A 70,577-nucleotide genomic window follows, 5' to 3' on the forward strand; every position below is an offset into this window, starting at 1 on the left:
TCATAAAAAGAGCCTGCTGGATCAGGCCAATGGCTCATCTAGTCCAGCATCCTGTTTAAAGGTTTTTAAAAACTGGCGGCCACCAATCCTGTGGGAGTGAGTTCCATAGTTCAAAAGCACTTTCTTTTATCAGTCCTGAATTTTCCATCTTTTGGGGGGGGGGGTTGTAATAACATGCAATGATATCCAGTAAGCAGCTCTCTGGGGAAAGCAAGAAACCTTTAATTAGCAAACTGCAAATAGCGGGTCCTTCCATCACTATGTGGAATTGATGTGGTTTGTTAAGGAGAGCCAATACAGTTGTACCTTGGTTTTTCAAAGAAGCTTAATTCTTGAACGTTTTGGCTCCCAAATGTTGCAAACCTGGAAGTGACTGTTCCAGTTTGTGAAGTATTTTTGGAAGCCGAACATCCGACAGGGCTTCTGCGGCTTCCGATTGGCTGCAGGAGCTTCCAGCAGCCAATCGGAAGCCGCGCTTCGGTTTCCAAACATTTTGGAAGTCAAACGGACTTCCGGAACGGATTCCATTCAACTTCCAAGGTACGACTGCACTCTGAATATAAAGCCCAGGGGGTGGACTAGATGACCCTTGGGTCCCTTCCAACTCTACCATTCAATGATTCTATGAGACTTGGAGCACCGGAACTGTCTTCCTAATCTCCATCATCAGCAGTGCCATCAGGGCATAAATTGGGCGCAAAAGTCCAGGTCTCCACCTGGAGAATGAGTAGGAGGGCTCCAAACACAGCAGAGTTGACTTACCATATTCCAAAGTAGGTGAAATAAAACTCCTGAACTTACAAGGAGAAGAACAAGACCATTAAGTGTAAAGTCTTAAATTACCCAAATGTGCCACTGTCCACAATGAGCTTTATCTAGATAAGTCCTGAAAGGCAATAACTATTTGCCTGCCCTGTTCGAAGCAGAAAGAGATTGCAGAAACGAGAATCCCTGGGTTCCTCCTCCATCCCTCCTGCCAAACACAAAGAAAGACCTTCTGGAACCTGGAGTGAGCACACTTGATCCCTCTTGCTTAACTCCCATTCCAGATTTGCAAATAATTATCTTTACTGGAATATGGCAAACCGCATACTGAGCCCATTATCTCCATGTCCCTGGCGCTGGTTTCATGCCCGCCCTGCCGCTCGCCGCTGATATAAATGGCCTTTGCCACCTCTGCCTTTCCAGAGCCAGGAGAAGGCAAGAGCGAGGAGGCGATGGGCAGCACCAAACACACTCCGTGATCGAGAATTCGCGGGAGCAGGGCTGATTTCTCTCCTTCAGCCCTTAGTTTCAGAAGGGTGCACTCAGGTAACTCCAGATCTGGTTTGCAGAACACCCTCTGCAGAGTTTAACCAATTTACCGTTTATTTTTTTGTAAAATAAAATAAAAATAAATTATACACCTCTTGCTTGTAAACAACAACAACCCTCAAAGTGGGTTACAAGAAAGGTGAAACAATAAAATGATCGATAAGAATAAAATTATCTCAGCAGGTGTGGCGGCTTCAGCCAAGATGTTAGTCGCCTGGGGTGTTGCTATCTTCGGCTGCCTGCTGGTGCGATCGGAGAGCCAGCTCCTTCCAACAGATGCTGTCATACGGGTCAATAAAGGCGTATTGCATAACGGTAAGTCTATCCATGTTGGATTAGAATAGACCTCACAGACCAAGGTCCACCAATTGATCTCCTACCCTAAGAAATTCTGGAGGTGCAAATATCCTCAGAAAAAGTGTTGATCTTACTAACATTTCCAAAATTCCTTGCTTGCATTACCTGAGCCAGAATTTCCAGTGTTTCGTGCAAGATTTCACTTGGGGTGAGTTTTGCGGTCACTCTAAGGAGCACCGCCTGGGTCGACTTCCAGGTTGACGTGAAGCCCAGACTGCAAGAGACGTGGCAGATTCAGAGCATTCAGAAGCCTGCAAAGCAACAAACGCCAGAGGGTTCAGACAAGAGTGAGGCCAAGGAGCAAAGGCCTAGAGCAGGCACCCCCAAACTTCGGCCCTCCAGATGTTTTGGACTACAATTCCCATCATCCCTGACCACTGGTCATGGGAGTTGTAGGCCAAAACATCTGGAGGGTTGCGGTTTGGGAATGCCTGGCCTAGAGGCAGCGTTGGTTGAATGTGGGCCAAAAACTGAATGCAGACAAGACAGAGGTGTCATGTGTTTTTGTTTGTTTGTTTGTCTGTTTGTTTATAAAATATTTATATGCTGCTATATTGCCGAAACATATAGAAGAGGTTTTTAACAGTAAAAAGAGGACAAAACCATACAATTAAAGCGCAAAAGGTTAAAAACACGTTTAAAACAGCAAAGTCAAGAAAACAAAAACCAGGAAATCACTCATAATTGCCTGCCTGGGCCTGGCAGAACAGAAAAGTTGTCAGCAGGCAGTTAAAAGGTGCCTGCTGAATCTCTAGTGGCAGAGAGTTCCACAGCACTGGGCTGATATGCTAAAGGCTCGGTTTCTCATTGTTGTCAAACGAGCCTCACTAGGGAGGCTCCTGCCGATGATCTCGGTCGAGTTGGGATACACTAAGTTGCTAGTTCTCAAGCATGGGCTCCAATAGTGCATATACAGAAGCTCTCCCCCCCAAGTCAAGGGAAGCAATGCCCACCCCATCTCTGCTGAATTGTAATGTGCTTCTCTCTTCCTTAGCGGGTCATGCAAACCACTCTTTTGAATAATGCTGTTTTTGTAGGGCAGGGGGCCCTGGAGCCGAGTTTATGGAACCAAGGTGGGGGGGGGGGGTTGGGCCACCAAACTCTGCCCTTTGCAACCCAGCCAGCCAACCTGTGCCGTTTGTGGAAGAGCTTTCCTTGAGACACAGCAGGGAAACTTTCCGGCTCCACCGCGCTACCTGCCCTAACCTCTTTTTTCTGATTTGCTTCCACAGCCGTCTCCAACTCAATGGCGCAGAGCAATGCCCTCCAGGGAGCCATGAGAGATTTGCCGGTCGGAGGAGGAGGAGGCGGGGACGGTGGCTTGCTGGGAGGCGTCCTTGGTGGCGGAGGCGGAGGGGGTCTCCTGGGAGGCGTCACTGGGGGCTTACTTGGTGGAGGTGGTGGTGGCGGCGGTCTTCTGGGAGGCGTCACCGGGGGCTTGCTTGGTGGCGGAGGAGGTGGCGGTCTCCTGGGTGGGGTGACCGGGGGCTTGCTTGGTGGCGGAGGAGGTGGTGGCGACCCTTCTGTGGGGATGCAAGCTGCCTATGCTGCTCCTTTGGGCCCTGGGGGCAATGGCGGTGCTGGCGGTGGTCCGGGGGCTAGTGGGTTGCTAGCTCCAGGCGGTCTGCTGGGTGGCGGAGGTCTGCTTGGCACTGCAGGGATTCTGGGTGGTGGTGGTGGGCTCCTGGGCAATGGTGGCCTGCTGGGCAATGGAGGGCTTCTTGGAGGAGGAGGCGTGCTCGGCATCCTGGGAGAAGGAGGCCTCCTCAGCACCGTCCAGGGACTCACAGGGTAAGCAGGAGAGTCGTAATCCTCGCAACAATTAATCGGCGGCTTGTACAGGGTGGCCACACAGGAGCAGGGCCTTTTCTGCAGTGGCTCCCTGTTTGTGAAATGCTCTTCCCAGGTAGAGCCACATGTTGCCAGAGTTATATATCTTTAGGTGAAACCTTTCCTCTGTAACCAGGCCTTTGTCTCTTAACTATCTGTGGCCTTTTAGAAGTGGGTAGGATGTCTATAGTGTATTGTCTTCCTTGATTTTAGAGTATCTATGGCTGGATCTACACTCATGGTTTTTAAGGCTTAGAAAGAGTTAAGGAATGGTTCCGATAACCATATAGCCACATGATGTTCTGCTCTTCAACATTATTAAAATGTGACACCAGAGGGTGCTATAGAGCAACCAGAAACCAGGGAGACAGCCAGGAGAAAGCAAAAGAGAATGTTTCCTGTTTTGACATTTTAGAACGATATTCCTAATACCGTTCTCATAACGTTTAAAAGGTGAGTGTAGATCCAGCCTATGTGGCAGGTTTGTTTGTTTGTTTGTTTGTAAGTAGCTTTGCATTGCCTTGGGCAAGGTAAAGCGACTAACAATTATTATTATTATTATTATTATTGATCATAATCTTAATACAGTATGTGAGTTGCCCGGGCTTCAAAAGGTAACTGCTAAAGTTACTGGAAAGTCACACTATATCAATGAAAAATAAAAAAATTCCTTCAGTAGCACCTTAAAGACCAACTAAGTTTATATTTTGGTATGAGCTTTCGTGTGCATGCACACTTCTTCAGATACTTCTTCTTCAGAAGAAGTGTGCATGCACACGAAAGCTCATACCAAAATATAAACTTAGTTGGTCTTTAAGGTGCTACTGAAGGAATTTTTTTATTTTGCTTCGACTCAGACCAACACGGCTACCTACCTGCAACTATATCAATTAAGGTAGTGGCAGCAAATGTGGTGTGGCCACATTTGGAATATTGGGTACAGTTCTGGTCACCTCAGCTCAAAAAGGATATGTGCCACGAACTTGGATGGCTTTAAACAAGGATTAGTGAAATTCATGGTGGTGGGAGCAATCAAAGGCTACTAGCCACCGGCGGAAGCAGCAATGCTTCTGAATACCAGTTGCTGGAAATTGCAGGAGGGGAGAGGGCTCCTGTGCTTGGATCCTGCTTGTGGGTTTCCCATAAGAAGCATCTGATTGGTCACTGTGAGAGCAGGATTTTGGACTAGGTGGGACCCCTTGGGCCTGATCCAGCAGGCAGCTCTTCTTCCTTTCTTATCTTCTAGTAAAATATTTTCTACTACAGTAGTTCCCAAACCTTTCAAATTACTGAGGGTCTTGGAGGAGCACCTAGTCTAAGCTGACTGGCTGTCAACGACTCCTAGCCATGATGCTTGCATACTGCCTCCAGCATGAGATGAGAGCATCATGGCCCTCAATGCCAGTTTCTGGGTACCACTAGCAGGAGTTGGCTGCTGCCTCCAAGCCCAACCTGTGAGCATCCCGGAGGCACCTGGGGAAACAGGAGACTTATGGATGACCTGCCTGCCTGCTTCTTCCTTGCAGGCTACGAATTGTGGAGCTGACCCTTCCCAGGATCAACCTGAGACTCTTGCCTGGAATTGGGGTCCACTTGGATTTATATACCAGGGTAGCGCTCAACGGTAAGAGGTAAGCAGAGCCACTTGACCCCTGCAACTCAGTGCACATGTTGCTGGCAGCTTCCTGGCTCTGGCTGAAGGTGTTTTTCTTAGAGGATTTTGTTTGCCCAAAGGCTCCCTAGTTTCTTAACCATATGGTGCAGGAAGGAGGAGACGCACCATACCAGCTGCTCTTGAGACTGGCCAGAGGTTTGCACTGGGCTGCTTGCCCTCCTGCGGCCTCCAGCTCTTGAGTGATGCTGGTCTTCATTCTGGACTCACTTTCAGGAGCTGTTGTTGTTGTTTAGTCGTTTAGTCATGTCCGACACTTCGTGACCCCATGGACCATAGCACGCCAGGCACGCCTGTCTTCCACTGCCTCCCGCAGTTTGGTCAAACTCATGTTCGTAGCTTCGAGAACACTGTCCAACCATCTCATCCTCTGTCATCCCCTTCTCCCAGTGCCCTCAATCTTTCCCAACATCAGGGTCTTTCCCAAGGATTCTTCTCTTCTCATGAGGTAGTCAAAGTATTGGAGCCTCAGCTTCATGATCTGTCCTTCCAGTGGGCACTAAGGGCTGATTTCCTTCAGAATGATCTTCTTGCAGTCCATGGGACTCTCAAGAGTCTCCTCCAGCACCATAATTCAAAAGCATCAATTCTTTGGCGATCAGCCTTCTTTATGGTCCAGCTCTCACTTCCATACATCACTACTGGGAAAACCATAGCTTTAACTATACGGACCTTTGTCGGCAAGGTAATGTCTCTGCTTCTTAAGATGCTGTCTAGGTTTGTCATTGCTTTTCTCCCAAGAAGCAGGCGTCTTTTAATTTCGTGACTGCTGTCACCATCTGCAGTGATCAAGGAGCCCAAGAAGGTAAAATCTCTCACTGCCTCCATTTCTTCCCCTTCTATTTGCCAGGAGGTGATGGGACCAGTGGCCATGATCTTGGTTTTTTTGATGTTGAGCTTTCAGGAGCTAGGAGGAAGAATTACTCTGAATAGAGCAGTTTTGGGGGAGCAACCGTGGGAGTGGGTACTTCCAGGAAGATCTGGCTGTGGGCTTCCCGAATGCATCTGTTGTTGGCCAGTGAGGGAGACAGGATTCTGCTCTACTTATGGCCTGATCCAGCAGTTGGGCTCTCCTTATGTTCTTCTGTTAGCTGCAATGCAGAAAAGGGTCGATTTACACTCCACACAGTGAACTTTAGGTATTTACTAGTAGACTTGTACCTAGTGCTGCTTGGAAATTCTAAGAAAAAACAAAGAAACCTCAGTGGTTAAAATCAGTGCAATTTTGAAAAGGTTGATCTGCCATCTTGATTCAAGCTGGCACTCCTTTGTATCCAAGCACAGAAGTAAACCTGCCCCTTGATCTCAGGAACCACCATGATAAATTCGGTTATGATAACTTACAAAGTGTCCGAATGCACAACAAACAGCTTTCTGCAGTATATAGTAGAAAACCCCGGAGCAATTCACAAATCAAATTGTCAAACACGTTACAGAATGTAACATAAAAATCATCTTCAACCTTGAAACAGCAAGTTGGAACAATTCCATATAGACTGTTCTGCAAACCCAGTTTTCCTCAGCCTAATTGACAATAACCTCAAAGGCTGAGTGAAAAATATGTCCTCAATAGCCACAATATGTCCACAATATTTGTGGTGACTGATGGATCCCCAGAGGCAGAGAGAGTTTCACTACGAGGGGAATGCAACAGAAAAGGCCTCTGACCAGCTTGCTGCTCCTTGGCCTTCACCTAGCGGTGGCATCCGAAGCAGATCCCCCTCCAATGAAAATGCTTCATGCTTCGACTGGCTCATTCACCTTACAGATGTGGGAACAACTTAAAACCTGTTGTTGTTTAGTCGTTTAGTCGTGTCCGACTCTTCGTGACCCCATGGACCAGAGCACGCCAGGCACTCCTGTCTTGCACTGCCTCCCGCAGTTTGGTCAAACTCATGTTCGTAGCTTCGAGAACACTGTCCAACCATCTCATCCTCTGCCGTCCCCTTCTCCTTGTGCCCTCCATCTTTCCCAACATCAGGGTCTTTTCCAAGGATTCTTCTCTTCTCATGAGGTGGCCAAAGTATTGGAGCCTCAGCTTCACGATCTGTCCTTCCAGTGAGCACTCAGGGCTGATTTCCTTCAGAATGGATAGGTTTGATCTTCTTGCAGTCCATGGGACTCTCAAGAGTCTCCTCCAGCACCATAATTCTTAAACTTAAAACCAAGTGCCCTCCAGATGTTTTGGACCACAGCTGCTTCAGTCAGCATGGCTGTATGATGATGGGGGACTTTTGGAGGAGCCCAGGATGGGGAAGGCTATTACGAGCATCATACAAAGAAGCTTCACCAGACTCTCTCTTTTCATTCCAATGCAGTCTCCTTGGATTACTTGACATCGCAGTGGAGGTGAACCTAACGGCCATTGTCCGCCTGACCATGGATGGCACGGGCTACCCGAAGCTGGTGATCGACCACTGTGACACCCTTCTTGGAGGCATTAAAATCAGGCTCCTTAGAGGGTGAGCTGCATCCATCTGGCCAACCTGACATCTTATGGGGTTGGGGATGGAGCGACTCCCCTTATTTATTCCAGGGGTGAGGTTGGTGGGCCAGATCCTGATGTCCCCTGATGTCCCCTGGGCGGGTCACTTTGACACAGCGGCAGATGAAGCACAGCACCCTCCCTTTGCGGCCTGGCTTTAAACTCAAGCTGGTTTGCAAAGGAGAAAGTTCCCTTTGCCCATGCTTAGGGGTATTCGAGAATTTTGGTAACACTCTTGCAGCTATCCTGCCAAGTTGCTGTCAGAGTAATAAGGGACAGGGCTGGAAATAGCAGACCGGAAGTAGCGCTGTCGCCATTTTGGAACTGGGCGGAGCATGCTCAGAAGTGACTATTGATGCTGCTTTGCCCAGTTCCAAAATGGCCGCCACGCCAGAAGTCGCACTGCAGCCATTTTGGAACTGGGCAGAGCAGCATCAAAAGTCGCTTCTGAGCATGCTCCGCCCAGTTCCAAAATGGCCGCCGCGCCAGAATAAACCGGGGGAAAACAAAAAAATCCGTTTTTTCAGCTAGGGACAGCTGGAAAAACGGGGATTTCCCGGGGAAAACGGGAGACTTGGCAGCTATGTCTTGCAGTTTTCATGTCCATCTGTGTTCAGGACTGAAAATCAGTCAAGCAAATTCATTGGTTTTCATTCACATCTTGCTTGTTTTTTAAGACTGCAGACAATACTTAATTAGTTACAGGTAGGTAGCCGTGTTGGTCTGATGCAGTCAAAACAAAATGAAAAAATCCTTCTAGTAGCACCTTAGAGACCAACCCATGGCAAACTTAGTTGGTCTCTAAGGTGCTACTAGAAGGATTTTTAAATTTTGTTTTGAATACTTAATTAATTACCTTTTTTTAACACTTTGTGTGGTTTTTTGGGGGATAATTTTTTCCCTTTTTCTCTCCCCCCCCCCACTCCAGCCTACTCCCTATTGTGGATAATTTATTGGCACGTGTGCTTAACAAACTTCTTCCAGAACTGGTAAGTGATCAGCCAGGGCAGATATCATCCAATGTGCAATGGGATCTGGCTCAGGAAATGCATTAGGATAGAAATATACTTGTAGAAATTCAATGTAGTTCCTGGCTTGGAGACCAAACTCTGCCCTTTGTGAGGTAAGTCTTTGATGTCTGGAGAAATGAGATGAATAAAGAGAATTGTAAGATGCACGTATTAAATTTTGGAAAATGCATAAATAAAAATAATAAAAAAGAGATCGCCTTTGACGAAACTTAAAAGGAAGAAGAAAAAAATAACTGCGAGCACAATTGCTTTGCATATGTATTACAATTTGATTCCTGACATTTTGCCACAAATGTCTCATGCGAACATTGAATTTTTCAGCTGTGTCCAGTCCTAGACATCACCCTGGGCCTAGTCAATGATCAGCTGGGACTTGTGAACTGTAAGTGTCTCTTCTTGTTCCTTCAGTCTTCCCATTCTTTCATATGGATGATCTCACTGCACCTTCCCATTCCCTCCAACATTTCTCCAATGAAAATAGGGACGCCCCATTCCATAATGCTATTTTTTACTATTTATACCCCACACATCTGACTGGGTTGCCCCAGCCCCTCTGGGCAGCTTCCAACATATATAAAAACACAACAAAACATTAAACTTAAAAAAAACCCTTCCCTATACAGGATTGCCTTCAGACGGCTCAGAAGTCGAATAACTCCATACCCTCTAACATTTCTCCAATGAAAACAGAGACATCCTAAGGGAAAGCGGGACATTCCGGGATCAAATCAGAAACTGGGATGGCTTCTCTAAATCAGGGACGTCCCTGGAAAGTAGGGACACTTGGAGGGTCTGCCTTCCATCCCCAAAAGAGACTCAGTGCTGTTCTCCAAAACGACTGACGAAACATTTTGCTTCCCTGCTCACAGGATGCTGGTGATAATATTTGAGGTCTGAATTGCAACCCAGCTATCTATTTTGAGTGAGGTGCTCCCAGAATTCCTTGAGTCTTTTGGAGGGAGAGAATTTCCTTGGTCTGAATTCTAGATCTACACAACTGATTGAGCCGGATCCTGCACTGAAGCGGCCTTTTTTTGTGGGGATTCGGGCTTTGGCCAAGTCAGGTGGAGAAGTAGCACTGTGCAGGATTGAGCCATCCTGGCTGCAGTGTAGTTGGGAGTGGGGAGGAAGCGGCACAGTGTCTCCATAAATGAGGGTTTTTAAAAATGAACAAGGACCCCAGATTAGGTAGTGGGGAAAACTGGGCAGAGCACCACTCAATTCTTCTCTTATGGAGGTGATTTTGAAAGCAAGAGTTGGTATCCTGGGGAGTTTCCAGTTCCCAGGTCTGGGGCAGAACTTCCCAGTAGATGTCTCTTCTAAGAGCTGGGTTGGCCTGTGTCCAACACAACTTCTGGCCATAGAATCATAGCATCATAGAATTATACAAGTGACCCCCAAGGGTCATTCTAACCCCTTGCAATGCAGAAATCTCAGCTAAAGCATCCATGGCATGTGGCTATCCAACCTCTATTTAAAAACCTCCAATGAAGGAGAATTCATGTCAGGGACTGGGCAGAGGAGGAAGGGTGGAGACCTCCTCCCCAGCCTGACCGTTCCAGAGAAGAAGAAGAAAGTTCAGAATTACAGCAGGGGCTTGGGGGAGGTCACAGCTCAGAGGCAAATGAGGGGGAAAGCTGGGAAATAATGGGAGAGGTGGAAGAAGAAGAGGAACCACCAGGAGGGCAACAGCTGATGGACACAGCGTCTTTAGAAAGCATCCCAGATCACCCCCCCACACACACACACACTCCCAGGACCCGGCGAACCTTGAAAGTAGGAGAGCAAAGGCTCAGAAGCAAAGGGCCCTCAGCACCATAGCTGCCAAGTTATCCCTTTTTTTAAGGGATTTCCCCTTATGCTGAATAGGCTTCCTCGTGAGAAAAGGGAAAACTTGGCAGCTATGCTCAGCACCACCCATAGAGGAGATGATGATGAATAAGGAAGTGGGAGAAAAATGGGGTGAAGAGTCACTAGGGACAACACCATTATTCCAAGAGGCTGCGTTCCAAGCCTCTCTCTGTAAATAGTGAATAAAAAGCAGGTGGTCAGGACTTTTCCTTGTCTTCTCCGTTCCTGGCAACCTGCTGTGGGGGCTGTTTCCTCTGCCGCCTGACAGCGCACCACCTTCCCAGAGGTGTCTATTCCACTGTCAAATGGCTCTTGCCATCAGAAAGTTCGTCCTAATGTTAAGTCAGAATCGCCTGATAATGGGAGCCTGGAGAGCTATTGACCATCCAAAGCACGAGAAATCCTAAATTCTTTCTCCTTCCTGTTCTCTTTCCTCCCAGCTCTGGTCCCTCTGGGGATATTGGGAAGTGTCCAGTACACTGTCTCCAGCCTTCCACTCGTGACGGGACATTTCCTGGAAATTGATTTGAATGTAAGTCCAAGTTTGCGGAGATGGATCTTGATGGTGCTGTGGGCCCCTGTGTGGATTGGCTCTGGCTCTTTTCTGGCTCCGCAAAGTCAACTGCTTGGCTTGACTGTGGGTCTTGGCCAACGTCTGCCATGGGAATGGGCTGTCTCTCTTTCTCTGTCTCTCCTTGCTCTGCTCCTATTGAACTCACTGGAGAGGATGATAATGGGAGAGGGATGAGTCCTTTGTTCTATTTGTTTCCTCTATCACTGTTTGCAAAGTATCAGGCAATGGATGGGAAAACCAGGGAACGTGGATGCGTTGGGTGTCATGAGCCAAAGACGAAGGCAGGGAGTCTCAAACTTTCACTCTTGCTAAATGAAAGCCACAACCCTGTCTCAGCTCTCATGAATTAGGGTATGTTTTGGAGCTTCCCCCCTGCTTTACCCTCCAGAGAAAAAGAGCCTTGCTCCTGGAGAAGCACAGAACATGGATGGTGGTATAAGGGCATGCAGGGCCAGTGCTAGGGCTTTTTGCGCCCTAGGCAAAATCACCTTCTGGCGCCCCCCGGGCACATGCGTCACGACGCATGCGTCATGTCCACGCACAACACCGCTGACGCCCCTGCGTCCCCTCCATAGGCGGGAGGAGCGCAAGCCAAAAGGAGAGCTCAGCGCCCTCCCGCCTATGGAGGGGACGCTGTGAGCTCCTCAGCGGCAGCTGCAGTGAGCGAGCGGCGGCGGCGGCAGCAGCAGCACCCGTAGCCGAAGGCTTCAGCTACGGGTGCTGCCACCATTCGCTCACTGCACCCGCTGAGGAGCTCACAGCGTCCCCTCCATAGGCGGGAGGAACGCGAGCGCGCACTGTGAGAGGTGCGGGGGTTTTGCGGGGCAGGCTGGCCGGCGCCCCCTCCATTTTTGCGCCCTAGGCAACTGCCTAGTCCGCCTAAATGGACGCACCGGCCCTGAGGGCATGCTGGGGGCACCAGGTCCTTCTTCCTCAGAACCAGATAAAATTTTGCAGTTGTTGTTTCAAGTGTCAGAAAAGATTTGCAGATGACGCCAATCTCTACTGGATTATGAAAACTCAGGCTGTGAAGAGCTCCAAAAGGTTCTCTTCAAACAGGGCGAAAAAAGCAGAGGGATGAAAATGGGGTCTTATTTGGGGAAGGGGAATCACAGCTCCTTGCTGATGTGTGGGAGGGATTCATGGACCAAGGGCCAGTTTGTCCAGGGGTCCAACCGCACCTCCACTTAATTCATTTTGTGCCCTACTTCCTCCCTCATTATTTTTTGCAAGAACAAAAGACATTCCTAATGCCAGGATGGCGTTTCAATTTCCCATCTTTTCTCTAACTGGTAGTAAAGTGAAAAGGTTTTTAAAATCTGCTGGTGAGGTCACACTGGTGGACACTTCCTCCACTATCACTGTTGGGTTGAGTTCCACCTCCTTTTCTCCCTCCACCTCCTGTGTAGGACTCTAGTCCTCATTGTTGCTTCTGGGAGCGACCCTCTTCATTTCTGGTCGGTAGGCGGTTGTGGCAGTGGCTGCCTTAAGCCACAAAGAGTTGTGCTTTGTTCACCTTCCCCAAAGACACTCTAGTAGCTCTTTCAGAAAAATCAGGTGTGTGCAATATTGATGGCATGCACAAGTTTTGCAGCTGGGCGAATTAACAAGGAGGCGGGGAGTGTTGGGAAGGCCATTCCTTCTTTTGCTTCCAGGTGTGTGTGTGTGTGTGTGTGTGTGTGTGTGTGTGTGTGAGAGAGAGAGAGAGAGAGAGAGAGAGAGAGAGAGAGAGAGAGAGAGAGAGAGAGAGAGAGAGAGAGAGGAGCTTTGTGTCTCACCTTCCTTCCTTCCTTCCTTCCTTCCTTCCTTCCTTCCTTCCTTCCTTCCTTCCTTCCTTCCTTCCTTCCTTCCTTCCTTCCTTCCTTCCTTCCTTCCTTCCCTTCCTCCGAGGGGAGGGGGAAGCTTTCTTTCTCTCCCCTGGGGATGGAGAGAGGGAAATCTAAGCACAAAGATGGAAGGGAGGGAAGGAAGTCAGTGGGTTCACACTGTGCAAAATTCCTCAAGGTTTGGGAACCCGGTGCCTGTCTATTTCTGGGTGGAAATCTTCTCTATTCCTGTTTTGCAGCATGCTTTTTGGGGGGGAGAAGGGATAACAAACGGTGCATGTGCTTTGGTGTGTGTGTGTGTGTGTGTGTGTGTGTGTGTGTGTGTACAGGCACCAATAAAGAAAGGAGGGGTAGATCCACAAGCAGACAGAGGGGTGGAGGGAATTAAGACCAAGATCAAGTCATTGAAGCCCTAACTCCAGGTTTCAAAACTTTTGTTATCTGTGCACAAAGCGGTCAGGTATGGACTTGTGAAGGTCAGCAGAGGACAAAACGAAAGCAGAAAACGTGGATGTTCAGGTGCGGTGAGGATGAGCCCTAGGAAAGGGGTGTAATAAGCAGTTCTTTGGGTGAGCCTGAAGTATTAGCACTTCAAGTCACAGATCTCCTTCCAGGCTAGAAATGGACAAATTTGTGACACCTCAGCCGGTTGCATTGCCCGAGGGCAGAGAATGCCCCAGTCTGGGATGCAGAGGGGGGCATCTCTTTATTCCATGCCACTGCATGGCATCTGTTGCACTTTTGTAAAGGATAACAGGATAATATCCCTCTTAAGTAAGAACATAAGAATAGCCTGCTGGATGAGGCCAATGGCCCATCTAGTCCAGCATCCTGTTCTCACAGCAGCCAGCCAGATGCGGGAACCAGATGCAGGAATTATGGGAAACTCACGAGAAGGACCCAAGGGCAAGAGCAAATTTCTCCTCTCCTGTGGTCTCCAGAAAATGGTGTTCAGACACATCGCTGCCTTCAACTGTGGAGGGCAGAGCAGAGCCATTGTGGTTAGTAGCCAATGACAGTGCAAGACTTCACTGGCACCCCTAGAAATTTAGCAGCTCTGGGCAAAAAGCCTGGGCTGACTGTGGAGATGGGCCAGGCTGGGGAATTTAACACCCAGGCCTTCAGATGCCAGGATTATTAGACTAGTGTTTCCTGCCATCTTCCTTAGATGACCTTGAAAACCTCCTCAAAGCTAGGATTCCATCCCATCGCGCAAGCAGCAAAATGGGACCGCCTGCCTCACATCCTTGTTCCTTCCCTCTCTAGACTGCAGTTGGGCAGGTGGCCGGACCCCTCCTCAACTACCCGCTGGGCAAGCCGGAAGCTCCCCCCCTGCCGCCAAGGGTGCCCATGCCCGCCATGCCCCCCATGGCCGACACAACCAACTCCCAGCTAGGACTCTCGGTGAACTTCCTCAGCTCCGTTGTGGCTGTCCTGCAGAAGCAAGAGGCCCTGAACATCGACATCTCGGATGGGATGGTGAGTTGGGAAGCAGATGCTGCGGGGGCCAACTCTTGGCACCTCCCAGCCAGGGCGGGAAGCAGAAGGCACAGGGGGGGGGGGGGATTCAGAAAACTAGACCCTTGTTTTCCAAATTCGCCTGCCTCACCCCAAGTGCCAAATCTTTGCAGGGGCGTAGCCAGGATCAAAACTAGGGGGGGGCAAGCCATGGTCGTTCAGGGGCGGGGCCAAGGCATGGGAGGGGAGGGGCCACGAAGTGGGAATGTGGGCGGGGCTACAGGCCAGCGGGCCTGATGACATCGTGGCAGTGGCGGAGGCAGCAGCCATCTTGTGGTTCTGGGGCTGGCAGCGTTGGCGGCTACCCTGCTTGGCTGGAGAGGACGGGAGGGTCGGGCAGGCGAGAGGGGGTGGCAGGGCGGGCGAGGGCGAGGCAAGGCATGGCCGCAGCCACGACGGCTCCGAGGCGTTGCTGCATATCAGCATAATATTTCAACCATGGTTCAAGCCCCACCTTAGGAAAAAATTCCTGCATTGCAGGGGGTTGGACTAGATGACCCTTGTGGTCCCTTCCGACTACAATTCTATGATTCTATTGATATATTACCATAGCATATGCATCATTCTGCTTTCTTGAATTGTCCTACTCCTAGGCATAGCAGCCAACTCCTAGAGGCCTAGGTGCCTCCCCCCCCCCCCCAATTACTGGTAAATACCGTATTTGAAAGAGTCATCCCCCCATGTTGATGGGCTTTCTATGTTGGGCTTATCTGCCCCCCCCCCCACGTATTTTATTAAGGATGGAAGAGGGAGGGAAGGAAGGATGGAAGAAATAGAGAGAGGGATAACTCATATTTGTGGGTGTCTCTGGATGACGCTGTGATGCTGGAACTCTGCAGCAAGAGGACGGGAGGGTCGGGCAGGCGAGAGGGGGTGGCAGGGCGGGCGAGGGCGAGGCAAGGCATGGCCGCAGCCACGACGGCTCTGAGGCGTTGCTGCATATCAGCATAATATTTCAACCATGGTTCAAGCCCCACCTTAGGAAAAAAATCCTGCATTGCAGGGGGTTGGACTAGATGACCCTTGTGGTCCCTTCCGACTACAATTCTATGATTCTATTGATATATTACCATAGCATATGCATCATTCTGCTTTCTTGAATTGTCCTACTCCTAGGCATAGCAGCTAACTCCTAGAGGCCTAGGTGCCTCTCCCCCCCCCCCCAATTACTGGTAAATACCGTATTTGAAAGAGTCATCCCCCCATGTTGATGGGCTTTCTATGTTGGGCTTATCTGCCCCCCCCCCGTATTTTATTAAGGATGGAAGAGGGAGGGAAGGAAGGAAGAAATAGAGAGAGGGATAACTCATATTTGTGGGTGCCTCTGGGTGACGCTGTGATGCTGGAACTCTGCATGTACAGGAGCCTTGTAAGCTGCTTTCTCTCTGCTTGATTTACAGCAGGCACGTCCAACAGGTAGATTGTGATCTACCAGTAGATCACTGGATGTCTGTGGTAGATCACTGGTAGGTCACTGGCACCCCTAAAAAAAGCTCACCCAAAATTTTCCTCCTCCCTAAAAAAAGTTGAACTATGACCTGAAGCCCTAAACAAAAATGGGCCTCCCTCCCTCCTAAAAGAAGCTCAACAAGTTTGACCTAAACCCCCCAAAACAGGGCTTCCCTTCCTTAAAAAAACTCAACAGCTTTGACCTGAACCCCCCCAAAAGGGGGTAGATCACTCCTAGTTTTAAACTCTGTGAGTAGATCAGAGTCTCTTGGGAGGTGGCCACCCCTGATTTACAGTATACAGATGCAGGAGGAGGGGCAGACTAGAACACCACTGCTTTTTATAAACATCACTGTGTCTGTCAAAGCTACAGCCCCCCTTTCTTATTCACTTCCTTTTAGCCTTGCAGAGCCACCTTAGTCAAATTGAATCCTCTGAGTCTGCACCCTCATTAAATCGCCAATAGAACTCTTAATGCTCCTGAATGCTCATTAACAACTCCCACTTAAGAACAATAGGGTGAAATGGCCAGCTATCGAATCTTGCCTGGGGATATATGCTCCATTGTCTTAACTGCTTAACTACTGGTAGCCACTTTGCTTTATTTATTTGATGTGGTTTTGTTACAGCTGTGTCCCCCCCCCCCAGCAAGCAGAGACTTAGCTGCTCTTGCTAAAGCAAAGCCCTTTCCACTTCAGTTTTTGGAGGGGAAAAGTGCTGGTTATGGTCTGTAAAATACATTAATTTTTTGCTTCTAGGGGGGGCAGCTGCCCCCTCCTGCCCCCCTTGCCTACGCCCATGAATCTTTGCTTTTGGTTATGTAGTTGAAAGGCAGGGCACTCTGCAGTGCAGAAATCAACTTCGCTTCTCATTTTAATGTGAAGCTACTTAATAATAATAATAATAATAATAATAATAATAATAATAATAATAAATCATTTATACCCCGCCCATCTGGCCGGGTCTCCCCAGCCACTCTGGGCGGCCTCCAACAAAAGAATAAAACACAATAACCTATAAAACATTAAAAGCCTCCCTGAACAGGGCTGCCTTCAGATGTCTTCTAAAAGTCTGGTAGTTGTTTTCCTTTTTGACATCTGTTGGGAGGGCGTTCCACAGGGTAGGCGCCACCACCGAGAAGGCCCTCTGCCTAGTTCCCTGCAACTTGGCTTCTCGCAACGAGGGAACCGCCAGAAGGCCCTCGGTCCTGAACCTCAGTGTCCGGGCAGAATGATGGAGGTGGAGACACTCCTTCAGGTATACTGGAACGAGGCCATTTAGGGCTCCCCAAAACAGTACTTAGTACTCCCCAAAACAGTATGTGAACTGGAGCACACCACTCCTTTGAAATTCACCTTTGCTCTAATTTTGGGAAGCACTTCTCCACCCAAAAAGTGCAGCAAGAGCCAGTCTGGTGTAGTGGCTAGAGTGTCAGACCAGTACCTGGGAGACCAGAGTTTGAATCCCCGCTTGGCCATGAAGCTCACTGGGTGTAACCTTGGGCCAGTCGCTGTCTCTCAGCCTAACGTCCCTCTCTGGGTAGTTGTGGGGATAACAGGAGGTGAAGGAGAACTATGTATTCTGTCTTCAGCTCCTCAGAGAAAAAGGTGGGGTGCAGGTATAATAATAATAATAATAATAATAATAATAATAATAATATAGATGCCGTCTATTGGGGGGGCTATGCATGAAAAGGTATAGGCTTGTGAACATAGCACACTCAAATCCGTTTTATTAAATAAAATTGCTTGCAAAAAATGTGTATCTGAAACAAAACTGCCTGCAGAGCTATGTACATATATTAATGGAAATAAACGCTGGAGAATTTTTGTGCGACCGTTCTTTTAAATGCAAACTCCTGCAGAACTGTGGGGAACTAAACTCGAGTTGGGAAAAATGGAAACAAAAATATATATGACAGATTGGTCCATCCCTTGCACTCTTTGTGAGTTCAAAAGCCCTCTCCTCTTTGCAGGATGTTGGGGTTCCTCCCGGGCAAATAACTACAGGGTAGCCTGAGGGTAAATCCTGGCAAGCCTGTGTTCAGATTGAGCCCCATGTGGCTGAGGAATAACTAAACATAAGAAGAGCTGGCTTCTGGATCAGGCCTACAGCCCATCTAGTCCAGCATCCTGTTCTCGCCAAGCAGATGCCTCTATAGGAAGCCTACCAGCAGGACTCGAACCCAAGATCCCTCTCCCCTCCTGTGGGTTTCCAGCAACTGGGATTCAGAAGCATCACTGCCTCCGACTATGGAGGCAGAGCACAGCCAACCTGGCTAGTAGCCATTGATTGCTCTCTCCTCCTCCATGAATTTGTCCAGTCCTCTTTTCAAGCCGTCCACCTTAGTCACCATCACTGCCTCCTGCAGCAGGGAGTTCCGTAGTTTAATGGTGAGCTGCATGAAGAAGTAAAATAACTAGCAAAGAGCCGGGGAGTCTGCTGCGTTATCTCATTTTCTTTTCCCCCTTCCTTCTCCCCAGTTCCCTGAGCTTCCTCCTCTGACGACATCGACTCTCGGGGCCTTGATTCCTTCGGTGAGTCCACTCAGGTGATGCTGTGCTACCTGGATCTGAGCTCTGCCTGGGGCATCCTGGTGTGCTTCAGCTTAGTTTTTGCCTTACACAGGTGAACTTTTGAATCCAAGCAGCCTCAGGTGGGGAAAGCTGTGAAAAGGGAGCTGCAATAATTCCATGGGCACCCAATTAAAAACAACAGCAAGATTCTTCATTGCCTGGTTCCTGCATAAAACAGAACTAATAACTGCAAGAACAGAAAGGGCAACTGAAACAAAGGACTGTTTGCCACTCAGGTGTCCTTGCAAAAAAAATACCTGTACAGGTATCATAAATTCAAAGAAAATACAAAAATAAATACAAAAATAAATAAATTCAAAGAAAACCACAAAGCAAACACACCCATTAGACCTTTAGCCCTACATAAATTCTTTCACTTCAGTCTCAAGAGATTTATTTTAAGGGAGATCTACAGCAGGCTTCCCCAACCCGGTGCCCTCCAGACATAGGTGGGCTATAAACGCAACAACAAGTAAGAAAGCGAACATGGTTTGCAGGTGTTCCAGATGTTCCCAGAGCCGCGCTCCCTCCTTCTGAAGGTGTCGGTCCCTGATGTTCCAACCGTTAAGCTGCAGAAAGACAAGGGCCTGATCCACCTCATGGCCAGCGCTGAAATACTGGCGTCGAAGCCAAATGACGCTCATCAGTCTCTCTGCACCCTGGACATTGTGAGTATCGAGAAAGGACGATGGGGGTGGAGACACTCCTTCAGGTATACTTGCTTGTCGTACATGCTTGTCCCCACGTGGTCCTTACATCAGCTCCACACCTAGGACCACAACGAACTTCTAAAATATAGTCCAAATTTATATTGGGATATACATTCTGTGTTTCAGGCTCCAGCCGAGGAACTTAGCAGTGTTAGAAACACTAAACTTATGGCCATTTGGCAAGTATTTATGTGACGCTGGCAGTGTGATATGGACAGATTGAAAATGCGATGGAGCCACCACCAGTTTGGCCCTGCAATGGGAAAGTCAAGTCAGGGAGTGGCTCTCAAGTCATTGAGTCATGGTTAGGGGACCCAGACTTTTCTAGGTCTTACGGGGTGGGGTGGGGGGCATGGAATCAAGAATGGCTTGGTTAAAAAACAAACCATTTCCCAATTTTTCACCACAGGACACGACTTTGCTGGCCTCGTTTTCTGTTGAGGACAACAAACTGAAAATCAGCGTTGCTCTTGAGAAGTAAGTGCAGCATTTCTTAACTTATGGGCACTTTTATTTTTAGTCTTATAATGGGATTGTTTTGTTACACATTTTAATTATGGGTGTTTGTATTTCATCATTTGTGCAATTGGTTTCTAAACATGTAAACTGCTTAGAAGCCTGTTTTGTTTTTAAATGGTTTTTATTAATGAAAGTAATGCTTGAAGATCTCTCTCCTCCTTCCTTCCTTCCCTGAATTGTGCTTCCTCCATAGCAGAGGGGAGGTGGGAAAGGCCTTTAGTGTCTGATCTCTATTCAAGTCCACAAGTCAAGGTCTCCCTGGAGGGGTCTGAATCCCCAATGACTGCTCTTACTTTTTCTTCTTCTTCTGCAGGTCCCATCTCTCCGTGGCTTCCTCATCCATTGGGAAATTTGATGTAAGAATATATTATATCTATTTATTTATTTATTCAGAACATATGTACCCCGCTCTTCAACCAAAAAAGGCTCCCAGAGTGGCTTATGTACAATCAAAACAAGATGGTCCCTACTCAGAGGCTTAAAATCTTTTTTTTTTAAAAAAAGGAGAAATGAACACGACACACAAGGGGTAAGGGGCAAGGAGGGAAGAGGAAAAATAAAAGCTCAGGCACCAATTTCTAAGCTGTGGCTGACCTGTCACTGCAGAGCTGATGGAGAGAAATCTGCTTCCCAGCTCTCCCACATCTTGAAACCACTTATTATTTTAAAATTCCTAAGCAGTGTGCAAATATGCAACATAAATAAATAAAACAGTATCATAAAAATGGAAAAACTACATAAAAACAGTACAATCAGTATATATATTATTTTATTGATACTATTGCTACAGGTTTGTCATGGTCTTTGATGAGGACAATAAACTTATCAACTGAACTGAAATCCCTTCTTTTGTTGACGCAGGTCTCCCTCATGGAGGGGCTGGTCAGCAAGATTTTTGATGTTGCATTCCTTCCCGCTATGAACGGTAAGGACGTTCTACAGAAACCGTGATCTGACATTCCAACAACCTTCTTTCGCGCTGCGTGAAAATTCAGAGTGGAACTAATTGCGTTGCCAACCCATGTGCAGTTCAGACTGTCGTATTGACAACATCTTTTGCTCAGAGAGCTGATATGAGATGGGAGTGGAGCGCAGGGGTGTCACAGGTAGCCTTGATTTTGGATCCCTGGATAAAAATTGCTTTGCTGTAGGGACGGAGAAGAGCCACAGCTCAGTGAAATGAAATAAATAGAGAGGTGATTTGTGTTGGGTTTTTTTAAAAAAAAAATGTTAGAAAAATGTAGGTTGTTTCATAGAAGAAGGTCAGACGAAAAAGGGTCCAGTTTAGCAACAGGTGTAGTAGTAATCTGGATGATATTTTGATAGAAAACAGCAATAACCATCCATAAATGAGGCTGCACTTTAAATTTTAATACTGTATTTTAATCTGTATTTTAATTAATTGTTTTTATGTTTTATTGTGGTTCTGTTGGTGTCAGCCGCCCTGAGCCCGGTTTTTGACTGGGGAGGGCGGGGTATAAATAAAAATTTTATTATTATTATTATTATTATTATTATTATTATTATTATTATTATTATTAATGTGCAAAGGTCTTCCACTCCCTATCCTGGTCCAAGAAATGTTGACAGTCTTATTCTTTTTTTATAAATAGGGGCAGGTGTGAATCAGAAAGAATGCAAAATAGAGAAATTTGTTCTTGGAAGGCCCAGCTCATGTTTGCAACATCCCAGTGCATTTTGGAGACTCTGGTTTCCTCTTCAGGAGAAATCTGAAACTCCCAATTTCTGTAGAAGCCGCTTGAACAAATCTTGCTGCTCATCTGACACCAGTGACAGGCAGCCCCATTCCGACAACCTGCTTTAGGGATCCCATAGAATTTGAAAGCTTTAGATCACTCCTGGAAAAGAAGGTTCTCCCATCCTGAAAGGCGTTGTCCTATTGGTCTTCCCACCTGGGATGAACAAAGACATTGGATTCTTATCTCATTATGCATGATCAAGCTTTCTTTAGCGCCTCAGCCCTTGCTTTTCCCCCGCAGGACCAATTGCAGTCATCAGCAGTCGTTAACAGCCATCTACAGGTTTACCACTCCCATCAGCCCATCACCCATTCCCACCCACCCCCACCCTCTGTATATACATAAGGGTCTGACGCTTCTGTTTCAAGTGTATCTGAGGAAGTGTGCATGCACACGAAAGCTCATACCAAAATAAAAACTTAGTTGGTCTTTAAGGTGCTACTGAAGGAATTTTTTTATTTCCCAAATCTTGTTACACTCCCCTTTGGGATCCCTAGTTTCCTCTCTCCCGGAATGAATAATCCAATCTGCCTCTTTCTGCAGGTGATATTTTGTGGCAGATATCAGAACAAAACAATATTTATCAAAAAAATATCTATACTGCCAACATTGTGGGGAAATACCATGGATGCAAACAGCAGAAAATCAGCAGTAAAATTGCATTTGTGAAGCACGTACAAAATAAATAAGATGAGACAACCTCATCGCCCAAAGTTTCCCCTTCATACTAGAAAACTAATATTTTTCTCCTTTCTGGCTGTAGGTGTGTTAGGTAACGGAGTTCCTCTCCCCAAGCTGCTGAATATAGACTTTGACAACGCCGACATTGATGTCATTGAAGTAAGTGCACCAACTCTGATCATTCCTGGCGGTATTCTGTCACACGGCTTAATTGTCACGACAGGCTTAAGCTCCTTCCCAAAGAAGCATTTGCTGCCCTAAGGCTTTTAAATTTATTTACTAGCAGAAAGTGCCTGGAGTTCTTTGAGAATTCTAAGAAACCAAAAAGTACAATATGGAAATCAGTGGTTAAAATCAGTGTGGTTCTGAAAGATTCAGTCCACCATCTTGCTTCAAAATGACAACCAAATGTATTAAGACATAGAGAAAATCCTGCTCCTTGATCTCAGGAACCGTCATGCAAATTTCAATTACGGTTTCTTACATTTGGTTAAATTAGGGGTTTTGAAAGTTTCAACCCACCATCTTGATTCAAAATGACATCCAATTATATCCAAACGCAGACAAAAAATTGTTCCTTGATGTCAGGAACCGTCATGCAGAATTTGGTCACAATATCTTGTAATACTGCGATATCCTGGATTAGGTCAGCCTGTGCCAGAGTCCGGGCTTTTTCTGTGTTCTTATAATTCCACTAACAAGGACATTGGACCAGAGCTGAGGGGGTCCCAGAAATGAGAACTGAAACTCTTGGTTTTGCCCTTTTCACAGGATCTGCTTGTGTTGTCTGCGTGAGTCGAAGAGAAGACAAGAAGGTTCTCAGTGGAGCACAAGGGCGGTCGGAGAAGAGGCCAGCTAGTTCCAGACCAATTTCCCACACAGCATCGTCTTTCAAACTGTACAAGACATTTGAATCCGGCCCGGCTCCTTCCAGGAAAACACAGACTGGGTTTCAAGTGCAGGAGGATTCCAACAAGATCCTGCCGTGGCATTTCCTTTGTTCCCTTCAGCTTTGCCATTTCCGAGAGGGTGCACACATAAACACACACATGCACGCACACTGCATTTCACTGCATTGTTTTAATAAAAAGTTTCTGCTTTCCACTGCATTTGGAGTGACCTTGAGTCTCTTTAGAGTCATGGCAAAAAATCAAGAACCAAGCAAACATCTGACAGCAATGAAATGAGGACAAATGGATTGCCACTGGGAGGGCCAGTTGACTTGATAGCAAAGAGAAGGATCCGTGCCAATGATGCAGCTCTTTTGTTTTTCTAAAACTTGCTTCTTTTAGTGATAGAATCATAGACTAGAGTTGGAAGGGACCCGAGGGTCATCTAGTCCAACCCCCTGCCATGCCATGCCATACTATGCAATGACTAGATGGGCCACTGGCCTGATCCCACAGGCCCTTTTTACCTTCTTAGAGAATGTAGCACAGTGGCAGAGCCCCTCCTTTGCATGCAGATGGCTCCAGATTCAGTCACCCGCCTCTCCTGTTAGAAAGATCAGACCGTGTGTGATGAGGAGGAGCCTCTTTCCCTCTGTCTACAACCCATTACAAGACAGAGTAATGAGATGGAGGGGCAAATGGCCAGGCATAAAGCGTCTTCCCAGCTTCCTTTGTCCCCACTTCCCTCTAGCATCTGGCTCAGGTGCTGGATCATAGAATCATAGAGTTGGAAGAGACCACAAGGGCCATCCAGTCCAACCCCCTGCCAAGCAGGAAACACCATCAAAGCATTCCTGACATATGCCTGTCAAGCCTCTGCTTAAAGACCTCGTAGACAAAGCAGTGAGAAAGGAGGAAGGGGCTCCAGAGGGCTCAGCTGAGTCCCTCGGTGTTCAGAAGCATACAAGGATGTGTTAGGTCCCTCCTTCCAAGTTGCTGCCTGGATAGGCTGTGAGCTTAGGTCAGCCTTCGTCAGCCTTGCGATGGGCTGCAACTCCCACCTGCCCCAACATGAGGACATCGGGATCGAGTTTGGATTGGCAGGCTCTGGCACAAGAGGAGGAGAAGGGGGGACATGGGGCGGGAATGGTGGGAACTTGAGTCCTAGCTCCTGCCCCAAATCACAAAATCAGAGGCTCTTTATTCCAGCAAGTAATTTTACAGGCTCAGGGGCACCTAGAGAGCACCAAGTTGGTGAAGACTGGCTGAGATTGAGCCTGGATTTTTTCTTTTATATTTGAAAAACGAGCACCCTGACGTGTAGGTAATTTTTCAGCTTTTCTCAGTAGCCTTGGGCTTACTTGTATGATGGCCAGCCAGGAGGACCATCTCCTTGCGCATCTCACTCCTTGACCAAAAGGTTGAAGAGGCATATCATACAAAACTGGCATTCCCACTACCAGCCACAAGAGGGCAGTCCCACCCTCTAATAATTCCCTCTGCTGTGCTGAGCTGGCTAGTGTTTTTTTTTATTTTTTAAAAAAACCTGTGCGTTAAATTTGAGGTTTTTAAAGGCAAATATTTGAAATGATGCTTGTGCCTTCTGGGAACTGTGATAAGAGTGCCATATTTAATAGGTTAAATTAATTTAATTGTCTGCTGGTGCAAAATTGGGTTATGACTCTATTAAGCTGGGTAGTTTGCTTAAGGTTACAATTAATTCAGGCAAAAGCTTTGACTGTTTAAAGGGCTGGGGTGTGGAGGGGGAAGCAAACAGAGGGAACGTCCAGTGGACAACCTGAAGGATCTTATTACAGGAAGCAGTGGATGAGAAAAAGGTGAATTCCAAGCTAGGGATCATCGGGAAATGAACTGAAAATAAAATTGCCAATTGCATAATGCAGTTATACAGATTTATGGTGCAACCACATTTGGAGAACTGTGTTCAGTTCTGGTAGCCTCACCTCAAAAAGGATATTGCAGAGTTGGAAAAGGTTTGGATAAGGGATACCGAAATGGTCAAGGGGGTGGAGTGACCCCCCCCATGGAGAAAGGTGGCGTCGTTTGGGATTTTTTTAGTTTGGAGAAAAGGCGAGTCAAAGGCGACAGGGTAGAAGTTTATAAAATTGTACATTTCATGGAGAAGGTGGCGAGAGAAAAGTTTTCCTCTCTCTCTCATAACACTAAAACTTCTGAACACCCAACGAAGCCAAATGTAAGAAAGTTAAGACAGATAAAGGAAAGTAGTTATTTGCACCCTTTTAATGAGGGTGAAAGAGGAGAGCGCAAAATATGGTCTGAAGCTCAACATTAAAAAAAAAAAACCAAGATCATGGCCACTGGTCCCATCACCTCCTGGCAGATAGAAGGGGAAGAAATGGAGGCAGTGAGAGATTTTACTTTCTTGGGCTCCTTGATCACGGCAGATGGTGACAGCAGTCACGAAATTAAAAGACGCCTGCTTCTTGGGAGAAAAGCAATGACAAACCTAGACAGCATCTTAAAAAGCAGAGACATCACCTTGCCAACAAAGGTCCGTATAGTTAAAGCTATGGTTTTCCCAGTAGTGATGTATGGAAGTGAGAGCTGGACCATAAAGAAGGCTGATCGCCGAAGAATTGATGCTTTTGAATTTTGGTGCTGGAGGAGACTCTTGAGAGTCCCATGGACTGCAAGAAGATCAAACCTATCCATTCTGAAGGAAACCAGCCCTGAGTGCTCACTGGAAGGACAGATCCTGAAGCTGAGGCTCCAAGACTTTGGCCACCTCATGAGAAGAGAAGACTCCCTGGAAAAGACCCTGATGCTGGGAAAGATGGAGGGCACAAGGAGAAGGGGACGACAGAGGATGAGATGGTTGGACAGTGTTCTCGAAGCTGCGAACATGAGTTTGACCAAACTGCGGGAGGCAGTGGAAGACAGGAGTGCCTGGCGTGCTATGGTCCATGGGGTCACGAAGAGTTGGACACAACTAAATGACTAAACAACAACAACATATTCCTTGGTGGGTGGGTTGTGTTGCCCGTGTTAAGATCTTTGAAATAAAAATAACAGTATATTGCTAATGACATGCATAGGATTGCATTCTAAAACCCTTGGTGTAGATTCTCAAACCTGGGGCAGTGCGACAATCAACCTCCCCCACCCAAGATTGCCACATACAAAATTCAGAAAGTGCTTTGGTGCCATCTTTAAGGAGTTGGCAGCCAATATCACCATTATTACTTATTTCAGGTTCCCAGGAATTACACTTCAGATTCAGCATGAAAGCCTTTTTGGCAATCTCAGAGCCCCTCTTCTCTTTCAAGTTGCATCACTGAGATTAATGGGAGGGTTGCGAATGCCGGGCAAATATTGCTCATGACATTCCAAGAAAGCAGAAAGGGCAAATGATCAGGAAGTTGCCCTAAATTCAGACTCTCTTCAGTTTTGTCCCTCCAGAAAGAAAGAAAAAGACTTTCTAGTCCTTCTGGTGCTTGAGAGACCACTTGTGCTTTTAGGTGAGCACAGGGTTGTGTCTGTTTTATTTGGCTGTACATCATGTTCCCTTTCTCTCTGTCATACTATCCAAGTGTCTTCCCAGGATTCAAGAAGTTGTTGCTTCGGGCTTTTGTTTTTGAGTCCATGATCTTCCTCTAGACGTTGCAGCCGATTCCCAGCATTCTGTTGTGCTCTGGTGTGGTCCAGAAGCAGAGGGAGGAAGACCCCCTAGGATCACAGGAAACAGAGGGATTTCTTTGCATTGGCAAAAGCACACGGGTAGCGGTTTTGCCCCTGCTCTAGATCCCATAAAAGATCAGTCGCCACCCCACCCCATAAGTAGATGCTTCTTGCATTTGAAAATAAAACGACACATTGAATGCAAAAAAGTGGTTCCTACAGTGAACTGTGATTCCTACATTGCAGAGGGCTGGACCAGGTGGCCATTGACTCTACAGTTCCATGATAAGTTTGGTTTGATGAGGCCCTCAGCTACTGAAGGTAATGGGGCCCTTTATAGGTCCAGCTGTCCTTTGCGTGTGTAGACCTTTTAACCACCCCCAAATAAATTCAGACAAGACTCAAATTTTTGTTTTGGTTTTTGGCAGAATTTAGGCCACAACTTCATTGATTACAATCAAGTGAGTGGTTGCATAGGCTCTGGTTCGACTAGCTCCCTGCCCCTTTGCAGGTAGCGCTGACCCAGGGCACAGTGGAAAGCGGGGTCAAGCCAGTCCACCAGCCAGATGTCCCCCTGGACTCAGGCTCAGGGCACAACCCCTCTCAGGGTTGACCAACCAGAGATTCCTTTAATGGAATACCCTTTGCATAGGGATGGCCAGACCACTCTGCCACCCCTATCACCTGAACCAGAGCCTATGCACAATCTTACAAGTTGTGACGATTTGCTACTCGGCAGGTGAAACCCAAATGGTACCAGCCAATCAGCCAAGTGGGGAAAATTCCTGCCGTGCCCCTGTCCCAACGACAGAGGACACACGGCCGCATAGCAAGGTCATGTGTGCAAGCCCTGAATATAGGGAGAGGTGGGCGGGTGTTCCGATGCACCGGCCCGAAAGAGGAAGCTTAAGGACACATGCATGGGCTTAAGTAGAGGTCCTTTAATTGAATTTAGCTGGCATCCCATTGGTCTAATTGCACCCAGCATTGAGGGACCTCCAAAAGGGTGTTGTGGTCATCCAAACGTTCCCACCCACAACACAGGGTTTGGTTGCCAGGTCGCACCGCAACACATGCCCTCTTGTTAGGGAGGACCCAATTTGTCAACAACAAATTGTTGCTGTTTTTTGTGTTGAATAGATGCTATATGGTAATTGATGGACCTAATAGGTATCTAAAGCCATTTGCACATAACAAAATAGGTATTTTATCAAAGTAATTGTTGAACTGAAATACAATTAAGAAGAGGTATATTAATAGTGAAATACAATTAAGAAGAAATATATTAATAGTGAAATAATTATTAAGCTCTAACTTAAAATGATTTTTATTCATAACGAACTTAATAATGCAAACACATTGGCATTTGGAAATAGCAAAAGTTCACAATTTACAAACACAATTTACAAAGACTCATAATCTAGTCTCTGTTGTTGTTGTTTAGTCGTTTAGTCGTGTCCAACTGTTTGTGACCCCATGGACCATAGCACGCCAGGCACTCCTGTCTTGCACTGCCTCCCGCAGTTTGGTCAAACTCATGTTCGTAGCTTCGAGAACACTGTCCAACCATCTCGTCCTCTGTCGTCCCCTTCTCCTTTAACTATATGGACCTTTGTAGGCAAGTTGATGTCTCTGCTTTTTAAGATGCTGTCTAGGTTTGTCATTGCTTTTCTCCCAAGAAGCAGGCATCTTTTAACTTCGTGACTGCTGTCACCATCTGCAGTGATCAAGGAGCCCAAGAAAGTAAAATCTCTCACTGCCTCCATTTCTTCCCCTTCTATTTGTCAGGAGGTGATGGGACCAGTGGCCATGATCTTGGTTTTTTTGATGTTGAGCTTCAGACCATATTTTGCGCTCTCCTCTTTCACCCTCATTAAAAGGTTCTTTAATTCCTCCTCACTTTCTGCCATCAAGGTTGTGTCATCTGCATATCTGACGTTGTTGACATTTCTTCCGGCAATCTTAATTCCGGTTTGGGATTTATCCAGTCCAGCCTTCCGCATGATGAATTCTGCATATATGTTAAATAAGCAGGGAGACAATATACAACCTTGTCGTACTCCTTTCCCAATTTTGAACCAATCAGTTGTTCCATATCCAGTTCTAACTGTAGCTTCTTGTCCCACATAGAGATTTCTCAGGAGACAGATGAGGTGATCAGGCACTCTAGTCTCTATAAACTTGCTATAACATGAAATAATAATAGGTGTAAATATAGGATGCAAACTACTAATAATTATAAATAGCAGAATGTAGGCACCCTATATATAGAAAGGAGCAAACCCGTGATATTTTAGGGAGCAGGCGAGCAGGCGGGGCCCATGACTTACATCATAGGAACCTACTCAACACACAAACACTATCGCTGTATGTAGGTTTTATTTTATTTGTTTTTTATCTTGTATTTTGGAAATGTACATCCAGGGATTTTTTCCCCTTTACTTTTTTTTGGAGGGGGAGCAAGAGTGGGGCCCTAAGCTATAGCTTGTTTAGCTTATCCGTAAATCCAGCCCTGGGCTTGAGAGAGACAAGGCGATCGGACCGAGAAGCCAGACTGGGATGGGCCCCTGCTGGCTGGCTTCTTGCGGCTGAAACACCGTCCTCCGGCCGTCCATCTTGGTGTTGCCGCAGGGCATTAGAGAACAGGCTGCTGGCATGGCGAGCTACCATCACGGTGCCAAGGGTCATAGACAGTGCCTGCTTCCAGATCTGCAGGTTCAAGGTGTTCCACGGAGCTGGGGAAAGGTATTGCTAGCTATGTAAGATCTCCAGGAAGCAGAAGTCCAGGTGCGGAACGAGGCTTCCCAGAGCGGTTTCAAGTGCCTCCTGTTTGCTTCTGAGTGTCGAAATCCATCCTTTGTGCAGGGCCTTGATACCATCTCCAAATGCTGCCAATTCAGAACCCTCTTTGCCCCCTTATACCAGCTCTGGGCTTGACTATATAAGGGCTCTTGTGCCAGAGCAGCAGCGGCAAGAGATAAGGCAGCCCCGGAGACCTGTTTGCAAATGTCAAGGCGTCCCAGGTAAGAGGCACAAAACTCCAATTGCTTTCGCTGCACCGTTTTCCCCTTCTCCCCCACGCAAGGCACGGGGGGAGGGGGCGTGTTGGCTTGGCTTGTGTTCTGCTTCCAAAGAGCAGCTGAGGGGGGCAGTTTGCATAGGAGTCCCTAAAGCGGATCAGTTTTGCCTATGAAATCGCCTTACTCCAAATGTGTGTCCACTCAAGCACTTTGAGCGACAGAATTGGCACCGCTGCATAATCCCCATTCTGCGTTGGTAAGGACTCAGTTGTTGAGTGTCTACACTTTGGAACTCCCTGCCTCATGAGGTCAAGCAGGAGCCTTCGCGGGACTCTTTTCGGTGGCTGCTAAAAAACAGTCTTGCTTAGACAAGCCTGCCCAGGTTGTAGTATTTTAACTTTTTGTAGGTTTTAATCATAAAAATAATATTTTTAACTTTATTTTTTTAAGTATTGCTGTATTTTTTATTTTATTTTTTTATATTTTTTTAAGCTGCTTTGAGGTTGTTGCTTTTACAGTCAAATGGTGTACAGAGGTTTGGAAATGTACTTCCAATCCACTCCTGGAGATTGAATTGGCAAAAACAGCAATTGTCCCGAGCAATTGAAGTAATGGCGGATACGAAATAAAATTAAAAGTAGTCAAAAAAAGAAATAGTTAGGGATGATTCCAAGCAGAGGAGAGATGAAAAGGTATTCTTGACATGATGGTGGGTTTTTAAGAAAGGGAGGTCAATTTTCAGTGCTTAGACCTGGGAGACCTGGGTTCAAATCCTCCGCTCGGCCATGAAGCTCACCAGGTGATTTTGGGAGGCGAGTCCCTGCCTCTCTCAGCCTAACATACCTCACAGGGCTGTTGTTGTGGGGGTTAAGTAAGGAAGGGGGGAAACCAGGGGTGTCACCTTGATCCCCGTGGTGGAGGGGATTCTCTACGGAAACCAACAAAGGTTCCTTTCATCCCACACATAGTACATAACAAGGAAGTGCCCTTTGGATTTTCTAATATTTTGGAAAGCTCATCTTGCGTGTGAATGAACACCCAACACCCAAAGGACTCTCTCTTCTATTTCTTTTCGCTGGTAAGATTTTTTTTTATTGACATTTCCTCACAATACAATGAAATCGCACCGACGAAAGATACAAAACAAAACAAAAAAGATACAGGAAAAGCAAAGAAAGGGATAATTGGGATAAAAAGAGGAAAGAGAAAAATAAAGAAAGCCAAGGAAGAGAAACACGGGCAAACATTTTAAAAGAGGAACTTCCAATTTTCCATCTGCCAGTTGTATAAAAAAAGAAGAGAAGATAATTTAGAACCTTTGGTCAATGCAAGCATCCAGCGACTCCACTTTCTGTTAAACCATATTTCCTCCAAGTTAAGGTGTCTCAGACTCATTTCCTTTACAGACAGTCCAAGATAGGTAGCTTCCCTAATTGTTAATATGATTAATAAACCTTAACCACGTTCTTTCTTTTAATTTTACTTCTGTTAATTCCCACCAACCATGACTCCAAATTCAATAATACTAGATTTTTTTCCATCCATCTCTGTGATCGCTATCCATTCCCTTCTCCCGGAAACTAAGGGGCTGAAGCAGCCAGTCCCCGCATTGAAGGGGGTTGGACTAGATGACCCTCACGGTCCCTTCCCACTCTGCAGTTCTATGTATCTGTGAATTCACGAGTCCTTTCCCCATTTTTCCTTCTGATATTGCATCATTCCCAGAGGCCACTGATCATGAGGGGCCATCATAGAGACTCCCCCTCCCCCTTTTGCTCCTTTAGAAAAAAAGGAAAATGTCCCCCACCCCCTTGGCATAGCTTGGGGTTCACTCTTTTGTGGCAGCCCTTCGTTCTTCTTCCTCCTTTCTCAGTGGCTCAGGCTTGGCTCCATCCCTTTCGGCACTCAACCACTTGACTTTGCTATTAGCGAGAATGATAAAGCTACACCTGTTTGCCCCAAAGACCCATCCCACGGGTGGAAAACTGAGCAGAAAGGTGAGAATCAGCCAGTGTCTCAATGAGCACAGGAACCTTTCTGCACCATCTCAGAAGTCTGGCTCCACAAGGAGACCATGCGGTCATTTGTCCCTAGCTATTATGGAGGTAGGTTTTGGGTTGGTTTTTTTTCCTTTTAATCCCTGCATGTTGTAAGTGGCACGTTTAATTGAGCAGGAAATAGCAGCGCTTATTTTAATAATAATAATAATAATAATAATAATAATAATAATAATAATAATAATAATTTATTATTTATACCCCGCCCATCCGGCCGGGTTCCCCCAGCCACTCTGGGCGGCTTCCAACAAAACATTAAAATACAGAAATCAAACATTAAAAGCTATAACTTCACATTTTCTCCCCAAAGGCAGGCTTAAAAGATTTCAAAGGAGCCAATTTTGGTCCACGGCATGTCTGTGAAAGGGATGCCAACCAACCCCTTTGATTTTTATCCTACACTGAAGGCTGCTGCCGCCTTTTCTCTCTCAATAGTCCTGGCAATGAGTCCACACGCTGCGTTGATCAAAGGCAGGACGTGAGAGACATTCTAGCAAGTCAGAATCTCATTTAATGATGCCAGGAACTGTTTTGAAGGAGGGTCATCTTCAACAATACTGAAGTTATGTGGTACAGACCAAACTCTGCTGTTCGGCAGGGCTGAAATTATCAGGCTTGCCTCACGTTGTTCTTCGGCTCATAATTCAGAGAATGAAAGCATACCACTGCAGAGAGTCTAGTAAATATGCCACCACTTTAACATCTCATCCAAAGAAATCTTCTTCTTGTTGTTGTTGTTGTTGTTTAGTTGTTTAGTCGTGTCCGACTCTTCGTGACCCCATGGACCATAGCACGCCAGGCACTCCTGTCTTGCACTGCCTCCCGCACTTTGGTCAAACTCATGTTGGTAGCTTTGAGAACACTGTCCAACCATCTTGTCCTCTGTCGTCCCCTTCTCCTAGTGCCCTCCATCTTTGCCAACATCAGGGTCTTTTCCAAGGATTCTTCTCTTCTCATGAGGTGGCCAAAGTATTGGAGCCTCAGCTTCACGATCTGTCCTTCCAGTGAGCACTCAGGGCTGGTTTCCTTCAGAATGGAGAGGTTTGATCTTCTTGCAGTCCATGGGACTCTCAAGAGTCTCCTCCAGCACCACAAGTCAAAAGCATCCATTCTTCAGCAATCAGCCTTCTTGATGGTCCAGCTCTCACTTCCATACATCACTACTGGGAAAACCATAGCTTTAACTAAGAAATCTTAGATTCATAAAGTTGGAAGGGACACCTGAGGGCCATCTAGTCCAACCCTTCCAATGCAAGAATCATAGGTGTCCGGGGGGGGGGGGGGCTCGAACTACCAACTTTCCACAGTAGCATCCATACAATCAAAAGACAATACTCTGTGCTGCAGGCTTAAAATCGAAAAAAGACACACAAGAAAACCCAGAAACCACACACCTTGAGCAGAAAAATGTGGCTGTTCATATCACATCTGGCTTGTTCCCTTCCCACCTGAGCGCCCCCCACCTGCTCCAGCTGCCTTGCCCCTCTCTCTTCTGGCAGATGCAAGGAGGATGAAGACCTTGACAGTGACGAAGCTGTGGTGCCTGGTCGCCATCTTCTGCGGATTGCTGGTTCCATCGCAAAGTCTCGGCCTGGGCGGTCTTCTTGGTTCAGGCTCAGCAAAGTCTGAAAAAGGTGAGTTAGACCTCAAACGGGTGACATGAGGGGCAGTTGAAGAGGAAGCACCAGCCCAGCTCCCACATTTCCCATGGGTTATAGAAGAGCAAAGATGAAATTCCTCGGAAAACACATTTCTAAGAAAATGCCTGGGATTTGGGGGGCAGTTTCGTGGTCCATCAGAGACCCACAGCAGGACTGGGAATATCAGCCCAGTTGCCCCAGGAATAGGCCAGTGTATTTCCTCCCTCTGCTAAAATTTTCATAGATTTTGAGTCCTGAACAATAACCAAGAAATGGTCTGCTTATTTTGGAGAGTGTGAAAACCAGCTTCTCCATCCTTCCTCTACCCCAGTTTCAGCTCAGTTTCATTGGGAGTAGAGACGCCCAACCAACTTACACTGGCCAGTTGAAATTCCACCAGAAAAATAACTGGGAACCACTTTCAACCCCATGAAAGAACAAAATCATGCGGGTTGGGCCAGAATTGGAAGACAGAAAGAGGGCTTTTCCTCCTGAAGGAAAATACCACTGTAGTCAAGCCTGGATTACTGTAATGACCTCTTGGGTCTGGTTCAGAGACAGAGGTTCCAGGATGCCACCAAGACTGAGGGGGCACCTTGTGAGCCATGCATGCGTGATGTCACATGCCCGCCGTGTGCCGTAAGTGTTGCACACGCGTGACATCACACATGCAATGTGTGTGCATTGGCACATTATCTGGAGAACACCAAGCCTTCTGAAGTGGACCCGGCCACTGAACCTGTGATGTGCGATGCACAATGCGCACTGCACATGTGATAACACATGCACACGGCGTGCGCTGGGGGCCCAGCCCCCTTCCAACAAATATCGAGGGGGGCGAGGGGGCCCTAGAGTTGCCCTGCCTCTTTGGAGGTTCCAGCTGGTGCAGAATGCTGTGGCCAGATTCCTGGCGGGGGCATCTGGCTGAGAACATGTGATGCCCTGGTTAAAATGGCTGGCCTGACTGTCCATCTCCTATCGAGCCAGGATCAAGGTCCTTGGGTTAACTTAAAAATCCCTGAGCAATTCAGGCCCAGGGGACCTCAGGGCTCACCTGAACCCCTCTATCCCACCTTGATCATGAAGAGCATCTGCAGGAGCATCTCTGGTTGTTCCCCGAGTAGCCAAGGCTCGCTTGATAGTAACAAGAAATAGAAGTAAAATAAAAAAATTCCTTCAGTAGCACCTTAAAGACCAACTAAGTTTTTATTTTGGTATGAGCTTTCGTGTGCATGCACACTTCTTCAGATACAGTGAAAGTGTATCTGAAGAAGTGTGCATGCACACGAAAGCTCATACCAAAATAAAAACTTAGTTGGTCTTTAAGGTGCTACTGAAGGAATTTTTTTATTTTACTTCGATCCAGACCAACACGGCTACCTACCTGTAACAAGAAATAGAAGCCCCGTTTTAGGTAGTTAAACCATGGAACTCCCTCCTGCAGAAGGCAGCAACAGCCACCAACCTGGATGGCTTTCAAAGAGGTTTGCCAAATTCACGGAGGAGAAAAGGGCTATTAATGGCTGCTAGCCAAAATGGCTCTACTCTGTCTCCAAAGCTGAAGGCGTGTTTCTGAATCCCAGTTGCTGGAAGCCACAGTAGGAGAGAGGGCTCTTGTGCTTGGATCCTGCTTGCAGGATTCCCATTGGGGCATCTGGCCGGTCACTGTGAGAAAGGACCTTGAACGATTGGCCTGATCCAGCAGGTTCTTCTTGTAAGGCCACTTCGATATATATTTTTAATGAAACTGTAGTCTTTAAATGTCATACAGAGGAGGGTGAAAGGTTGTTTTCTGCTGCTCCAGAGAAGCGGACACGGAGCAATGGATTCAAACTACAGTACAAGAAAGAAGATTCCACCTAAACATTAGGAAGAACTTCCTGACAGTAAGAGCTGTTCGGCAGTGGAATTTGCTACCAAGGAGTGTGGTGGAGTCTCCTTCTTTGGAGGTCTTTAAGCAGAGGCTTAACAGCCATCTGTCCGGAATGCTTTGATGATGTTTCCTGCTTGGCAGGGGGTTGGACTGGATGGACCTTGTGGTCTCTTCCAACTCTATGATTCTATGAAATATTTTTATGTCTGACTACTTAAATAGCATCCGTATTGACAATATACTTGGCACAGGAGGTCTATTTTACACAGACATTGCTGGCAAAAAGGGGCTCCTGGGGACACGTCTCCTTGGATGGTTCTCACTATCTCAGAAAGAGCCAGTGGTAGTGTGGGGTTTAGGACCTGGGAGACAAGGGTTCAAATCTTCACGCAGCCATGAAGCTCGCTGGGTGGCCTGGCTCCACTCACTGCCTCTCAGCCCAACCTACCCCACAGGGTTGTTCTGGGGAGAACCATGGAGGCCACCTTGAGCTCCTTGGGGAGAAAAGGTGGGCTATAAATGTAATTTATAAATAATGGGGAGAGCCAGCGTGGTGTAGTGGTTAAGAGCGGTAGACTCATAATCTGGGGAACTGGGTTCGCGTCTCCACTCCTCCACATGCAGCTGCTGGGTGACCTTGGGCTAGTCACACTTTTCTGAAGTCTCTCAGCCCCACTCACCTCACAGAGTGTTTGTTGTGGGGGAGGAAGGGAAAGGAGAATGTTAGCCGCTTTGAGACTCCTTCAGGGAGTGATAAAGCGGGATATCAAATCCAAACTCTTTTTCTTCTTGGTGCAGGCAGTGATTCTGGCAAAGGTGGTCTACTCGGTGGTCTTGGAGGCGGCCTGCTCAGTGCTGTCGGAGGAGGAGCCGTAGATGGAGTACTTGGAGCTGTTGGTGGTGGAGGCGACAGCAAAGGCGGCGGCGGCGGCTTGCTTGGAGCTGTTAGTGGTGGAGGAGGAGACGGTGGAGGTGGTCTACTCGGTGGTCTTGGAGGCGGCCTGCTCAGTGCTGTCGGAGGAGGAGCCGTAGATGGAGTACTTGGAGCTGTTGGTGGTGGAGGCGACAGCAAAGGCGGTGGCGGCGGCTTGCTTGGAGCTGTTAGTGGTGGAGGAGGAGACGGTGGAGGTGGTCTCCTTGGTGCTGTTGGAGGTGGCGATGGAGGTGGCCTTCTTGGCGCTCTTGGCGGAGGAGATGGCCTGCTCGGTGGTGGAGGAGGCCTTCTTGGCAACGCCACCGGAGGTCTACTTGGTGGGGGTGGTGAATCTGGAGGTGGCGGCCTGCTCGGTGGTGCTCTGGGCGGCAATCTCCTCGGCAAAGATGGCCTCCTGGGTGGTGATCTTCTTGGTGGAGAGAACGGCCTTCTTGGTGGAAACCTACTTGGTCTGGGAGGTCTCCTTGGCGGGGGAGGATCCAAGGAGCCATTCCAATGGTGAGTTGGTGTGGGCAAGGTTGGTGTCCCCAACCAGAATGAGAGGCTGCAGGTCCATCAACATCCCTAATTCTGGACCCGGTTGCACTACAGGCCCATTCTGCTCTCCTTCTCTTCCCTTCTACCACTAAGAAGGGTATTGATAAGCTGGAAGGGATGCAGAGGAGGGTGACCAAGGGCCTGGAAACCAAGCCTTGTAAGGAACGGTTGAGGGAGTTGGGCATGTTTAACCTGGAAAAGAGGAGACTGAGAGGAGATATGAGAGCCAACTTCAAGTACCTAAAGGACTGTCACATGGAAGAGGGAGCAAGCTTGTTTTCTCCTGCTCTGGAGTGTAGGAGATCATAGAATCATAGAATCATAGAATCATAGAGTTGGAAGAGACCACAAGGGCCATCCAGTCCAACCCCCTGCCAAGCAGGAAACACCATCAAAGCATTCCTGACAGATGGCTGTCAAGCCTCTGCTTAAAGACCTCCAAAGAAGGAGACTCCACCACACTCCTTGGCAGCAAATTCCACTGCCGAACAGCTCTTACTGTCAGGAAGTTCTTCCTAATGTTTAGGTGGAATTTTCTTTCTTGTAGTTTGAATCCGTTGCTCCGTGTCCGCTTCTCTGGAGCAGCAGAAAACAATCTTTCTCCCTCCTCTATATGACATCCTTTTATATATTTGAACATGGCTATCATATCACCCCTTAACCTTCTCTTCTCCAGGCTAAACATACCCAGCTCCCTAAGCCGTTCCTCATAAGGCATCGTTTCCAGGCCTTTGACCATTTTGGTTGCCCTCTTCTGGACACGTTCCAGCTTGTCAGTATCCTTCTTGAACTGTGGTGCCCAGAACTGGACACAGTACTCCAGGTGAGGTCTGACCAGAGCAGAATACAGTGGTACTATTACTTCCCTTGATCTAGATGCTATACTCCTATTGATGCAGCCCAGAATTGCATTGGCTTTTTTAGCTGCTGCATCACACTGCTGACTCATGTCAAGTTTGTGGTCTCCCAAGACTCCTAGATCCTTTTCACATGTACTGCTCTCAAGCCAGGTGTCTCCCATCCTATATTTGTGCCTTTCATTTTTTTTGCCCAAGTGTAGTACTTTACATTTCTCCTTGTTAAAATTCATCTTGTTTGCTTTGGCCCAGTTGTCTAATGATCTGTTAAGGTCATTCTGAAGTGTGATCCTGTCCTCTGGGGTGTTAGATGAAGCAGTAGATTCAAGTTACAAGAAAGGAGATTCCGACTAAACGTTAGGAAGACCACCCTGAGGGTAACAGTCATTTGTCAGTGGGATGGACTCCCTCAGAAGGTGGTGGGCTCTCCTTCATTTGATATTTTTAAGCAGAGATTGAAAGGCCATCTGTCATGGATGCTTTAGTTGAGATTCCTGCATTACCGGGGGGGTGGGGTGGAATAGATTATCCTCAGGATCGCTTCCAACTCTACAATGCTATGATTCTAATAGCATCTTATTAGGCAAAAATCAGTCACCTTGCTGCGGTTGAACAACATCGGTGCCATTGGGAGGAGAGAGTGGGATGGATACATGAATCAACCTGAAGAGCAAATAGGAACTGTGCAATGTGTGCTGGCCATTCTGGGTTCTCCATGCATCTTCCCCCTTCTGTTATCTTGCTCAATTCACAGGTTTAATGCTGTGAACCTTGAGGTGGTTGGAGGATCCTGGAAGGTCATCCATGGAAATGAGCTACAGCTCAACTTACATGCAACCATTACGACTAATTTGCCAGGGTGAGTCATGAGATCGAGAGCTGCTTCCTTCACATTCAGCTTGTTCTGAAATTAACATGAGCAGGGAAGGGCAAAACTCCAGTAGCAGAAGACGTATTTTGCACCTCTATGCCTCCTTCTCCAACCTTCTCTTTCCCTAGATGTTGCCAGACTACGTCTCCCATCAGCCCTGTCTGTGTTGATGGGGGTTATAGTGCAAAAGACAGGGAGAGCCCCAGGTCAGCAAAGGCTAGTCCCTAACATCTCCAGCTGAAGGAATTTCAATAAGCAGGAGGGCTAGGAAGGATCTCTGCCTGAGATTTTGCAGAGATGCTTCCATACCAAGTCGAGGTGGCCCAAAAGGATGCGCCGGTTGCCTGGTTTCTTCCAAGGTAGCTCCTTCCCACCACAAAAACCTTAATGAGGATTTGTTGTCTGTGGTCAATGCCTCTCCTTGTCCAAATGTTTCTGAGTTCCCCCAGGTTCTCCTCCACTGTCCCACTCAGCTGCCTCAACCAGCTCTAGGCAGCCCCAAAGCTCTGCAGTCAAACCAATGTCAGCCAGAAGGGCTGAGATGCCCTTTGCTCCTGGACAACCTTCAGGAGGGAGATGCAGAGGAGAGTCTAAGCATGCATGGTCTGGTCCTGCCTGTATGTGCTGCAGGTGGCCTACACTGAGTTGCAACACTATCTTCTCATCCAGCCTTTCTACAAAGAGACATCCCCAGAGCATGGCGTGCTCCACAATGTCTTCTTAACCTAAGAACTGGCTGCTGGATCAGGCCAATGACCCATCTAGTCCAGCATCCTATTCTCATAGTGGACAACCAGGTGTCCCCTTGGGAATCCTGCAAGCAGGACCCGAGCACGAGGTTCCTCTCTCCTCCTGCAACTGGTTTCCAGCAACTGGTCTTCAGAACCATCACTGCCTCCAACTGTGGAGGGAGAACATAGCCACCCTGGTTAGTAGCCACCAATAGCCCTCACCTCCTCCTCCATGAATTTATCCAATCCTTTTTTAAAGCCACCCAGCGTTGTGGCCTCCTGTGGGAATGAGTTCAACAGCTTGACCATGTGCTACATGAAGAAGGACTTTTCCAGCATCCAGCTTCATTGGATGCCCATGAGTTTTAGTGCTACAGAATAGAGGTTTTCGAACAACAACCCAGGTGTTTCTCAAAACCTGGTTGACAAGAGAGATGGCTTGCCTGCCACTGCGGTTTTTCTTTTGCAATGCACAGCTGCCAGAGAGCATTGAGCATGTTCTGGGTCACACTTCCAGTTTAGTTCATGCTGAGCGCCTCTCAAGGCCCTACAGCCTCTGCCCATTCCCCCACATGAACTGATGGCACATCCCAGAACACCCTCTGGCCCCTGCAGGTCCCACCTGTGCTTCCCAACACTCAAAGCCCAGCTCCCCTGTCTGACTTTGTCTCCCAGGGTGCTCAGTTTTCTTAGCGGAACTTCGGTGGTGATGGACATCAGCCCTCACCTGGCGCTCACCCAAGACAAACCAGGAGATCTCAAGCTGGTCCTTAAGAACTGCCCGGATATGGTCGCTGGCTTCAGCATCAAGCTGCCAAGCAGGTGGGCATTAAAGGTTTGGGGGGCTTATCTGGGTGGTTTCCTTATTATTTGGGGAAGTGTAAATAGGCTATTACTAAAATGTAATCTTCTCCCAGTTTCTCCTCTATCCTTAGTGTTCTGGCTTCACCTCACACACACACACCCCGCGCCGCCTCTCTGAGAATCACTGCAGTGTTTGAAACGGAAGGTGGCATCTCAAATTCCATTGTTGTTGTTTAGTTGTTTAGTCGTGCCCAACTCTTCATGACCCCATGGACCAGAGCATGCCAGGCACTCCTGTCTTCCACTGCCTCCCGCAGTTTGGTCAAACTCATGTTCGTAGCTTCGAGAACACTGTCCAGCCATCTCGTCCTCTGTCCGTCCCCTTCTCCTAGTGCCCTCAATCTTTCCCAACATCAGGGTCTTTTCCAGGGAGTCTTCTCTTCTCATGAGGTGGCCAAAGTATTGGAGCCTCAGCTTCAGGATCTGTCCTTCCAGGGAGCACTCAGGGCTGATTTCCTTCAGAATGGATAGGTTTGATCTTCTTGCAGTCCATGGGACTCTCAAGAGTCTCCTCCAGCACCAGAATTCAAAAGCATCAATTCTTCGGTGATCAGCCTTCTTTATGGTCCAGCTCTCACTTCCATACATCACTACTGGGAAAACCATAGCTTTAACTATACGGACCTTTGTCGGCAAGGTGATTAGCACAAGCATTTCTGCTTCCACAAGGGAACTCCCCAATGTGTGCCCCCTGCGTCCTCCCCAGATCTTCTCCAAAAGGTTGGATGAACCCCCAGATCAGATTTAGGGGTGGGGGTGGGGAGACAGAGGAGCACGGAGGAACGTTCATCTGTGCAAGCAGAAATCCTTGTGCTAATGGGATCAGTGACTGGATGTAAACCAGGTTGGCCAACCAGCTCTTATTGTTTGCACTCAGGGCTTATCCACACTTTGCTTTCCTCCACTCTTTCAACTTAACGCTCTGTCCCCGAGGACCTTTTCCTTTTCTTTTGTTATGAAGTTTTCGCCACAAAAATCTACTCTTTAAAGCTCAGTTGGAACAAACATCAATACATGGAAAACCCGAACTGACGTTTGTTCCATTTCAGCTTTTCATGGGGAAAGCTCAGGGCAGAAACAAACACAAACACAAACAAATGCTCATCCATGGACCAGATCTCTACCTGGAATGAGCGGAGCAAAAGTGAGGATAAGCTCCCAGAGTTCAGTGGGACTAGCTTCATTCTGTTTCCATTTTGAATCCTTGTCACTTCCCCTCTTCATTCCTTGTCTTGTTCATAATAATAGGTTTTTCCCCAAAATTTTCTTCTTTTCTTTTTTTAAAAACAGCATAAATCCACCACAACTCAAATAAACAAATCCACTACCATTAGACATGAACATAACATAAAATAAAATAAACATAAAATAAGACTTTGGTCCCCCCCCCAATATTCGAATGGCATGCAAGGGGACAGAGAAATCCTCGTACTATTAGGAAAAGGGGGAAATGCAGATTTGTTGCTGCATCCCCCTCCTCGGCACATTTGCAGAGCTAAGCAGGGTCCAGTATAGGCTCAAATTCAATAGGGGACCACATGTTGAGATTCCTTCATTGTAGGGGGTTGGACTAGATGTCCCTCAGGGCCCCTTCCAACCCTCCGATTCTGTGGTTCTTATTGGCTACCAAACACCTGCATGTTTATAATGTCCACTGCATGTCCACTACTCCTAGATCAAGGCCAAAGTAGCCCTAAACAATCATCATAATCAAGAGTCAAATCCCTATAAGGTCACCTTCCTTGGTGATAAGAGCAGAAGACACATTGGGGGACCCAGCCCTGAAATCTGACTGGGATTGTTTTGTCCCTTTCCTCCTTAGCTTGCTTGCAAACCTGTTGAGTGGCGTCATCAATTCCGGCCTCCGTACCGTCCTGCCTTCAGTGGTGAGTAGCCAATTGTCTACATGCATTGGGGCAAAAGGCTGGCAAATGGCCTAGAAGAATGGAAATCGATAGAGCAAGTAGTTGGGGAAGGGCCATGGCTCAGTGGGAGAGCATCTGACTTATTATTTCCATGATGATGATGATGATGATGATAGGGACCCCAAGGGTCATCTAGTCCAGTGTTCTTCAAACTTGGGTCCCCAGATGTTTTTGGACTATGTCCCATCACCCCTTTTGGCAAAGATGACTGGGAACCCGAGGCTGAAGAACTCTGTTCTAACCCCTTGTGATATCTCAGAAGTTGACATTGTTTTCCCTTGCAGATGTGCCCAGTGTTCCAACTCTGGTTCAATCTTGTCAACATGCAACTCCAAGCTCTCAACAGTAAGCTTCCTTTCTAAACCTTCCTCCTGTTTGCAAGCTTGTGGGGAGTTGCTGATGGCGTAATCCTGTCCCATCCCAGCTTCAAATGGACTCTCTGGTGGGCCCCCTGCCCTCACTCCTGCCTCTCTCCCCTTCCTGTTCAGAATACGCCTCCTTCGGGCTCCTTGGGAGACTCCAGACAGCTCTCGCCAGCGTGCCAATTTCAACGGGACAGTTTTCTGAAATGGACTTGAAGGTGTGTTCTCAACATGCATTGGCTTTCTTGCACCTCCTGCTCCACCTGGAGTACTTCCATGTTCTAAGGACTTCTTCTGCCCAAGCTTCTCTTGGACAATGTTCGCCTCCCCAGAGACCTCAAGCTTTTACGATTAACCTTAAATGGAGAGAAATATAGATCTCAGCTTCAGCTTCCATAGACACCCAGGGATGCATAGCCCACATTCTCGAGGTCTTTGCCTATCTCCCCATCTCTGCCTCCTCTTTTATAAAAGTGACCTCATGTGCGAGAGGCTTGAGATTCAGCCCAAGAACAGAGCGAGCTGACTTATTCCGAGTCACACCATTGGCTCAGCTAGCTCAGTTATATTGTCGACACCAGTGATTTTCAACCTTTTAGAGTTCACGGCAGCCTTGATCCCTCACAGTAGGTGGGGGTTCCCTCATTCTGCCCAGCCCCTTTCAGCGCCATGTGTGTAAGTGGGAGCACATGTCTTGGTGGGAACGTAAGCAATGCCACCGCTTTGCAGGTCCGAGCTGACACCTCCCTTTCCCGAAATTAGTGTGCATAATAATAATAATAATAATAATAATAATAATAATTTATTTATACCCCGCCCATCTGGCTGGGTTCCCCCAGCCACTCTGGGCGGCCCCCAACCAAACACCAAAATACAGAAATCCATCAAACAGGGTGGGTGCCACTACCGAGAAGCCCCTCTGTCTGGTTCCCTGTAACTTGGCTTCTTGTAACGAGGGAACCGCCAGAAGGCCCTCGGCGTTGGACCTCAGTGAGCTGTAGAGGGCAAAACAAGATTAAGACCAGAAGCAGAAATAGTTTGTTATTGCGGGGAAGTAAAAAGAGAAGCACGCAGCAGAGGGAACACATGCAAACATGGTCCTTCCATGATCCAGCAGAACTTTCTTCATGAAGCAATCTCTCTCAGTCCCCGGAGCAGTGTGCCAAGTTTTTTTCTGACTCTCTTTCTTCCCCTGCTGTAGGACAAGCCTTTTCCGGGAGCCTTCCTCAAGTGGCTACTCGACTGTAAGTTTCCCCTCCTTCCCACCATCCCTACAGGTTGTGCTTCTTAAGAATCATGATATTTCCTTTTGTTGGGTTGTGGCGCCTGTCTGGGCCAAGGGCCAACCCAGACAGGTTGGGGGCAACCCCATTTATTCATGGACATGTCTGCCTTATTCGCATGCGAGGCGAGAGGTGGAAGCTTATTTCTGCAGCAAAAGGTGTGGTGGGCTGAACCCACTGCTTGGGACCACCTTACCTGGCTGTGCCCAATACCTGCTTCAGGCACTTCCTGCTTCAGATCTGAGCTGGGAGAAAAGGGTCTGCGTTAGGGGAGGGGGGGAGGGTTTTTCTCCACTCACCCATTAAGACTTTTGCATCTGCTTGTGGGTTGGCCTCCCTGCTTTGGACGTCAACAGGGGAAGGACACATGGCTGCTCCACACTGCAACCAGTTTGACTGCATTTATTTAGTCATTTCATAAAAAATGTGTTCACCATTTGATTATAAAATCATAGAATCATAGAATCAGAATTGTAGAGTTGGAAAGAGACCACAAGGGCCATCCAGTCCAACCCCCTGCCAAGCAGGAAACACGATCAAAGCATTCTTGACATAGGCCTGTCAAGCCTCTGCTTAAAGACCTCCAAAGGAGGAGACTCCACCACACTCCTTGGTAGCAAATTCCACTGCCAAACAGCTCTTACTGTCAGGAAGTTCTTCCTAATGTTTAGGTGGAATCTTCTTTCTTGTAATTTGGATCCATTGCTCCGTGTCCGCTTAAAACCTCAAAGCGTTTTGCAAAAGACATAAAACCACAAAATCATCAGTGGGATGAATAAACAAGAATAACTTAAGTTAATATAGCAACGGACTGCAAACAGATTAAAACTTGCATTGGCTTTCCAAAGATCCGAGTAGTTCGTATAAACAAAAAAATGTGTTTAGCATGCCCCAAAAGTGAAGGCGCCTGATGGCAACAGGCAGGGACTTCCAAAGTGTAGGTGCTGCCCTTAATTTAACAATGTTAAGGATGCAATTTGAGGCTGTAACGGTGATCACCTATGGACACAACACACCCTTTGATGTCCCAGGAATCAGGCCAACCCCAGCCATGCGAGATCACATGGGTGGGGGTGGAAGGCGATGGTTGGGCTGCCCAATTGGGAATCAATACCCAGCTTGCTTCTCTGCAGTTGCCCGTTCTTTTGGTGGACACAAGACTCGCTGATGGGCTTCTGCAAGCATCCGGTGAGTAAAGATTGCCCAAGACCTTCTGCTCTCCTGAAACTCTCACGGCCTCCGTTCCCCTCTGTGGCTTCAGCTGCATGGTGGTTTCACAAGGAACCATAGGTGGCCACTTCCATCCATGCACCTGCGCACTGATTTTCTGCGCAACCTCAGTGCGGGGCTTCCCTTTGCTGCAGGGGCTGCCAGCAACCCACTCCCAACCTTTAAGCCCCCCACGAAAGTTGGCAGCGTGGGTCATCAGCCCCTGAAAACAGCTGGTGTAGCAGAACAGGGTCCCGTCAGCCTGGCCCATGATGTGATTGGCACGGCACTCGCTGAATCTGCGACAGGAGGCCCTGCCCCTAACATGGATCTCCATTCTGCAGAAAAAGCTGTTCCTTCGGTGGTGAGAGGGTCCGACTAGGACCTGACAGAGACCAGGGTTCGAATCCCCACTCATCATGAAGTGCATTGGCTGACCTTGGAAATCAGTCGCTGCCTCTCAGCCTAACCTACCTCACAGGGTTGTTGTGGGGATTAAATGTGGAGGGGGAGGAGAACCACTTAGGCCCCCTTGGAGAAAAAAAAAAGGTGGGATCTAAGTGCCGTAAATAAGGAATAAATAAACCCCGTCTTCGTGGAGGAGTCACTTGCTAGTTCCTAAAGCTGGACGCATTCCTGATGAATTAACGTTCCTCGGGTTTCATTTCCCTCCCTGTAATTCGAACCCGTCACTTCACCTGGCGTGCCACTTCACTGAAAGGTGTGCCAATGTTCCCTCTTCTAATTACCTTTTAAAACATGCGGATGCGGCTAAGATGCTCGGCCGCACCTTTGATCTCGTGTGTTTTTTTTAGGATGAAGCTTGCCAGCAGCTCCTCTGGCTTCTCGGCTCATGACCTCACAGACCTTTCATTGTCTTCGCAAGGCGCCTCAGGACAAAATCCAGATTGTGAACAGCACCCTCCTTGACAGGTGGAGCTGAATTGAGGGGTGAATCCTTTTTGTGGCTCCCTTAACTCACCCTTCCTCATCTTCTCCATGGTGCTGATGGATGCTGTGCCCCAACTTCTCTATAGCAGCCCCCCAAATGCCAGGAGACCATATTCTCCCTTAAACTTGCATATACCTTGTCCAGCCTTTCCCAACCTGGTGCTCTCGAGATCTTTAGGATATTTACAACTCTCAGTCCCAGCCGGGGCAGGTGAGCTGGGAATTGTAGCCAAGGAGGTCCTTGGCTCACCACCCGCCTTGCAAGCAGAAGGTTCCAGGTTCTACCCCAGACAGCATCTCTAGGCAGGCTTGGAAGAAACTCCTTCCTGAAATCCTGGAAAGCTGCTGCCAGTCAGTGTAGGCAATACTGAGCTAGATGGCTGGTGGTCTGAGTCTGCATAAGGCAGTTTCCTATGTAGTCCAAAACATAATGAGGGCACCAGGTGGAGAAAGACTCGGATAGACCAGAGCGATTTAGTCAAACACCCAAAGTAAGAGGTACAGGTCCAACCCAAACTCCTAAGATTTGGCTACAGGTCCCAATTTGTCCACAGACCCACTGTGTTGTCTTGGGCAAGTCCTTGCTCTCGCCCTCAGTTATTCAGTCTGCAACATGGGGAGAATCGAAGCCTACAGGGCTGGTGTGAGGATGAAGGAGACCAGCTGGTGTTGCTGGCTGCCCTGATCCCTGACGAGAACAGCGGCCAGACACAAAGGCAAAAGAAATGGGAACCAGTAGCTCGTGCCCTTAGATATGGGGTCACAAACATCCAGCAAGGCATCATTGCTTGTTCTGGAGCGTTCCAGAACACCCTGACTGCTAAATCAGACCCAAGGGGGTCCAGTGGGGTTCTTCAATAAACATACAGTGCCGCTGGGAAACCCACAAAAGTGGAGTCTGTGACCCTATCAATGACAGTGTCTTGCATTAGCTCCACACATGCATCAAAATTAAGTCACGTTCTCTGAGACAAAGCATGCCTACCTTCTCAGAGCCTGATGCCCAATTCAGCAACACGAGGAGGGTGGCTGCTCGCCACCAGGCTAGCTCAAGGCCAAGTTTCCCCTGCACAAACTTTCAGAATATGGTCTCAGCAAGCAGATTCTCCTCACAGCATCCTTTCACAAACTCGGCCATGAGCCCAAGGCCACTCTCTCTTCATATGTGGGTTTCAACTTTCTCATGGGACAGCTCCCTAGATGAGGACCAGGGAAGCTTTACTTCCACCCCAGTGTCAGGTGGGTGTCTTAGTTGCTGGTGATAAACAGACATTAAAGAATATCTGCTGTAGCTAATTATTGTTATTAATAGAATTTCTATACAGCCCATCCGAGGATCACGGGGCAGTTCACAATATAAAAACATATGCTTGCTTTCATTTCCTTGAGGTCCATCAGCACAAACAGATCGGATAAGAGCAAGCATGTAAATAAGGTATCTTACAATTATAACATTAATTCAGTTCTGCAAGGGACACAAATTACTCGCATAAAAATTGCTGGTGCGAAGAGGCAACGTTTCCTACTTAGACAAAAACCAGAACTCCCTAGAGAGAAAGAAAACCATTGCTTTACGGACCCGGAGCAATTAATTGATTGGAAGGGTTGATAGGTAATCAATTTGTAGCCTGAATGAGGAACAGGAAAACCTAGACCTGCAGAAATGCTTGCTCTGTTGCCCGTTTGATCATTTCGACATTTTCTAATTTAAGGATTAAAAATGTGCAATCATTAAAATCCAGCAGGGCATAACAATCTATTAAATTCGTAAAATATAAAGCACTGAACTCCTCAATATCTAACTTTAAAAATCCAATTTAAGAAGTCCTCCAGTTAGCTGAATACTGGGGGTTTTGGATGAATACTAAGAAGGGAGAATCCCATAGGCTTACGCCCCCGTCTGTAGTTACTGCATTGCCTGCACATCTCTTTCTCTCTGGGGGGGGGGGGCTCAAGTCCAGGGGGTTCCCTAGAGCCCAGGCACTGATCTGCTGGGCTTCAGCGGTCACCACATCATGTGCCTTTGGACTATGGGTGCTATTCAGTGTTCCTCATGCTCAGAGTAGAACCACTGAAATCAGTCGCACCCATTGATTTCCATGGGCCTACGTGGCTGTGGCTTACACACACATACATGCCTACTTGGAAGTTTGAACAAACTTAAAAGTTCAGTAGACTTGGGACTGATCCGGACTTCCTTCTGTGCCGCCCTTTCCAGGTCTGTGTCTTCCACCACCACTTCCCCCAGGAAAATGGGCTGCTTATTGCTGAAACGGGACAAACATTAATCGCGTTTTCTATGAGTTGCTGTTTGTTCTGATTCAGCAGGTTTTCTGGGGGGGGGGAGCTGGAGGACGAAGGGGGGGAAAATGCTTGGATGCAAACGTGGAAAGCATAGTCCTGTGTCTGGAAAGCGTGGCACCAAAAGGACTCTGGATGAGCCCTTGCTCTCAGGGAAATGTGTAGAGGATTGCAGCCTTAACCAACATTAAGGAATGAACAGCAGAAGACTTCCTTTGGACCAGGCATCCCCAAACTGCGGCCCTCCAGATGTTTTGGCCTACAACTCCCATGATCCCCAGCTAACAGGACCAGTGGCTGGGGAAGATGGGAATTGTAGTCCAAAACATCTGGAGGGCCGAAGTTTGGGAAAGCCTGCTTTGGACAAAGAACTTCCCAGATCTGATCTTTGGCATAACTAGTTATGTAGACGAAAGACCCCTTTCCGGTGCCCTGGAGAGCTACTGCCTGCTTTTGCCAAGCTGGTGCCCTCCAGATGTTTTGCACCGCAACTCATGTCAGCCCCTGAGAACACACCTTCATCGTCCTTTTCTTGCCAAGTTAAGGCATTTTCTTTCTTTCTTTTATGTTCCCAAGCTTTTTGATTTGCAATTGGATCTTGCCGCTGCTTGTTTTACGGAGCATTCTGTGGCTTTTTCCTTACGCTGTTTAACTTTGTCCTTATATTCTTTATTATTTTCATCTTCTGTGAACTGCCTAGAGGATGTAATTGAAGGGGGGTCTTAAATCAGAGGTTCCAAAGTGGGTGGTACCCCCCCCTGGGCAGGAGTTACCTTGGAGGGCACTAAGAGGCAAGGGGGTGTCAGGGGGTGCTGAAGCTGGGCCTCTCTAAGAAGTGCATCAGTCGCTTATTTACAATTGACCGGGCTAGAACCTAAAGCAGAACACTTTCCTTGCTTCATGTTTAAAGCTTCAGTGCTCTTATCACTTTCAAAGCTATTTCCTTTGGTCATGTCTCTTCTTCCTGGGTTGTCATGAGTCACAAGATAGCCGATAATTCGTAATAGGTCTTGGTTTTCTTTTCAATTAGTTGCAGCGCATCTGCAACAGGTGTAGGTTTGTTTTGTAAGGAGCTATATATAAATACTTTATGCTATTAATTTCCTACTATGTGTTCATGAGTAAGAATGTGTAAAAAAAAATTCACTAGATCAAGTCCATCATTTTTGTTGCATTAATGAAATAGTTTGAAATGGGATTTTGAATAAACGCACAATTAATTCCTACTGTTTTGAATTTCATCGTGCAATTATCCCCCTTAGGGGGTCATGCAAACCACTGTTCTGAATAATACCTTTCATAGGGTAGGGGGTACAGGGAATGAGTTCATGGAACCAAGGGGTCAGAGTCTCCAGAAAAAGTGTGGGAAATACTATCTTAAATGTATATAATAAATAAATAAGCTGGACCTGAGTTGGTAAAAGCAGTTTCCTATGTTCTTAATTGTCTCCCCAATTCAAGAAGACAGTTTTTTTTTGTTCCTTCTTCTACAATTTGGATGAAGTTATGCAATTGCATGTACCCCACCAGAGGCATCCTTTGTGAGTCTTCTCTCTCAGCAGCTTGAGATGCCACGACTGTATCCCCGTCACAGTGTAAACCGAGACACAAGCCAAGGGGCCGATTGAGTTACCTGTTTCTGTGGCTAGACAATAACTGCTGGCAATAATCTGCAAAGGGCGTGAGAAGGACCTGGCACCTCCATAGGTCAAAAACATTACTGTGTTGGGAGCCTGACCGCTATCGAATGACCACAACGCCGAGAAACAGTGCTCCCAGAAGGAGACAATTGTCTTGGGGGGGGGAGGCACGCTGTGTTTGCGTAGATTGAAGGAGAAAAGCCAAGGTCGTGATTTAGTGCCTTTAAATATTTGTTGTTCTGAGAAAACCCTCCACAGCCTTCTGTTATGGGGAAAGATGAGTATCTCTAGGGTGACCGCAGGATAAAGACAAACCAAAAGCAAACATTTCATTTCAGAGGAGAAGAAAGGTTCGGAGTTGAAGAGAGAGGCAAGCTTCAGATGTTCATGTTGGAGACCCCTGTGCTCTCGACACTGATACAGATCACTACATAGAATCATAACATTGTAGAGCTGGAAGGGACATGGAAACATTGAGTGGGGAGGGTGCTGTGGCTCAGTGATGGTGGGGTGTTTTTGAGGCCAGAAGTCTAATCAGTTCCTCACTTCTGTAGTTGAATCTCAGAATTGTAGAGTTGGCACTGGGCGCCGAGTTTAGGGGGGCTCCAGAGGATGTCATAATGATGACATAGTGAATTGAGCAGAATGGGAGGCAAGAGGCATCAGGATTTGGCCTCGCACAGGGTGCTGCTGAAATGTGAAGCATTTGGGTGGCCACTGGGGGAAGAGGATGCTGGCCTAGGTAGGCTGTGGGCCTGATGCAGCAGACACTTCCTATGTTCTTAGCATGATCCAAGCATCACGTCTTGGACACATGGTCCAAGATCATGCCCCACAACTCTCTCTGACAGCTCAGGGGCCCTTTGGGGGCACATGCCGAGAGAGACTCTTAGAGTTTGCATCAGCCTTGGTTTAGCAAAACATCCTGAGCAGCCTTTGCCCCGCTGGCATATCAGATTCTTCCTGGTCTCTGCGATTAGTTTCAGTCAACAATTGAGGACAAAAGGCTATGTAATGGGAAGAACATTCAAGGGAGGTCATGGCCAGAATGTGCAACCATCACGCCACTTTAAAAATGTTCTTCTGCTTGCCAGATATTAACAAAAGAAAGGGAAGGGGAAAGAAAACCACAAACCAAAGAAGGTTATTTGATGAACCGAGAGATATAGAGAGCCAATTGTGTCCTTGGAAGGAAGTGACATTGATGGGTCTGACAGCAGGAGATAATTTGTGCTGGGATGCCAAAAAGGTCTTTTTAACGCTAACATTTATATCAGGATCAGTTAATGAAACAGTCCATTATGTAAATAAGGGCTCCTTGGTTAATACAATAATGGTTCTACTGGGCCACACACCAAGGTTAGTCTAGCCCAGGCACCCCCAAACTGCGGCCCTCCAGATGTTTTGGCCTACAACTCCCATGATCCCTAGCTAACAGGACCAGTGGTCGGGGAAGATGGGAAATGTAGTCCAAAACATCTGGAGGGCCGAAGTTTGGGGATGCCTGGTCTAGCCCAACACTCTCGCCCCAGATGCCTCTAGGGAGGCTGCAAGCAGTTCCCAGGGTCTGCAGGGGGTAAATTCACAGATTTTCTGCCCCTGAACATGGAACTCCCTGAAGTGTAGGTGTGTTCCCACAAGGCAAGACACAGCGATAACAGCAAGAACCTTTATTGAACTACATAACTGGGAAACAGGGGCTAAGCAACTGCTTATCTACACTCCTGGAAGCCTGGGCGGTCACTCCCACTCCCAACCTGATTGGCTGTCTAAACTTCCAAGCTGCGAATCACGACTCAGAGTTCAAGGGCCAATGGCAGAGGCCCAAATCCTGAAATGTTCTGTGATTGTACACCATGTATCAAATCAGGAGTTCAGAATCCTTAGTCCAGTCTCAAGCTCAGGCCAACACAGACCACTGAATACATAACCATCCCATTCATGGTTCACCACCACATCAACTATCTAAGCTTCTGGCCGTGGAAGGACCTTGTGGTACTTAAGTAACATAACTAACAGCCTGCTCTTGGGAGTTACTTGGAGCATGTAGTTAAAATCTGGTAGGCAGGTCACTGCATCATAGCCAAATAACATGGCAGACTTGAATGCTTCCCTGTAAATGGTGGAAGATTTTCAGCAAAGGCTGGGTGGCCATCTAGTGTTTTTGAATGCTTTTGCAAGAGAGTTCCTGCATGGGCAGGGGGTGGGACTAGCTGACTTTTCAGGTAGCTCCCAACTCCATGACTCTTAAATCCTTGTGGAAGACCATATGATGGAGCCCAGCACATGAGGCAGGACCACTACTGAGTAGGAAGCAAACGAAAGTCATTGAGCTTTTTTTTAGGAGATTGCCCACTAAATTTGTTGGCGCATAGATGGAAAGCAGATAAAGTCGCTACTAAAGAAGAATGGCAGATCAAGTTAATGGATTATGCCAAAATGGCTAAAATGACCGGAAGAACCAGATATCAGGAAGACCAAAATTTTAATAAGGAATGGGGAAATTTTATAACTTATCTTAAATACCATTGTAAACAGTTAAAATCATTAGTAGGATTGGAATATCACTTATAGTTTAATGGTGAATTTTGCACACAATGGAGAGGTAAAAGATTTGGATTATCATAAAAGATGCAGGAGGAAATGATTAACAATAGGACCCACAAAGGGCAGAAGGGAAGTCCACGAGAAAAAGTTTGGGAACCACCGATCTAAACAAAAGGAAGTCCATCCACATTTTTTAAAAAACTCAGACCCTTCTCCCTAAGCGTCCAGGGGTGTTTGAATAAGACAACAAGCAGACACATTTTTCTAAATTCCAAGTACATACATTGTTGGCAAATGCAGAAAGATCTTTGAATGGCCGCTTACCTCTGGGCGAATGCAGAAAGCATAATGAACCCAGAGGTCAGCTTACTGACTTCAGTTCCATTTTAAGGATTTGAGGATACATTAACATCCCAACGCCCCTTCTCTTCATTAGGAAACCATCGACAGACCCAACACAGCTTGCGAGTACCAGGAAGCGAAGGAGGCACAGCTCAGGGGCAGAAGAAATGAAGAAGCCATACGGACTCACATCTCATTTGAGCCCTTCTGGGCAAAGTAAACCAGCTGGGACCCACAATTCCCAAAGGTACACAAATTTGGGCCAGTGGGTACCCAGGTTCTTATTTATGATGTGTTTAAGCAGAGATTTGATGGCCATCTGTTATGGATACTTTAGCTGAGATTCCTACATTGCAGCAGATGGGGCTAGAGGACCCTTGGGGGTCCTTCCCAACTCTACGATCTACGATTCTATGAGATTTCAGCGAAGCCATAACCAGAAGCTTCATCTTGCCAGAAATCCCTAGCATAGTCCTGGTTCAGGACTTGCTTTTGAACTTGACACCTGCTTGCTGGGATGATCAATATTTGTTTATTTGGGAGGATTCAACCTAGAGACAAATATTTGGTCATTGGTAACAGCGGAAGCCATTGCACGGGCCCTCGCTTTTCCTCCTTGGTGGGTTATATAAATGCCACCCGGTTTTTGTACGACAGACAGAGGAGAAAGTGGCGGAGACGAGACTTTCTGCGCAATCTAGGTAGGAAAGGTCCGCGTGCACAAAAAGTGGCAGATCGTCACTCAGGGCTGGAAAAAATATTCCTCAGTCGTGCTAAGTGGAAGAATGCCACTTGCTTAATTGTGTTACTTTGGTATGGCATTGGAGGGGGGGGGGTGCATTCTAGATTTGGATAATACAAAGATACGGGATCCCAGGGGCCATCTAGTCTGACCCGCTCTGGAACAGCAGAAAGCAAGCCTGCCTCTCATTCTCCTCCTTCCTCTCTCTTCTGTTTTTTTATAACACTTGACACCATCCTTCTCAACAGGTCCAAGGAAAGAAGATGCTTCCGGTTTTGGCCCTCGCCATCTTCTGCGGCCTCCTGGCCCAGAACACCCAAGGATCTGCCAGCCCTCAGGTTGTCGTCAATCTCGGCCCAGAAATGCTTCAGCGCCGTAAGTCAAGGGTTTGCGCAAGGGGCTCTTCCCTGACCCTGCCTGGCGCTGCTTCCCTTTGCTGCATTGATCCAGACGGGATGTGGATGCTCTGCACATTGCAATCCAACGCCCGTTTTCTGTCTGTACAAGCCTCAGCCAATACAAGCCTGCACCCCTTAACCCTCAGCTTCCAAGCAAGAGCTAAGAAGTGTCTAGCCTGGGCCACTGCCTCCTTTCATACTCAGGAATTGGCTGCATTTGTTAGGAAAAGGACTTCCTTCTTTTGCTTTGCATACCTGACTCTTGGCTGTAGACATAGTTTTCATATGAGCAATGATGGTTAAAATGTCCCTTCCCTCTCCTTTTTAAACTGCTTGGTCTACACAAGAGGGTGTTGTTCCCCTCCCTAAAAAGTTTGGGAACCGCTGCTCTAGGTTCTCAAGCCCACGAGCAAAATAGTCCCTCTACCCATCAATGCCCCTCTTGGCAATCTCTAACCTGCCCTTTTCACATTGGCTTCCAGTGATTTCCCATCGGTTGGACAGCCAGGCTCTGGTCGGCCGTCTCCAGAATTTGCCCCTCCAGAGCATCTTGCAAGGCGGTTCCGGCGGATTGCTGGGCCTGGGAAACCTCCCCGTCCTTGGAGGCCTGGTGGACGGGCTTCTGGGCAACATCTTAGGGTGAGCTGTGGGATGTGACAGCCAGAATCTGGTGGGCGCTACCAAAAAAGGACAACTTAAAATGTCGCGCCTTCTCTGCAAGGTCCAGAGTTTGGCAACATGAGAACAGGCCTTTTCTGTGGTGGCTCCCCATCTGTGGAATGCTTGTCTGGTCCTGTCATTGAAGCACCAGGCAAAAGCACAACTCTTTACCCAGAACTTCAACCATTAAATGATCTATGGTCTGTTAAAGCTGGGGACACGGGGGCCCGTTGTTATGATTGTATTATTATGCCGCCTGTTATTATGCTGTTTATTACGCTTTATTTCTATGCTCCGTAAAATGTGTTCTAAATGTTGTACCCTGCCCATTCTGAGCAGGGTGAAGATCAGGAACGTGGCGCTTCTCCGACTCGACACCCGTTTTGACGAGATAGAAAAGCACATTGTTGTGACCATCCCAGCGGATGTGGAGATTGAAATAAATCTGTGAGTGCTTCCCCACAGTTCTTTTGAAGGTGGCTGGGTGGAACAGGACACAAGCGGGCTGGTAGCGGAGCCTGGGTTTCAAAGAACGGTGCCTTTATGGGGGTGTAAAATCATTTCATTCTGACACAGAAAGTTTGTGGATTCCGTCCCTAAGACCTTGTGATGCCCCCATCACCAAGGATGAAGAGGATCCTAAGGAGCCATCTAGCTCAGTATTGTCTACACTGACTGGCAGCAGCAATGGCTCTCTAGGTCGCAGACAGCAGCTGTCTCCCAGGCCTTCCTGGATTGAGCCTTCTGCATGCGGAGCAGGTGTTCCACCACTGAGCTACCGTTTGGGTCACAAGTCAAAAGAAGCAAGCCAAGTCTGCTCTGGAGGACACAGTTGTACCAGGAGAAGGTCTCCCGGTTATGCTGCAAGGGAAATGGTGTGCTTTGTCAAATGTCTAGATTTTAGAGAATCTTAGTAGAGTTGGAAGGGATCCCAAGGGTCATCTAGTCCAACCCTCTGCAATCCCTGACAGATGACCATCCAACTTCTGTTTAAAAATCTCTCATGAATTGTAGAATTACAAAGTGGAAGGGACCCCCAAGGGTCATCCAGTCCAACCCCCACAAAGCAGAAATTGCAACAAAAGCGTTCCTGACAGATGGCCATCCGAGGTGGTGTCTTACATGAAGTATGTATTAATGCCCCTTTCCTTCCCCGTTTTTAGGCCACTCAATCTAGGCCAGCTCCTTCACGTGAAGCTGTACCTGGACATCCAGGTTGGAGTTCGAATCCTGCGAAACCCAGTGAGCGGCCATGTGAAACTGGTTGTTGGAAATTGCCACAATAACCCTGGCCACCTTAGAATCACCCTCCTCAACAAGTGAGTGTGGAGTCATAGAACTGGATAGATGTCAATCCTTTTGGATAAAGAAGGATACTGGGAGGGAAGGCGGTGACCTTCAAAATCACAGAAATGTAGAGCTGGGGGGGGGGGGTTCTCTCGTCCAGTCCCCTGCAACGCAGGAATCATGGACTCCCCTGTTCCTTTCTGCCTTAGACAGACACTCTTGCCTAACAGTAGAGCCGGCGCTGTTCTGCCCCCACTGCCCCCCACCTATTGCAAGGCAAACATGACCGTGGGGGGGGGTCCCTGCTGAGCTCACACACAGGCTCCTCGGGCAGTGCAGAATCCTGACCACACAGGGCCCCCGCTGCAGATGTCTGCAGAGGACTGTGGAGATTGACACATGTCCCTGCCCTTCCCCTCGTGGCACAGAGACTGACGCGTTCTCCCTTTGTTCCAGCAAAGGACCTCTTCTCCAGTCCGTAAATAACCTTCTGCGAGCGGTGACCGACATTCTGGAGAAGACAGTCCCCCACCTGCTTCAGAAAGAGGTGAGTCCTGCGCGGCTTCCTTCTGGTCCGCTTGTTGTGGGGCACAAAGGTCATTCTTCTGAGCCAGTGGTCCTCCTGGGGTCTGGCTTGCTGAGATGCTCCTGAGCTGCGCATGAGAGTAACACACATGCGGGCACACTCCACTGTGAGCCCCTGATCATGGCTGCTCTCCCTTGTCAATCACCTGAGCGGTTTTCTCTTTTTTTCCAGCTCTGCCCACTTGTCAACATGCTGCTAGAAGATGTGCTGAATTTGCTCCAAGGTGAGATTCTTCCTCGGCTTCCTCTGCATCCATCTCCCTTTTCCTTATCCCCAAGCACTTCTGCGGGAAAGTGCTGTGGAAGCCGGAGGCCACAGCTACACCTTACATTTTAAGTACTAGTCCCACTTTCATCTGCCGTGGCTTCCCACAAAGAATCCTGGGAAGTGCCTATGGAACTCCCTGCCACAGGAGGCAGCGACGGCCACCAACCTAGATGGCTTATGAAGAGCATGGGACAAATTCATGGAGGAGGAGAGGGCTATCGATGGCTCCTGGCCACAATGGCTATGCCCTTCCTCCACTCTTGGAGGCAGCAATGCTACTGAAGACCGGCTGTCGGGAACTGCAGGAGGGGAGAGTGGTCTTGTGTTCAGATTCTGCTTGTGGGCTTCTCACAGAGGCACCTTGTTGTTGTTTGTCGTGAGGACAGGATCCTGGCCTAGATGGGCCACTGGCCTGATCCAGCAGATACTCCTTTTCCGTTCTTAGCTTGCTATGGATGCCTCACAGAGCTACAGTTCCAGGGTGATTCAACAATCGCTCCCTCTTCTCAAGGAACTCTGGGAATTGTAGTTCTATGAGAGGAATTGTGGGGTCTCCTAAAAAATTCCCAGCACCCTTAATAGTTCCCAGGACTCTTTTGGGGAAGCCACAACTGTTAAGGCGGTAGGATCCTGCTCTATTTGTTTGTATAATAGCCAGTATGTCTGTCCAGAAATTCAGTACTTCTCCCAAGAAACCCTAAAATAACTCTTATTTTAAAACTTCATCCTGGAGTCATTAATACTGATTTACAGCTGCTGATGACTACATTGCTAAGAGCAAAACAGTGTATTGCACAAAAATGGAAAAATTAAGACTCCCTAATGGGTTGGTTAAGGAAAACATGGCTAACTATCTTAATTATAAAGCTTACATATGAGAGAAACACAATACATAACAACAACAACAACAACAACAACAACAACAACAACAACAACAACAACAACAACAACAACAACTGTACCGGTATTGAGAGGTGGGCTTTGTTTTCACATTTTGGGAATAACAATGTGAATGGTGACATTCTCCCTTTTCACTTTACTTTTTTGCCATGTTGCTCATTTCCCGATTCTTATCTCACTTTTCCTTCTCCTCCCTTTCTACTGCCTTGCTTTCTTTTTTCTTGACAAGCAAGCCAGTTCGATTTATAACGCTCTTGGCTACAAAATCTAACAGTAATACACTAAAATTATTTCTTTAAAAATGTAATGAACCAGGAAGATCAAGTATTTTTCTAAAGACTGGAGTAAATTTGTAACTTATTTGAAAGACAATCGTAAACAGTTGAAATCACCGGCAGGGATGTAACGAAACTTGTGACATGGAATTTTTTAAATGATAATTATTGATATTTAATAGATGGATGAAGGTAAAAGATGCAGCAAACTTAATCTTAAGTCTGGAACCAATGGAGGGAGGGAAGGAGGTCCAAGGTCCAAAAGAACCTTGTATTTTAATGTTTGAAATGGTTATGTTAAAATGTTTAAAAACATGAAAAAACAAAGAAAAAATCATAATAAATGAATAAATAAATGTAAATAAGTAAATAATGTAATGAATAATAATAATAATACCTTTATTGTCATTGTGTACAATGAAATTAAACAAGCCTCCCCCCAAACACTCAATCTCTTATCAAACAACACACCACCTCGCAAGTCAATTTCAGTGTGTTATTTTTCATTCAACAACCTAACAGCCCACGGATAGAAGGTATTTTTTAGCCTGTTGGTATGTAACTGGGTCCCAGCTCCTGCCAACCTAGCAGTTTGAAAGCATGTCAAAGTGGAAGTAGATAAATAGGTACCGCTCTGGCAGGAAGGTAAACGGCGTTTCCCTGCGCTGCTCTGGTTTGCCAGAAGCGGCTTAGTCATGCTGGTCACATGACCTGGAAAAACTGCAGACAAACGTCGGCTCCCTCGGCCAGTAAAGAGAGATGAGCGGCGCAACCCCAGAGTCGTCCACGACTGGACCTAACAGTCAGGGGTTCACTTCCACCTGCCTTGCCTGCAATGTATCCCCCCAGCCTCTCCCCTGGGTTGACGATTTCTCCCTCTGCCGTTCTCCCCCAGGCTCCTCATCATCCTATCTGCACAGAGACATGATCCAGCTGCGACGCTCGTCCACCTCTCTCCACAACGGAGTCATGCAAATTGGCTATGAAGTAAATCAGGGCTGGTGCTGCAGGGGGTGGGGAGGGCAGGAGGGTCTCACCAGGAGGGGTCCAGGATGTGGCCCTCAATGCAGTTGTCCCCCTGGGACCTTTGCTTTCTTCCTCCACGTTGCTTTGTTAATCTAGATCTTTTGAATCATTAAAAAATGTAATGCCACGTGGGGATTTGAGCCCTGGTCTCCTTGGCCCATGTTCAACGCGGGATAACTCATGTGTGGGTTATGCTGGCCTCAATCTCACAAGTCGTAGCTGTCACTCAACCACTTTGATTGGCAGAACTGGCGCTGTTACAGGTGCTGCGTAAGACCCTTTCCACATGGGTAAGAACTCAATCTTTTAGTGTAGCCCCATCTGCACTTTGGAACTCCCTGCCTATTGACATCAGACAGGAACTTTCACTGTACTTTTTGGGATGCCTGCTAAAAAACATTCTTGTTTAGGCAAGCCTGCCCAGATAGGCAAGCTTAAGTCTACCGTTGTTTTAACTTTTCAAAAACCTTAAATTACCGTTCCTCATTTTCTTATTGTTTTACTTTTTCTGCAATCAAGCAGTGCATAATTTTTTTTAATGAAATGAATGCGTAAAATAAATGTCTATCTGTTGGAGGCTGTGTGCCTCTTAATGCCCATTGTGGGAATCACAAGTGGGGAGAGTCTGGCTGTTCAACTAAGAACCTAAGAATAACCTGCTGGATCAGGCCAATGGGGGCCCATCTAGCCCAGGATCCTGTTCTCACACCAGGTGCCTCAAAGGGAAACCCGCCAGCAGGATCTGAGAGTAGGAGTAGCGCTCTCCCTGTCCGGAGGTTTCCAAGTATTCCTGGAATGCTTGCCTTGCTGCAAAAGTTGGGATCTCCTCCACACCTGCTGGCAACTTATAACCATGTTTAGAATGCCCAAATTTGGAGAATGAACTTGCAATTCATGTGTTAGGGTTAGGCCCGCTTAGATTGGGCTCAGATAGATCGTGTTTGCTCTTCTGGCTTGCCTTTCCTTTCTAGGGCACAGTCCGTCTGCCGGGAGGGCAGAACTTCATCATCCCGTCTGGCACCGCTCCCCTTCCCCATGCGCCCCTGGGCAATGCTCCCATGAACATGCTCCTCAGTGACCACCTGCTGAGCGCGATGCTCCGAGCTTTCTTGACTCCAAAGGCTATAAACATCCACAGTCCACAGGAGGTATTATGCTGACGCCTCGGGCGTCTTTAAGAGTTCATTTTAGCATTTCAACATTTTAAATGCATTACAGTCGGACCTTGGAAGCTGAAAGGAATCCGTTCCAGGAGTCTGTTCAACTTCCAAATTATTCGAAAACCAAATCGTGGCTTCTGATTGGCTGCAGGAAGTTCCTGCAGCCAATCAGAAGCTGTGGAAGCCCCATCAGATGTTCAGGTTCCAAAAGAACATTTGCAAACCAGAACAATCACTTCCAGGTTTGTGGCGTTTGGGAGCCAAAACATCCGAGTTCCATGGCATTTGGGATCCAAGTACAGTATTGGGAAATGGGTGTTGACAAATAGCCTGAAGCCAACTCGAATCTTAAGCCCTTTCAAGGCAGATATTTGGGTGGAACTTTGCCAAATTTACTACTGAATCTCAGCGTAATCCAATCTTTGTGGGTCGCATGGCAAGTCGAAATTGATCTGTATTTCCCAGACAAAGGTGTGACTTGGGGCTCATCCCTACTTCTGCTTGTCCCATGGCGAGGAAGCGCAAGCCTGAGCAGCTTTCTAGGCATGGATCCGAGTGGTTTTTGCTTCCCCCCACTTCTTTCCCCCAAACAACCCAAACTTTAGCACTAAACTGGAGCAAATGACAATGTGGAGAAAACCCATTTGATGTTTGCTCCAATTCAGTGCTAAAGATCAGGTTTTCCCAGGGGAAAGTAGTGTGGCAAATGGAAGCATGGATGAAGCCCCAGAATGCAGCTCCCACTTCTCTCAAGCTTCTACATGCTGAAAACTTTATATTTTAAGAGAGAATGCCTTCAAAACTACAAGTTTAGCTCATGAGTCGCCCTTTTCTTAGTCAATGCAACCCAAAGGGACTCACAACAATAAATATATGTTTTGTATTATCTTAAAATATTCTTCCTATTCTCCAAAATATAAACGAGTTCCCTCGTTCTAATTAATGATGTCGTTCAGAATTCCTCTTTTGCTGCTTTGAGCCCTTTGCAGCAGCGAAGCTGTGTCTCACACACCCCTATGTTTTCCCCACCACAAGTGAAAGCTTTTAATGTTTGATGGATTTCTGTATTTTAATGTCTTGTTGGAAGCCGCCCAGAGTGGTTGGGGGAACCCGGCCAGATGGGCGGGGTATAAATAATAAATTATTATTATTATTATTATTATTATTATTATTATTATTATTAAATGGAAAGGGTCAGGCAGCCTCTTCCCACACAGCCTTCATCCATTCTGGGTCAACCTTTGCTTTGAGGGAGAAAAACTGAGAATATAAACTCTTTCTTCTTTTTTCGGTTTCTTCAAAGATTACTGCATTCAGTCAACAGATGGCAGCTCTGTCTAGTTTTAAGGTCAGTATTTTTAAAGATCCATCATTTCTAGCCTCCCTCTGCCAAGTATGCATGTATGCATGTACAGTGGTGCCTCGCTTAACGAACGCCCTGCTTAACGAAATTTCCGCTTAACGAAAGGATTTTTCGAGCGGAGGTTGCCTCGCTAGACGAATGCGTTTTCGTCTAGCGAATCGCGGTTTCCCATAGGAATGCATTGAAATTCAATTAATGTGTTCCTATGGGCAAAAAACAATTCGGAAAAAAATCAATGCATTCCTATGGGACTCGCTAGACGAATTTTTTCGTTATAAGAAAAGACCCGTGGAACGAATTAAATTTGTCTAGCGAGGCACCACTGTATATGCATACTACTTCTACTGTGGCAGGACCTTTGGAACTCCCCGCTTATTGACACCAATCAGGTGCTTCTTCTTTTTTGTGAAAATGCCTATCCAGATGCAAAGCGGCAAGGCTTTTAATCTGTATGTAGTTTATTTGCTGATCTTAATTATTATTTGCATGTTTTACATAGCTGCTTTCGCAGATTCTTTTATTGCTTTGTTCTTTTCCGCAAACTGCTTTGAGGATATTCTTTGCAACCAAGTGTTATGGAAATGTTACGAAATAAATCAATCAAAAAAATACTCTGCAAGGCTTGATGCATATTCATAATATTTATGGAGCGAAGTGCTAAGTGAGAGTCTCTTCGAAGCCTAACTGCCTCCCCTTCGTGTCCTGGATCCTTGCAGGGCGCAATACAGGCCTTGCAGGTCTCCTATGGGGCTCCTGTCCTTGCCCTGGCCGTAGGAAGGATCGAGGTGACGCAGAATATTGACGTCAAGGTGCACAGCAACCGGCATCTCCTCACTGTTCGTGCGGTAAGGAGTTGGGTCACCAAAACCAGCCTGGGCTATGGTTTGCGTGCCTAGAAGTGGAATCATAGCATCTTGGAATTGGAAGAGACCTAGAGAGTCATTTAGTCCAACCCTCTGCGATGTAGGAATCACGGCTAAATGCAGGCCTGAGTTGGCCAGTCTGAGAAATGCCCTACAGCCTGCTGGATAGCTCAGCTGGTTAGAGCATGGTGCTGATAATACCAAGGTTGCAGGTTCGATTCCCATAAGGTGCAGCTGCATATACCTGCATTCCAGGACTAGATGATCCTCAGGGTCCCTTCCAACTCTAGGATTCCATGATCCTAATATCACCCATGACATTGCAGAGAAGGTTTGGGCATAGCTTTTATTTTATTTCATTTCATTTTTTAATAATATTTTTATTGATTTTCAAAGATATGAACGTACAACATAAAACAGTAAAAAAAATCCAAACATCGAGATTACACTGGATCTCCTGACTTCCCCCCATCCCTTCCATGGGTCCTTTTCATTCTATTTTCAATTGCATATATCAGTACTTCTCCAATTTTTCATCTTCCTAAGTTATCTATACATTCCGTTACATTACAAGTGTATTTAAAGTCCTGCTAATGTTTTGACCCGTTTACAATGGTTTTGTGTATACAGTATAAACATTTCCCATTCTTTTTAAAATTTCTCGTCTTCTTGATTCCTGAGCTTCCCAGTTAATTTTGCCATTTCGACATAGTCCATCCACTTGATTTGCCATTCCTCTCTAGTCGGGGCTGTCTCCTCCTTCCAGGGTGCAGCTTTTAGATTTAGATGTGATGAGCCCATCACTGGACACTCCCCACCCTGATATTTCTATGACGGGCAATGTCTTTGGTTAACTGTGTCCTCGAGGGATAAACTCATACAGGATAATAGAAATGTCGGGATGCTTCTGACACCTTTGTTGCACAGCTTCCAAAGGATGCTGAAGACACGCTCCTTCTCCCTGGCTTTTGAGTTGTGTGTCTTTAGGGCCCACCTTATTTTTACAGTTGCACATTGTTTCAAATTGTTTTCAGCCTGTATCCTAGCATGGGACCTTGGGGTAAAGGCAGGTGCTGAGTAAATCAATAACCCAAGACGGCCCCATCCCCTCAGATATTGTGCTGTCTTTAGGTTTGCTTGTGCAATCAGGCCACTCCGGAGGGTGGATTGGGCGAGGTCTGGCTTTTACTTAAAGGACACCAGAATTTGCGAAAAGCCCACCTGGATCAAACCAAAGGGGTCCCTGTAGCTCAGCATCCTGTTTCTCCCAGAGGCCACGGAGACGCTCCCATGAAGCCCCGAAGCAGAGCATCCCAGGAATTCCCCTTTCCCCCGCAAGGTTCAGTTCAGAATGCAGCAGCATTTGAAATTAACAGCAATCTTCTTTTCAATCACAGACGGTGACTTCGGTTGGTGCCGTTTCTGCGGCCGGAGGGAACCTGAGACTCACTCTTCACCTTGAAGGGTAAAGGAAAGCCCCAATTTATTTTGCAACACGGGAACGTAAAAAAGAGCCTGTGCTTTCCTACGCGTGAGGGGAAGGCAGCTCAGATCAGTCGCATTATCGTGCGATATTGGGGGTGCCTTGAAATCAGCCGCCCTGCTCTCCCTCACGCAAGGAGCGACATATTGCTGCGTATTGCCAGGTCAAAATCGCTATCGCCTGATGTGATTTCAAAAGTGATTTTGGCCAATATATTGAGAAACCGCACAGAGCTAAAACAGGCCATACTATTTGTGATATTACCATGCAAAAATGGGGGGGATTAGTTGGGGGGAGGCAAGGTGTGGGGCTGCTGACCCCCTGAGAACTCCTAATTGGGAACCACTGCTCCAAAGCAACAAGAGAGGCTGGAAGGAGAATGGGACATTGGGGGGCGGGGGGGGGGGTGAATCTTCTCTGACTCTACCAGGAGCCTCTGACTGGATGCCAGCTCCCTCTGCAGCTGGAAGGAATATCATCAGATCATAGAATTGTAGAGTTGGACTATTTGGTTTAAATACAACATTTCAGGTTGTCGCTCAGATGCAACAGAGCCGTTCCTTAGCAAAGAGAAACTTTTAGCCAAAACACTTTTTAAAAAACAAAAAACTCCTGTTTTATTGTTTCTTTTCAGGATTGACAATCTCTCCTTGATCAACTCTTCAGTTGGAAACTTTGATGTAAGTAGCATATCCCAAGAAAGCCGTAGCTAAGCCTGGAAACCAGGCAAGTCCCCCGTTCAAATCTTACCTCGGCCGCAAGCTTAATAAACCTCCAGCTTCCCATTCAAATTGTCCCTCCTGCAAATAGTCTGGGGGATGTTGGGAGGTCACTTTTACTCAGCTCTAGAGGAGAGTCATACTGTTCTGTTTAAGGGAAAAGAAAATTCTCTTTGGGGGTTCAAGGGCAGAGGCTCAAACTAGATTCCTGGTTAGCCAGACTTTATTCAGTAACACATTACAGGGTGGAATAGACACATACAAAAATCCATTGTGAAAATGCTTTTTTAAATAACGTTTTGAAAAATATATTGAATTTGCCATAGCACACCATCGCCATCTGGTGTCACATTTATATAATGCACATTACAACACACACTAAACAGTTCATTTGCAGCTGTATAGCTGAGTCCTAGGACAGAGTCCAAACAGTCTGCAAGAGCTTTCCATTATGACACATTATATGAAGAGGGAGTGCCATCTAGGTTGTTTCATCTTTTCCCCAACCATTCTCTCATCCAACCACAGTCCTTTTTATTTTTACTGTACATGTGGAGCCCTCCTTGCTCCTTAAATGGAGCAGTTTTTCACTCTCAACTTTGGGTGGGCAAATCCTAAACTGGTTCTTGCAGTGGTCCGGTTGCTCCCTTGTGTGCATGAAGCTGGCCTCACTGGTAATTCTTTTTTTGCAGAAATTCTACCTCACTGCCAGGCACTCCTGTCTTCCACAGAAATTCTACCTTTGCAGTTTGTAGGAGTTGTGTTTAAAATAATGTGGTTTGTTTGTTTTGCACAACTTAAGAACTGCTGAGAGCAGTACATGTGAAAAGGGTCTAGGAGTCCTGGTAGACCACAAACTTGACATGAGTAAACAGTGTGATGCAGCAGCTAAAAAAGCCAATGCAATTCTGGGCTGCATCAATAGGAGTATAGCGTCTAGATCAAGGGAAGTAATAGTACCACTGTATTCTGCTCTGGTCAGACCTCACCTGGAGTACTGTGTCCAGTTCTGGGCACCACAGTTCAAGAAGGATACTGACAAGCAAGAACGTGTCCAGAGGAGGGCAACCAAAATGGTCAAAGGCCTGGAAACGATGCCTTATGAGGAACGGCTTAGGGAGCTGGGTATGTTTAGCCTGGAGAAGAGAAGGTTAAGGGGTGATATGATAGCCATGTTCAAATATATAAAAGGATGTCATATAGAGGAGGGAGAAAGGTTGTTTTCTGCTGCTCCAGAGAAGTGGACACGGAGCAATGGATTCAAACTACAAGAAAGAAGATTCCACCTGAACATTAGGAAGAACTTCCTGACAGTAAGAGCTGTTCGACAGTGGAATTTGCTGCCAAGAAGTGTGGTGGAGTCTCCTTCTTTGGAGGTCTTTAAGCAGAGGCTTGACAGGCATATGTCAGGAATGCTTTGATGGTGTTTCCTGCTTGGCAGGGGGTTGGACTGGATGGCCCTTGTGGTCTCTTCCAACTCTATGAGTCTATGATTCTATGCTTCCCAGCAGTGAATTGCCTAATAAACAAACATTAAAACCATTCCATCCATCCCTGGAAATGCTTTTAGACATTTACATCACCAGCATGATTTAGCAACGCAGCAGCAAGGCTGTGATGGAGATGAAAGCTAGCTTTCCAATTAACTGAGTGACCTCCCCCCCCCCACCGTTGTTGTCATCTTCTGACCTCCCCTGTTTGCTTTCCTTCCTTCATTTGTGTTTCAGGTACAGCCCCTGAAGGGTGCAATTTCACACCTGGTGTCTGCCTTCCTTTTACCACATCAGAACCGTAAGGACGAGTGGTGGCAGGTTGGGAGGGTTGGGAGGCAACAGGGTCCAGCGATCAGCTTCCCTGTCTTGCTGCTGGAGGCTGGGGGGTCGCTCACTGGACTGCTGCATGGTGCCCAAAGCCATGGAAAGCATGAAGTCACTTTGATTCCTATGCACAAAGACAGCTGTGCACATCAGTCCAACGCTGTCAGGTGAAAAGTCTCCGGAACAGGGCAGGGAAATGCAGCTGTTTTCTAGAAGGGCTTCAGGAATTGCATTATGGTATGGACTTGCCTGATCCAATGCTTCTGGACTCAAGTGCAGGTTGGAATTTAAGGAACGTCCCACCACTTTCTCCAGGAAAATCCGCTCTTTACTGCTAAAGTAGAACAAACATCAGTCGGTTTTTCCGTGAATTGAAGTTTGTTCCAATTCAGTGTTAAAGAATGGGTTTTGCCAGGGAAATGGCCGGGCAAAGGCAACACAGCTCAGAAAACTGCTTGGCCCTGTGCTTTCTAGGCAAGCGACTAGCAGAAGTATGGAGAAGCCCTTGTAAAATAAAAAAATTCCTTCAGTAGCACCTTAAAGACCAACTAAGTTTTTATTTTGGTATGAGCTTTCGTGTGCATGCACACTTCTTCAGATACAGTGAAATGGAAGTTTCCAGGCACTTATGTAGAGAAGGGGTGGGGAGGGGTGGGGAGGGGGAGGGGGGATCACTCAGAAGGGTGGTGGAAATGGGTGATTGACTGACTGATAGCTGTTGATGACCGCAAACGACTGCAAATGGTTTTGCATGAAAAAGCAAGGGTTGAGATGGCTGAAGATCGCTTATCATGTATAATGAGATAAGAACCCGATATCTCTGTTCAAACCAGGTCCCTCCATGGTTTTGAGCTTGGTGATAAGTTGCAATTCAGCAACTTCTCTTTCCAGTCTATTTCTGAAATTCTTTTGTAGTAAGACAGCTACTTTGAGATCTTGTATAGAATGTCCTGGGAGATTGAAGTGTTCTCCTACTGGTTTTTCTGTCTTCTGGTTCCTGATGTCAGATTTATGTCCATTTATCCTTTGGCGTAGGGTTTGGCCTGTTTGTCCAATATAGAGAGCTGAAGGGCACTGTTGGCATTTGATGGCATACACAATGTTAGAGGATGAGCAATTAAATAGTCCTGAGATGGTATGTTGGATGTTGTTGGGGCCAGTAATGGTGTTGTCTGGGTGTATGTGGCAGCAAAGTTGGCATCTGGGTTTATTGCAGGCTCTGGTTGGTCTTTAAGGTGCTACTGAAGGAATTTTTTTATTTTACTTCGATCCAGACCAACACGGCTACCTACCTGTAAGGAGAAGCCCTTGGTTAGTCTCCAGATTCTGCACTTGCTGAATGTTGCGCTTCAATTTTTGGCTCAAAATATGCTTGAAATGCATCCAGAAATACATACAATGCCAGAAAATATTTTTGAAGACTTTAAAAAAATAATAATTGCAGATTAATGCACAGACAGAATGGCCTTATGAAGGAACACACACACACACGGCACAGAGGAGTAACAGGTTGATTTGCCCCCTACCCCATTCTCCTCCTCTCTCTTTCCTTGGAGTGTTGACTTTTTGATCAGGTTGCCTGTTAATCATTCTGATTAAAAATAATAATTATCACAGTGCCCCTGGCTGTTCAGTCACATTATTTGGCTGATCTGTGGCCCTGCTAGTAAAGGTTTTATTTATTTAATGAAATCTGTACACTGCTTGATAGTACCAAAACAAACAAACAAACAAACAAACAAACAAACAAACAGAAAGCTCACCCTGTGTCCAATGTAATGTGTGAAAAGGGAGATTGTTCTCTCTCATGTCCCCAGCACTCATGAGATCTTTCTCTTTCAGATTTGCTGGCAGAAGGCTTCCCGTTGCCTCTGGTGCAGCAGCTTGGCATCGACCGTCTCAACGCTGCCCCTGGCCAGGTAAGGATGGTCTAGTCCAGTGGTTCCCAAACTTTCCCACCCCCTTGGTTCCATAAACGCCTCCCCTGTGACCCCCCACCCTGTCAAAAGCATTATTCAGAACAGCGGTTTGCACAACCCACTAAGGAAGATATTAACAAAAGAATATTCAAGACAGTAACGATTATCAATTGACACACACTATATTCAAAATCCAGTGGTTCTACTAATTAAAAACAAAATGATGAATGCAGTGATTCCAGCTTCTCGAAGTCTTCTAGTCATTTAAATCTCCAGCGTCTTGTGGAGCAAAACGGCTGTGAGCTGCTCTTGGGAGCCCAAATGCCATAGCTAAGAAGAAAACAGGCATGGAATTATGGCCAGTGTTAACGCGACTGTTTTCCTTTTCACAGAACACTCTCCTGCTCTTCGCTCCCCCCCTGGCTTCCTAAATGCGGGGATCAAGATCCTCGCCTGGATCAGAGGGACAGATCCTGGAACAAGCTGGATGCTACTGCTGCTGTTTTCATTCTCTCCCCCCTTTATGGCTTCAATGCCTCCGCTTTCATAGGATTGTAGAATTGGAAGAGACCCCAAAGGTCCTTTGTTCCACCCCCTGCAATGCACAGATCACAACTGAAGCACCCCTGACAGGCAGAGCTTTGTACCTTTGAAGCCTGTGACGTTCCTTGACTCTCAGTCTCTGCTTCAGGGGCTTGAAAGCAGCATTGGATCCTTTGCAGTGCGATTTCCAGAGCTACATTTGCCTCCTGCCATTTGGGAGCAGCACAAATGTCAAAGCTAAAAGTGAGGGCACCTGAGTCTTGAGACCACGGGAAATGAAATCCCGTAAGGCTAAAGTCAAATCCCGCTCAAAAGAAAACCTTGCCTTGAATGTCTTTTGTTTGAAAACGGTCGTGTTGGCCCAGAGCCTTGCTGCAGGGTTCCCTCTGTGAATTGCTAAGATGTTCTGCTTGCTTATCTTGCATTGATAATAAAACATTTCTCTTCACAACACCATGAAGGTTTCAGAGTCTGCTCTTTTCACACATCTAGGGCAAAAATCTTCTCTCCTCTTGCGCCAAAGGAAAGACTCCCTAGCTCAGATTTTGAAGGAGTGGGGTGTTCTCTAATAATGGCTTAGCCCCAGAATCTGATTTCCATGTCAGGAACTCACAAAACATGTGGGGCGATGCAGAAGAGGGGATTTGGATATGGTACCTTTGCTTAGCTGGGTGGGAGGACAGGTGCTTTGTATGTAGAAGGTCCCAACAGGTTCAGTCTCCAGCACTTCCAGCTAAACGGCTCTCAGGCGAAAGGGCCGGGGAGACCTCTCTGATCGAGGTCTTGGAGATTCGTTGCCACACAGAGGGAATGGTGTTGGCTGAGATCAGCCTTCCACAAGTGCTTCTTTCCAAATAAGTGTGTTTTGCACCAGGGCAGCAGGAGAAAACCACATTTTATTCAGGGTATTGGGACTATGCTGTGACTTAAGTGAGTTTAAAATGCAAAACTTCAAATAGGCTCCTTTGGGAAGAAGGGGCGGATATACAGTGGTCCCTCGACTTACGATTTTAATCCGTTCCGAACGGACCTTCATAAGTCAAAAAAATCGTAAGTAGAAGCCAATGGGGGTGGGGAATTTAAAAAATTGTAAGTCGAAAAAATCCTATCTAAACCACATCCAAAATGGCGGACGGAACTCTCTTTGTAACTCGAAACATTCGTACGTCGAGTCATTCATAAGTCGAGGGACCACTGTAAATGGAAATCATAATCATTTGTTGGGTTTTGAAAACCAGGGCTGGCAAACTTCTTTGTCACAAATGGATGTGATTCTACCCCGCCACACACACACACACACACACACACACACACACAGAGAGAGAGAGAGAGAGAGAGAGAGAGAGAGAGAGAGAGAGAGAGAGAGAGAGAGACCTGATTCTATTACACTATGAACAATTAGAATCGATCATTTGCATATTATATGAGTGTGATGTTCACATTCACCAGGGCCGATTGATTTCACAAAGGAACTGGTCTGACCATTTTTGCAGCCTCCTTTGTGAGTGTCCCTTGCATTATGCAAACATGACCAAACTTTAGCAATCGCAAAAGCAACATAAACCCTTGCATCTTCCCCATGGAAATTTGTGAGTGCATTGTGGAATATCATGCGTACAACATGCAACTCTGTATGTATATATGTGCTGTTTATGTACTCCCCTCCCCCATATACCGTACTTCAACATAAAATAGCACAGGAAAATTTAAGAAACACAGAGAGATGTGCTTTGATAATAAAGCAGGGAGATTATCTTCTCAAAAACACTTCTCAAACTCTGTCTTTGATTTCAGCAATCGGTCTTGATCAGCTTCTTACTGAAAACACTTTCCAGTTCCATCTGTAAAAATAATAGTAATAATAAAATCTCAGAATAGAATCACAGTGTAATAAGGTGAAGGTAAAGGTACCCTTGACCAAC

General features: G+C 46.9%; 2 protein-coding genes across 3 annotated transcripts; both read left to right on the forward strand.

The window, feature by feature from the left end:
- The first annotated feature begins 1,517 nt into the window (after positions 1-1,517).
- On the forward strand, positions 1,518-22,948 carry BPIFB4 (BPI fold containing family B member 4). The gene is made up of 15 exons (XM_060277502.1): positions 1,518-1,629; positions 2,904-3,462; positions 5,028-5,132; positions 7,492-7,635; positions 8,587-8,647; positions 9,011-9,071; positions 10,981-11,072; positions 14,207-14,419; positions 18,391-18,444; positions 18,981-19,151; positions 19,603-19,670; positions 20,026-20,068; positions 20,574-20,637; positions 22,236-22,312; positions 22,925-22,948. Exons 1-15 carry the CDS (start codon positions 1,518-1,520, stop codon positions 22,946-22,948), a joined length of 1,848 nt encoding a protein of 615 aa, XP_060133485.1.
- A 6,680-nt stretch (positions 22,949-29,628) lies between these two features.
- On the forward strand, positions 29,629-49,531 carry LOC118089292 (uncharacterized). 2 transcript variants are annotated; one of them, XM_060277405.1, is made up of 12 exons: positions 29,629-29,726; positions 30,692-30,801; positions 33,280-33,414; positions 36,092-36,725; positions 38,376-38,480; positions 39,899-40,045; positions 41,910-41,973; positions 42,297-42,357; positions 42,501-42,592; positions 43,576-43,618; positions 44,791-44,845; positions 45,682-49,531. In XM_060277405.1, the coding sequence occupies exons 3-11, from the start codon at positions 33,291-33,293 to the stop codon at positions 44,823-44,825; spliced, it is 1,305 nt and encodes a 434-aa protein (XP_060133388.1). In that variant the 5' UTR covers positions 29,629-29,726; positions 30,692-30,801; positions 33,280-33,290; the 3' UTR covers positions 44,826-44,845; positions 45,682-49,531. The 2 variants fall into 2 exon arrangements, with proteins under 2 accessions (XP_060133388.1, XP_060133387.1); XM_060277404.1 differs by lacking the exons at positions 29,629-29,726; positions 30,692-30,801 and adding an exon at positions 30,826-31,828.
- Positions 49,532-70,577: the final 21,046 nt, after the last annotated feature.

Source organism: Zootoca vivipara, chromosome 7 (assembly GCF_963506605.1).
Source record: "Zootoca vivipara chromosome 7, rZooViv1.1, whole genome shotgun sequence".
Lineage (NCBI taxonomy): Eukaryota > Metazoa > Chordata > Lepidosauria > Squamata > Lacertidae > Zootoca > Zootoca vivipara.

Excerpts from the sequence above, each read along its gene's own strand:
- BPIFB4 (XM_060277502.1), top strand. The coding sequence starts at position 1,518 with ATGTTAGTCGCCTGGGGTGTTGCTATCTTCGGCTGCCTGCTGGTGCGA. Across the intron at positions 1,630-2,903 it reads TAAAGGCGTATTGCATAACG|CCGTCTCCAACTCAATGGCG; the intron begins GTAAGTCTATCC and ends TTGCTTCCACAG. Across the intron at positions 19,671-20,025 it reads ATCAGCGTTGCTCTTGAGAA|GTCCCATCTCTCCGTGGCTT; the intron begins GTAAGTGCAGCA and ends CTTCTTCTGCAG.
- LOC118089292 (XM_060277404.1), top strand. The coding sequence starts at position 31,798 with ATGCGGTCATTTGTCCCTAGCTATTATGGAG. Across the intron at positions 38,481-39,898 it reads ATTACGACTAATTTGCCAGG|GGTGCTCAGTTTTCTTAGCG; the intron begins GTGAGTCATGAG and ends TTTGTCTCCCAG. Across the intron at positions 42,358-42,500 it reads GCAACTCCAAGCTCTCAACA|AATACGCCTCCTTCGGGCTC; the intron begins GTAAGCTTCCTT and ends CTTCCTGTTCAG.